The sequence below is a fragment of the Akebia trifoliata genome, chromosome 4, assembly GCF_017979445.1.
Source record: "Akebia trifoliata isolate Shusen 1 chromosome 4, ASM1797944v1, whole genome shotgun sequence".
Taxonomy (NCBI): Eukaryota; Viridiplantae; Streptophyta; class Magnoliopsida; order Ranunculales; family Lardizabalaceae; genus Akebia; species Akebia trifoliata.
The window spans coordinates 40,325,418-40,386,365 of record NC_141378.1 but is presented as its reverse complement, the minus strand read 5'-3'; the positions used below and the strand labels follow the sequence as shown (position 1 = coordinate 40,386,365).

Genomic DNA, 60,948 nt, shown 5'->3' with positions numbered 1-60,948 from the left:
TACTTTTCAAGTGTTAATTAATGGGACAGTTTTATACTTTGGTTGGGTTGAGACCCATTATGAAAAAAGGAGACGAGAAAATCAGTTTCTCTCCATTACGTTTAAATTAAGAGAAAAATTGGGATAATTTTAAAATTTTAAAATATCTTAAAAGATATCTGATGGCAAAGGCAGAGTTAGAATTATAAAATATTTTAATAGGGTTTCATGATCTTTCTTTCTTCTTCTCTCCAGTTTTGAAGAGAAAGAAAACTTACATTTTTTTTCTTCAATTCTTTTCTATTATCTCTCCACTTCACAATTCAAATAAGAGAAATGGAAAGAAACTCATTTATTTTCTCTTTTCTCCATTATCTCTCCACTTCACAATTCAAATAAGATAAATGAAAAGAAACTCATTTATTTTCTCTTTTCTCCATTTCTCTCATCCAAACAAATCGTTCAAAATGAAATAATCTTATTTTGCTCTCACGGTGGGAGAACATGACAAGGTTATTTAAGGTATTTGGGTTTTGTTAACGTATTCCAAAGGGCACACGTTAAAGTGCATTAAAAACGCTTTGGAATTAAGCATTGGAGGATATTTTTAAGGGTCTTGTTAATGTGTGCCCTCAGGGAAAACGCTAAAGTGCAATAAATACACTTTAAAATTTTGAATTTGAGCGTATTTTCAGTACAAAGTCCAATTTTCAAAGTGTATTTATTCCACTTTGACGTGTGCCCTAAGGCACATGTTAAAGTGCAATATATACACCTGGGCAATTGTATTTTGTATCGAAAATGCTCTCATTTTTTTTTAATATAAAAATACCCCCAAATGCTTGTTCCCAAGGTGTATTTATTATACTTTAACACGTGCCCTTAAGGCGCACATTAACAAAACTCAGGGGCGGGCTAGGATTTTCTTGTAGAGGGGTCAAACTATAGTTGACCAATAAGGTTTAAGAACCTTAAGAAGAGTGGTTTTGAAGAAAAAAATCTAGGATTTTTTCCATTTGAGGTTGAAGAAAAAAAATATTTTGATCATTTCTCATTAGTCTATAAGAGAAGAACTAAGTCAAAGGTCAATGTCATTCGTTTAAAAACATATAAGGATTTCAAATATTGACCAAAATGCTTACGCGTCATTGCCTTCAACTTAAAATTTTAAAAAAAAAACTTTGATTATGTTCCCAAAATCAGTCATTTTCGACATTTTGGATAAATGTTTTTAGAATAATACTATACTGACTTAAAAATAGATACTCAAATACACTAAACAGAGTGGAATGTGCATATTATCATTGATTTTTTTTTTTTTTTTTACTTCAAATCTAAACAATAATATATGACTTTTTGAAGTAGAAGATGAGATTTTTGGATAGTAAATTTCAGGACAAAGGGAGTATGAGGAGTTTTAAAACAAAGGATTATAAGGTTAAATAGATTAAAATTTATATTCTACAAAAATTGAAGATAACTGACTTTTGGGTAGAAAATTAACGTTTTTTTAATTATAGGTTGAAGATGAGGATATTTAGATTGTTTTTTGTTAGTATAACAAAGAACAAGGTTAATAAGGGCATCTCTTCAGTTTGAAAACTAAGGACTTCTTAAATATTCACCCAAATGTCGATAGATGTCCAAATCGACAAATATATTGGGGGGAGGGGGCATATCATCACTTTGAAAGCATAGGGTATCTCAAATATCTATTAAAATGTTGACTTTTGATTTAAATAAATAAATTTATAGAATATTAAATTGAGTTTTAAATCACTTTCCAAAGGGGATGTATGGTGTGTAGAAATGAACTACAGAGGTTCATTGTATTGAGTCCAAACTTAAATTTATGAACCCAAATTAATGGATATATGGGCATTGATTAAGGTTCATGGCATTTATGTTGGTTCATAGATCAAGGTCTATTCATTAATTCTAGGTGAATGAATTTAGAGATGAACCTAAAGTTTGAAGGTATTTTGAGACATGTATTTAATAAACACATATACAATGCACCTTAGTTGAAAGGATTTGTAGGACATGTATTAATTAATTATGATATATTTTTCTAAGTTCATTTCCACCATTATAAATCTCTAACCCTATTGGTTTTGGTATCTCATTCATTTTTCTCACATTTCTCAATTTTCACTTACTTTTTGTGAGAATTTTCCTTTTTTTTTTGTCCATTTTTTTTTTGGGCATCTTAAAGAGGCAAAATACAAGTTCCTATCAAGTAGTGTAAATTTGTAGAGGAACGGGATTGAATTCAAGTTAGGTTGAATCCAAAAGAAAGTGTTATCGTGTTCCCTTTCACAAACGGAAGGCTTCAACTATCTTCAAGAAGTGTTTATGCGCTTCTTAGCCAAGTTGATTTAATCGGAGATTATAATTTTTTATTTGTTTTTTACAAAGAAATCAAGTTTTGTGCTCAATTTTCAACAATTCGAAGATATGTCAACTCCTTTGTCAGTTGTGTCTCCACTCGATCTGGTTCCTGTTAATACCAACCAATTTGATGATCATTTTAACGATTTGATATCATTCATTATTAGGAACAAATGTAGTTCTTTTTTCAAACAACTTAAAATTGTCCATGTTCCATCTAAATCATATCCTAATGAAGGAATGAAGGAAGAGAAGACTCTTATTGTTTCTAAAGCCCACAAAGTGGCAGATGAAGACTATGTATATCGTTATAATATTTTGAATTCTTTATCTTATTTCTAAGTTTTTATTTTAGTAATTTATTTTAGATAAATCTCTTTCGAAAATTATTTTTAACAGTTACGTAAACTTGAATTGGATTGGAATTAAAAATTCTTTAGATTAACGTTGTCTCTGTGGTTCAACCCTTAGTTGCCAAGGTTTTCTTTTATTCTTTATTTTATCATCATCTACAACTTAAACAACCAAGTTAGAGTTAGTTGATGCAGTCAAGTACTTATTTAGGAGTGATAACATTCTTAGAGAGTCAAATGCCACAACTATTTCTCTAGTCCCCAAGGTGGACATGCCTCATACTCTATCTGATTTTAGACCTATCTTTTATTGTAATGTAATTTACAAGATTATTTGTAAGGTTATTAGTAACAGAATTAGACATGTAACTACTAAGCTGGTAAGTCTGAACCAATCGACATTCATCAAAGGTCGTAGCATAGTAGATAATATCCTTCTTGCGCATGAGATAGTAAGAAACTGCCAAAGGAAGTACACCAATCTTAGAGGAGCAGTGAAGGTGGATTAGAGGAAAGCCTACGACATGGTTGAATGGGTGGTCACTGAAGTTATCCTTATTGTTTTCAAATTCCCAAGGAAATTCATTGATTGGATTTTCATATGCATTACGAGTGTCTCCAACGTCATTTCCCTCAATGGATCGTTTGTTGGTTGGTTTGAGGGTAAGAGAGGTCTTAGACAAGGAGACCCCACGTCTCCTTATCTATTTGTGTCGGTTATGAAGGCCCTTAATCCTCTTTTTAGAGATCAAGTGAAGCGTGACAAGTTCGATTACTGCCCTAGATACAAGAATCAAGACATCACTCACCTTTGCTTTGTCGATGATCTTCTTATTTTCTTTAAAGGCAACCATAAGAGTGCCTTAGCTATAAAGGTTGTCCTTGAAGAGTTTAGGGAGCTCATTGGTCTGGAAGTTAACATAGATAAATGTGTATTCTTCTTGGCTGGTAATGACAGAGGGTTGGGAGAGGACTTTGCCAATATCCTTGGGATTAGGAAAGGTTTTTTGCCAGTGAGGTACATGGGCCATCCACTTCTTTCTTCCAAACTCTTCTTTAGAGATTGCTTTCTTTTTGTGGAAAAAAAGTCTTAGAGGATCAACTCTTGGAAGGGTAGATTCTTATCTTATATAGAGAGGTTGGAGCTGGTGAAGTCAGTTTTCTTGAACATTAAGGTGTACTGGTGCAATTATTTTATTATCTCAACTAAGGCTACGAAAAAAATGGAGAGGATGTGTGCTTGGTTCCTATGGTTTCTACGTGTGTTATGCGTAAAGATCAAGATGAGGATATGAGCCATCTTCTTAGTGGTTGCCCCTATGCTAAATGGGTGTGGTCTGAGATATTGAAGAGGTGTTTGATGAGAATAGTAATCGGGGAGTGGGTTGATGAAGTGGAGTAGACTGCAATCAATTTCAAGGGGGATAACCTTGTTCAAAGGGTGAAGAAGGTGGCATTTTATGCCTTTTGTCTACCATATGTAGAGGGAAATATACAATAAAATAAACCAAGGTAAGTTCAATAGCTCGGATATGGTCATCAAGAGAATAGTTGAGGATGTGTAGGTCAAATTTGAGGATGATATTGAGGGAGTGGAGGACTCAGACTACAATAGAGCCTTCATGCATGCTTGGGGGGTTATGGCCTTTTTTGTCCATAAGTCGAGACTCTACTACTCAAGGTTGAAACCTGCTTTTGGAGTGTGTGCACTTAATATTGATGGGTAAATTTTTTTTTTACCAGAGGAGGTTTTGGTGTTGTTATTAGGGACCATGAGGGATATGTCTTGGCTGCTCTGACGGGATGTGAGGAACCAAAGTCTGTGATATTCCATGATTTCCAGGGTATTTTTCAGGGTCTAAGTCTTGCTCGTTTCAAAGGTATATCCAGGATCCATATTCAATCTGATTCCTCTTTGGCTGTCAATGTGTTGAATAACAAGAGGATCGTCCCATGGTGTGTTCTTCACTTGGTTTTGGATATTCAAAATCTCGTGGCCAGCAGCTTCCTCGAAGTGAAGTTCTTTCATGTCTTTAGGGAAGCCAACAAGGTGGTTGATTTCCACGCTTCTTTTCTTATGATTTTGGGCTGTTGGAGGTTGTTTGCGACTCCCCTCCTTCCATTGTTTCTCTGCTTCCCAGGATAAAAGAGGTGTGTTCTTCCTACGTATGTAGTTGGTTTGGGTCTGCTTTAACCCTGTTGACCTTTCAAAAAAAAAAAAAAAACCAAAAGTCAAAGTTATTTGACAAGAGGTTGATAAGTGAGGTATTTAAGTCATTTTTGTTAGTCAATTAAGGAAGACAACAATCATCCTTATTTCGTGTCGTGTCTGCAACTTGGGTAAAAGATTGCTTCCTCTTAACCTCGTCACCAAGAGGAATCAAATCTTTTTTTTTTTTGGGATTAAATGATGACATGACTTGTCTATTTTTTAAAATTATTAGGCTTGGCCCCTTTATATTGACTTTGATTTATGATTATGAGAAAGTTTTAATGAAAATGAGATGCTATTAGCACCCTAACTTTGACATTTTCCACACTACTTTCTTAAACTATTTACCACACCCCAATAAAAAAATTAAAACACACTCTTCAAACATTGCAAAGGGTTGGCTCAAATTATAATCTCAATATTACAAAACATTATCACACTTGTTGGAAAATTTTTACTATTTGTTTACAATTATGATTGGCTCATATAAAATCCTAGAATAATGATTTTTTGATGCCCCCCTCTGACACACACCCCCTGACATGATATGTTCTAGAACCATAGATTATTCTCCTTGGGATACTCAACTATACATATTTATGGGGATGTACAATTGTGTATCCCAAGGAAATCTATGATTCTAACCCATGCCACATTAGGAAGCGTATGGGGGCATGTGTCAGAGGGGCCGTCAGAAAATCATGACTCAAAATCCTAAACCTAAAATAGAAATTAAATCTAGCAAAAAAAAAAAAAAATTATATGCCCCCAAATTTTACTCATTCTCAACCATTCACTTATTTTCTTGGGTAAGTCTCCATTTTATGCTCTGAATATGAAAAATTACGAGTCCAGTACACTATTTATTTTAATTCCCAAAACATATTTTTCCAATGAATTCATCACTTTTATAATCAACAAATTCGCTGATAAATACCAATGGTTTTGCCATATCACTGATCTCGTTGGTAATTTATTAGCGAATTCATTGATTATAAATTAACAAATTCACTGAAAAATTATGTTTAGAGAATTAAAATGAGCAATGTATCGGAACCAAAATTTTGTCATTAGTTGCACATGTTTTGAAAAACATCTCTATTTCTTTAATTTAGTTTGAATGTAATAAGTAAAAGTTGGAGTGCCAATAACCACTCTAAAATTTTATCCTATTACTAATTTTTTTGGCCCTAATTTTAATCACTAATGCTGGGGTGACATTGGATTTACTGCAATTTTTTACATTTCTAACGTGTGTGCGCACCTCCACTTCAGAAATGTAAAAAATTGCATTAAATCCAATGTCACCGCAGCACAACTCAGTTTTAATCTATCTCTATATCTCCTTTGATCAAATATTAGATGGATAGTCATATATATATATATATATATATATATATATATATATATATATATATATATATAGGGTCCCGTTCAGCAACAAACATTTTGGCAAAACATTTTTCAAAACATGGGTTAGAGGTTTTGGAATGGGCTGATTTTTGGTGAGGATGATCTCTACAGTGAGGAGATCATCCTCACCAAAAATCAGCCCATTCCAAAACTTATAACCCCAGTTTACAAGTTGAAAAATCGTGGACCGTCCATTTTTTGTAAACCATTTTTGATGCGGTTAGAAGTTTTGGAATGGGCTGATTTTTGGTGATGATGATCTCCTCACCGTAGAGATCATCCTCACCAAAAATCAGCCCATTCCAAAACCTCTAACCTATGTTTTGAAAAATGTTTTGCCAAAATGTTTGTTGCTGAACATTTCCCATATATATATATATATATAGACATTAACCAATCTTGTATAAGAGGCACAATCCTTAATTTGAAATAAGGATTAGGATCCAACGTGGTGTCCGTTCGACGTTCCTATAGAATAGGAATGGTGTCTACATTGCTTGTTTTACTAGGAGTTTAAAACACATTGGATTTCTATATCGAAGTCGTTTCGAAAACATGGCACACAGACCAATTTTTTATTTTTCAACTAAAATATGCATGTAGGCGCTATGGGTTGTTAGAGGTACGGGACATGGATCATAACTGTTGAAATAAGAGTCTTGATAATATGACTCGCCAGGTGGCATACTTAAATGACTCCATGACGTTACAAGTTTGGGTATCGTAGATCTAAACGCCTCGGGAGACACAATTGCACTTCCACGTAAAAAAATGTATCCCAAGAGAATTGTGTATCCCGAGGCATACAGATCGAACTTGTCCATGTCTTGGAGTCATTTGAGTATGCGACTGGCGAGTAATATTATCAGGACATTTGAAATAAAAGATTAGGGAGTGCATATATTCGACCCACACCACCACCACCTATCTTGGTGGATAGAATCGAAGTAGTTTTGCATAATGTTACAGTTTCCACTATCGTCCAGAAGGACTTAAATGACTCATCTACCAATAATCTCCATCTTGTCGTGGAATCTCGTGAGTCTGAGTCAAACTGGGGTCTGAATGAATCAAATTTTCACGTTTTAGAAGATTTCCACAATCATCATCGCTCCGTTACTACTTATTAAAAGAGATTTGTCTAATATTTTGGAGAGAGATTAGTAAAAAAGAAACCCTCCCAACAAATAAGACAACAAACAGCTCTCTCTCTCTCTCTCTCTCTCTCTCAATGATAAGAAACAAGTCACGAGACTACTCGAGATCTCGAGTCTTTTATTCACTCTCGTGATCGAGAGGTTGTCCTATTATAAAGTATGGGTTGTCCCCCACAATGTCACAAGCAAGACTGTTTCTATAAATTTGGAGAGAGCCTAATACAAACATTTGACATCTGTTAGAGTCACGATAATTTAATTACAAATGGAGACAACAAACAACTATCTCCCTTTTTTTTTTTCTTTCTTTTTTTCCATCAAACATAAACGAAAAATGCTAAACTGACTTGAAAGAGTGCTTTTTGAGTATGCAGAAGACCTTTGACGTTTTTTCTCGAAATACAAGTGTTACATATTCGAGAAAAATCATTGGTTCTCTGCATACACAGTGCCACTTGGAGCATAGTAATTAAGGCTCAACATAAATAGGAGGATACATATACATACATAGTAGTACTCCCCTGTGATAAATTGCATCTTTGGGGCACTAGTGTAGGACCTACAAACATTGTCTTGATATCAAAGTTAATTTTCACTCCAATATGAATTATTCACATAAAAAATCAAACTAAGTCCATGAAAATGTGTGTATGACCATAGGCCTACTACCCTTTCTCTTTTGGTTGTGGGACATGAAGTCTTTATCCTTGAGATTGTTTCTTGATTTTAAGAAAATATATGATCTCGCATCCACGATCGTTAGTGTGATTTGTGGAATGGACATATCATCAAATCTTTCTTTTGCATGTCCATGCAAGATAGATCTAGAAATGGCTCCAAATATCATACTATATTTTTCGACTACAGAGATTGCTCTTCTTCCTGTATAGGCTCATAGTTTCCCGGAAGTTGGGATGATGTCATGCTATAATAATTTTAGACATATTTTTGTTAAAATAAAATCAATCCTATGTGGTTTATACTCATAAAGTGTTAACATGTGATTTGGGCTACAAGCTAAGCACGATTTCGGTGTTTCCTCTTTTGTAGGATGTTACGACTAAGATGTTTCCTAATTTGTAAGATATTGAATGTTCTGTTGTAATCCTATTTTTTTTATTATAATTGTTAATACCCTAAATTGTCCAAATCGTGGACAAAGTTCATATCAAGTACTTATAAATCAAACTAAGCAAAGCCTATTAAAAATCTAATTTAAGTCTCATTCACTTATTGGACCCAAGTCTAGCTCATTACATCGGATCAAAGATATTTTCTCCAATTCTTATGATCCCTACTACACACTTGTCTCCCAAAGCTTGAGGTTGCTTTATACTTTCCACTTTGTTTTTTTATTTATTTATTATTATTATTAAAGTTATTTTTTCCATTGTAACCTTTATTTAATTTTAATTTTCAAAGCCAACCATTATTTAAAACTATGATTTTACACTTTTACCCCTATATGTGACAAGTTCTCTTTTTTATTATTGCGTCGGCTAATTTAACTCAATGGAGTAGAGAGTCTGTTGGACCCGTAGTCTAACAATTCTTAGTTAATTTGAGCAGTCTAACAAGACGTTATGTTGCTCTTAACAAGTTTGAGTAATGATTTAGTTGGGACTCGTAGACTTGATTAAAAAATTACTACGATGGATTTACCTTGATTGAATTTTGAGCATTTAAACTGACTCAAGTTGGAAGAAATTCATCAAACTTATCTATTATATTATTTTTTAGGAAATGTAAAATAAATATAAATCTAAAAAAAAATTCATAACCCAAATAATGAGCAAATAATGACAACAACTCATACTCATTATTTGGTAGTTAGAATCTGTTATGTACCTAATTTTTAGAGAACATTAAAAATAATAAAATAAAGAAAATATAAGACCATCGTATTCGAGGGAGATTAGACCTCCAAACCGATTCGATGGTTGGTCTCATAATATTGTTTGCACTACATTCCATACAATGCTAGAGATTAAATACATAGTCTTTTTCCTAAAATAACTACCATTTACTATAAAAAGGGATAACTCTTTCACTCAGGGGCGGAGCTAGTAAGGAGCTGGTGGGGGGCAATTGCCCTCACAAAACTTTGAGACACTCCTGTATTTTCAATTAATTACATGCCCCATTTGCCCCCATTCCCTCACCTCTCTCCCCATTTGCCCCCACACCCTCATTTCCCTCCAATTTTTGCCCCCACACTCTCACCTCCCTCCATTCAAGTTCTTTAACTATACAACTAATCATAGTTTGCCCCCACTACAAGAAAATCCTACCTCTGCCCCTGCTCTCACTGACATACCACTCAAGGGACCTAATAACTCAATTAGCGTAAATTGTAGAGATAATTCATTTTTCATATAAACACAACTAATAATGATCTCATACATTAAATACATTACTCAAGGGCGTAGCTAGGATTTTGCCCATGTGTGGGCAGCCAGGAGTATAAATTTTTTAGTGAAAAAAATAGTTGTGGAGGCAATTAAGAGTGGACAAAACTTTGTGGGGTTAATAGTGGCATATATTTTTATCCCGCTAAACATTGTTGCAATAGCTCACTAATCTATAGACTTTAAAAATTCTTGTGGCCCTTACTGTAAATCAACCACTAACATTACTCCCAACCTTATATATTTAGGTATAAATTAGAAGCCATCATCAAACTAAGAAAGATCTTATAGGTTTACTATTTGTTAGAGTCGTAGAGAGCTTGAATGAGCAATTCTGAAAAAATCATAGAGAAATTACAAAAAGAAGGGTTGAAAGAAGCCGAATTTAACACTCTCCCTCCCCCCCCCACCCCCACCCCCCCCCCCTAAAATTCATATTCAACTTATCTCACAAAACACCGGGTTAACTCGATTGATTGTTTATTGGTGAGCGGTGTTATATTGGAAAATCTAAGAGATATCAAGGTTATTTTAGTAATCTCTCGGTGTATAATATTCTCGTGAACTCTTTGCTTTGCGTGATGACATTTGGATCATCAACTCCTGTCTGTCACGGGCGTTGCAAGGATTGACATTATGGGTCCCACCTTCCAATAATGATTGAGTTCCTACGATGTCCCTAGGACTTGAATCCCTTATCCATTAGTTAATTTTTAAAATGACCATAATACCCTCAAAATCTAAAACATTGAACTACTTTCCTTAATTCAGTTAAAAAATGACGACTTAAGAGCCACCGGGGGCAATTGTCCCCCCTCCCCCTAAATTTTTTTGTCCTTGTATTTTTTGACTTTAATTTGAGATGCTCTATATTTTCAATTAATGATATGTCCCATTTACCCCCACTCCCTCACTTCGCTTCAATTTTTATTGCCCTTCTCAATTTTTTGAAAATGATATTGCCCCTTGACTTGGGCTTTCTCCCGTAGATTAATTTGGACTTGAATACCCTTTTCTTCAATCTCTTACCAAGTAATCTTTGAATTTTCTCCAAAAACCATTCAACTTCAATCTCTTCAACCTTACATTAACTACAATTTGTCCCTTTTACAAAAAAAACCCTAACCTGCCCCTGAATGGGTTGTCAATGAATATTACACCGATTGCATATAGGAATATCCAAATCCTAATCTGAATTTCTTTTTAGGATATCTAAATTAGAATACAAATTCGATGGATCATCTAAATCAATATTTGAAGTACAATTTGATTATCTTAATTTTTGGATATCCAATTCAAAATTAAATATATGTTATTTTGAATATATTATATATTATATCTATAACATTGTTTATATTATAGAGAGTTACTATTACCACACGAACAATGTGCAATTCTTTGGTGATTTACATAGAAATTGGTGTGGCATTAGTAAAAGTTGGTGTGACAATAGTAGCTCTCTTACATTATATCTAATTGGATTTGAATATAATATTATTAGATTGGATATCTCAATATCCAAATTCTAATGATATAAATTTTTTTTTTTTTTTGAATAATATTGATTACTCAAGTATGGATTCGAACTAGATTCGAATAATCGTCTATCCATTGATAGACCTATGCACATGTTTGGTAATCTAGAGGTATTTCTTGACCTTGGTCATCTATGAGAGAATAATATAAAATAGCTTAAATGCCTTAATCTTTAAAGTCTTTAGCGTACAAAGTAAATTTCTTAAACTATTTTACCTAGATTTTGTATTCAACTTCTTGTTGGGCACCCTAGATCTTTTTGGAAGCGGATCCTCTATAGCACACGGTTCCTGTAGCAACCCTGTAGCACATTTTAAATGGTTGGAAGAGAGCCACATTAGCAAAAAAATTAGATCTCACACCTAAAATTTGGGGGAGTTCAGTAGCCGTTCATTTTTAAAGAAATGGATTTGCATTAAAAAAAAAACTTATTTTTTAATTTTTTTAGTCAGATCTAAGTCATGAACACAATTGGGTGAGATCTAAGTCATCAATTGGATCTTCATGTGCATTATGAGTGTCTCTTACACCATTTCCCTCAATGGATCATTTGTTGGTTGGTTTGAAGGTAAGAGAGGTCTTAGACAAGGAGACCTCTTGGCTCCTAATCTTTTTGAGCTGGTTATGAATGTTCCTCTTTTTAGATATTAAGTAAAGCGTGACAAGTTTGATTACCACCTTAGATGCAAGAATCAAGACATCACTCACTTTTGTTTTGTCAATGATCTCTTTATCTTCTTTAAAGGCAACGTAAGAGTGCTTTAGCTATAAAGGTTGTCCTTGAAGAGTTTAAGGAGCTCACTGGTTTAGAAGTTAACGTAGATAAAAGTTTGTTCTTCTTGGCTGGTAATGACAGAGGGCTAGGAGAGGACTTTGCCAATATCCTTGGGATTAGGAAGGGTTTTTGTTAGTAAGGTACTTGGGCATTCCTTTTCTTTCTTCCAGGTTCTCTTTTAGAGATCGCTTTTCTTTTGTGGAAAAAATGTCTGAGAGGATTAACTCTTGGAAGGGTAGATTCTTATCTTATGCGGGGAGGTTGGAGCTGGTGAAGCCAGTTCTCTTGAGCGTCAAGGTGTACTAGTGCAATTGTTTTATTATCCTAGCTAAGGTTTTGAAAGAAATGGAGAGGACGTGTGCTCGATTTCTGTGGTTTGATAACAATAAGAAGAACTGTGCGATTAGTTGGGAGAAGATTTGCAGACCTTTTAAGGATGGATGACTTGGAATGGTTAGCATTTCGGCTTGGAAGTCTACTGCCATCTATAGATTCGCATAGATGATTGCTTCTAATAAAGTTTTTCTTTGGACCAGTTGATAAAACTTCACCTAATAAAAAAATGGAATTTTTGGTGATCAAGGTCCCTAAAGAAGCTTCTTATAGTTGGAGAAAGATCCTTAAGGTTAGAAAGATTGTATTGGACAATACCTTGCACTTGATTGGGGATAGAAGATTGACCTCACATTAGGATGATCCTTGGCACCCTTCAGGTATTTTGAATGTTGTTTTCCCCGAGGTCCTCTCTCATGACGCCAGACTTGACCTTTTTGCCAAGGTATCAACCATTATTAGAGAGGGTAGATGGGCCATTCTAGTTGGGAGGGAAGACTCATTGCTTACTATTTTTGTGCTCCTCAGCCAAGTTCCCATTCTTCCTGATGCCCCAGACCTTGTAGTTTGGAAGGGCAATGTTGATGGCCTCTTCTCGGTTAGATCTACTGTGAAGACATTAGTTTCTCAAATTGCTTCTCCTTCATGGGCCCACTTTGTTTGGAATAAGAGTTGCATTCTCAAGCAAAGCTTTATCACCTGGCTGGCTATTAAGGGTAGATTGAAGACTCTCAAGAAACTTATGGATTGGGGCATCTCAAGGGTTGCTATGTTTGTTATGTGTAAAGATCAAGATGAGGATATGAGCCATCTTCTTAGTGGCTACCCTTATGCTAAGTGGGTGTGGTTTAAGATATTGAAGAGGTGTCTGATGAGAATAGTAGCCGGGGAGTGGACTAACGAAGTGGAGTAGACTGCTATTAATTTCAAGGGGGATAACCCTATTTAAAAGATGAAGAAGTGGCATTCTGTGCCTTTGTCTACCACATGTGGAGGGAAAGGTGCAATAGAATATACCAAGACAAGTTCAATAGCCCGAAAATGGTCATCAAGAGAATAGTTGAGGATGTGTGGGTCAAATTTAAAGATGATATTGAGGGGGTAGAGGACTCAGACTACAATAGAGCCTTCAGGCATGCTTGGGCACCTATGGCCTCCTTTGTCCATAAGTTGAGACTCTACTACTCATGGTTGAAACCTGCTTTTGGAGTTTGTGCACTTAATATTGATTGGTCATTTTCTTCTACCAGAGGAGGTTTTGGTGTTGCTATTAGGGACCATGAGGGAGAATTCTTGGCTGCTTTGACGGGATGTGAGGAACCAAAGTCTGTGATATTCCATAAGTTCCAGGGTATTTTTCAAGGTTTGAGTCTTGCTCGTTTCAAACATTTATCTAGGATCCATATTCAATCTGATTCCTCTTTGGCTGTCAATGTGTTGAATAACAAGTGGATCGCCCCATGGTGTGTTTTTCACTTGGTTTTGGATATTCAAAATCTCGTGGCCAACAGCTTCATTGAAGTGAAGTTCTTCCATGTCTTTAGGGAAGCCAAAAAGGTGGTTGATTTCCTCACGTCTTTTCTTTTGGTTTTGGGTTGTTTAGAGGTTGCTTCCGATTCCTCTCCTTCTATTGTTTCTTTACTTTCCTAGGATAAAAAAGGTGTGTTCTTCTTGCGTGTGTAGCTGGTCTGGGTCTACCTTAATCCTGTTGACCTTTCAAAAAAAAAAAAAAAGTCAAAGTTATTTGACAAGAGGTTGAAAAGTGAGGTATTTATGTCATTTTTGTTAGTCACTCAAGGAAGACAACAATCATCCTTATTTTGTGTCGTTTCCACAGCTTGGGTAAAAAGTCGCTTCCTTTTAACCTAATCAACAAAAGAAACCAAATCTTTTTTTGGGATTAAATGATGACATGACTTGTCTCTTTTTAAAATTATTAGGCTTGGCCTCTTTATCTTCACTTTGATTTATGATTATGAAAAAGAGCTACTATTAGCACCCTAACTTTTAGGTTTTACACTCGGGTTTCTTAAATTATTTACCACACCACAATAAAAGGTTAAAACATATTCTTCAAACATTACAAAGATTTGGCTTAAATTATAATCTCAATATTACAAAACATTATCACACTTGTTGGAACAATTTTACTATTTGTTGACAATTATGATTAGCTCATATAAAACCTTAAAATAATGATTTTCAGACACCCCCCTCTGACACACACACCCTTTGATGTGACATGTGCTAGAATCGTAGATTATTTTCCTTGAGATACACAACTATACATATTTATGGGGATGTACAATTGTGTATCCCAAGGAAATCTATGGTTCTAACCCATGTCACATTAGGGAGTGTATGGGGGCATGAGTCAGAGGGGCCATCAGAAAATCATGACTCAAAATCCTAAACCTAAAATAGAAATCTAGCAAAAAAAAAAAAAAAAAAATTATAGGCACCTCAAATTTTACTCATTCTCGACCATTCACTTATTTTCTTGGGTGAATCTCCATTTTGTGTTCTAAATATGAAAAATTACGAGTCCAGTACACTGTTCATTTTAGTTCCCAAAACATATTTTTTCAATGAATTCGTCACTTTTATAATCAACAAATTCGTTGATAAATACCTATGGTTTTGCCATATCACCAATCTCGTTGGTAATTTATCGACAAATTCATTAATTATAAATTCACGAATTCACTGAAAAATCATGTTTAGGGATCGAATTAAAATGAGTAGTACCGGAACCGGAATTTTGTCATAAGTTGCGCACGTTTAGGAAAATATCTCTATTTTCTTTATTTTAGTTTGAGTGTAATAAGTAAAAGTTGGAGTGCCAATAGCCACTCTCCAACTTTATCCTTTTACCAAACTTTTTTCCCCTAATTTTAATCACTAATGCTCGGGTGACATTGGATTTACTTCGATTTTTTACATTTTTGACATGTGTGTGTGCGCATCTCCACATCATAAATGTAAAAAAATTGCAATAAATCCAATGTCACCATAACACTACTCAATTTTAATCTATCTTTATATCTCCTTTGATCAAATATTAGATGATAGTTTAATATATATATATATATATATATATATATATATATTTTAATCGAGACATTAACCAATCTTGTATCGGAGGCACAATCCTTAATTTGAAATAAAGATTAGGATCCAAAGTGGTGTCCGTTCGGCATTCCTATAGAATAGGAATGATGTCTACATTGCTTGTTTTAATAGGAGTTTAAAACACATTAGATTTTTAATGAAGTAATTTTGAAAACAAGGCCGTAGACCAATTTTTTTATATTTTTCAACCAAAATATACCACATAGGCACTATATGTTGTTAGAGGTACGAGACAGGGGTCACGGGTCACGACTATTGAAATAAGAGTCGTAATAATATGACTCACTAGGTGGCATACTCAAATGACTCCATGACGTGACAGGTTTGGGTATGCTAGATCTGAACACCTTGGGAGACAATTGCACTTCTGCATAAAAAAAAATGTATCCCAAGAGAATCGTGTATCCCAAGGCGTACAGATCAAATTTGTCCACGTCATTGAGTCATTTGCGACTGGCGAGTCATATTATCAGGACTTTTGAAATAAAAGGTTAGTGAGTGCATATATTTGACCCACACCACCACGTCACCTATCTTGGTGTATAGAATCGAAGTACTTTTGCATGGCAAAAGTCTTACTAATAATCTCCATCTTGTCATGGAGTCTTGTGAGTCTGAGTCAAACTCAGGTCTTAATGAATCAAATTTTCACGTTTTAGAAGATTTCCACAATCATCTTCGCTTCGTTACTAGTTATTAAAAGAGATTTGTCTAATACTTTGGAGAGAGAGTTTAGTAAAACAGAAACCCTACCAACAAATAAGACAACAAAACATCTCTCTCTCTCTCTCGCTCAGTCCATGAGTAGAAAAAGTCACGAGACTCGGGAGTCTTTTATTCACTCTCGTGATCGAGAGGTTGTCCTATTATAAAGTATGGGTTGTCCCCCACAATGTCACAAGCAAGACTGTTTCTATAAATTTGTAGAGAGCCTAATACAAACATTTGACATCCGTTACAAGTGGAGTCGCAATGATTTAATTATAATAAAGAAAAGAAAATTTACCAGATTAATATATATTTTTTTTAAAGCCATCAATCATAAACGAAAAATGCTAACCTGACTTGAAAGAGTGCTCTTTGAGTAATGCAGAAGACCATTGACATTTTTCTCGAGATAAGAGTGTTACATATTCGGGAAAAATCATTGGTTCTCTGCATACACAGTACAACTTGGAGTGTAGTAATTAAGGCCCAACATAAATAGGAGGATGGATATATACATAGTAATACTCCCGTGATAAATTGCATCTTTGGGGCATTAGTGTAGTAGTACCTACCACCATTGTCTTGATATCAAAGTTAATTTTCACTCCAATATGAATTATTCACATAAAAAACCAAACTAAGTCGATCAAAATGTATGTATAACCTTAGGCCTACTACCCTTTCTCTTTTGGTTGTTGGTCATGAGGCCTTTATCCTTGATATTGTTTCTTGATTTTAAGAAAATATATGATCTCACTTCCATGATTGTTAGTGTGATTTGTGGAATGGACATATCATCAAATCTTTCTTTTGCATGTCCATGCAAGATAGATCTAGACATGGCTCCGGATATCATACTATGTTTTTTGACTACAGAGATTGGTCTTCTTCCTGAATAGGCTCATAGTTTCTCGGAGGTTGGCATGATGTCATGCTATGATAATTTTAGACATATTTTTATTAAAATAAAATCAATGCTATGTGGTTTATACTCATAAAGTGTTAATGTGTGACTTGGGCTACAAGCTAAGCATGATTTTGATGTTTCCTCTTTTGTAGGATGTTATGATTAGGATGTTTCCTAATTTGTAGGATATTGAATGTTTTTTTATAATCCTATCTTTTTATTATAATTGTTAATACTAGGGATGCAACTTGGTTCAATTTGGTTTAGTTTGAGGTCAAATTGGAACCGAACCGACATAGATCGGTTCTACTAAATGAGAATCAGAACCGAACCAAATTCCATTGGAACCAAACCAACTCAAACCGAATTAAAGTCGGTTTGCTTCGGTTCAATTCTATAAATTAGAAGTAATATTTTTTAATGAAAAAACAAACATAAAATTTCATACAATAAATCACAAATCTATTCATAAAAAATCATTAGTTTATTTATAAAAGATCACTAATCTGTGTCCTAACTCCTAAAATAATTCATAATAATTATATATATATATTTTGTACAGGGGCTCGATTCTCGATTTGGTTCGATTCTATACAAGTTTGATCTGAGAACTGAACCAACATTTTCATTTTCGTTACTTGGAACCGAACCGTAACTTGTTCCAAATTGAACCAAACCACCCAAAGCTATCTGTTTGGTTCGATTCTTGGTTTGAACTAGACCAAATTGCACCGCTAATTAATAACCTAAATTGTCCAAATCTTGGACAAAGTTCAGATCAAGGTACTTAAAAATCAAACTAAGCAAAGCCCAACAAAAATCTAATTTAGGTTTGATTCACTTATTGGACCCAAAGTCTAGTTCATTACATTGGACCAGAGTCTGGCTCACAGAGTCAGACCAATGATATTTTCTCCAATTCTTATGGTCCCACTAGATTCTAGTCTCCCAAAGCTTGAGCTTGCTTTATACTTTCGACTTTACATTTTTTTGAGCACTTATTTTTCACTAACAAATTAAAGCAATCAAAGATAAACCTTTCTTTAATATTAATTTCCAAAGCCAACCATTGTTTTAAGCTAAGATTTTACTCATTTACCCCTATATGTGACAAGTTCTCTTCTCCATTATTGCGTCCGCTATTGGACTTGTATCTTTATAATAAAGAGGATCTGGCATTTAAAGAGACTCTTGGAGTTGCTTTAAGAGGGATTTCAATTACTAAAATGAGTTATGATTTTTCATATCTATAATCAGGAAAGTTTTCCCAGCTACCCAAATTCTAGGTTTCCTTTCTTGATTCCATTAAGGAAAGGAAACCTAGAGTTCTAATGTTATAAACACACACACATGTGCCTACCAAAAAAATTAGTTTTTTCCCTTCTCATTGCATTTATATAAGTCCATAAAAGAAATTTCCTTTAATTTTCCAAGAATTCAAATAAGTATTTTTTCAAATAAAAGATGATTATCATGTAGCAACCCCAGCATATATTAGATGATATCCAAACAATTCGAGAATGTAGCTCTTTCATTAAAAAAAATGAAGTATGGACCAACGAAATTCAAATAATATGTTTTGTTCCTTTACATGTGCATGGGAATTCGTCGACAATACTCACTTACATTGCCACCTCGTTGGGATATAATGTAAAATGGCCAGTGGATCTTGCACATGAATGGTACAAAATAATGAGTCAACATCGTATGCACGCACCCACACCCAGGGTGGAGGATGGAAATCCTCATCTCACATCTCAATAATACCTGCCACTGATTTAGGGTTCACGATTGAAGGATAATCACGTCAGTTTAATTAAAAAATTGGAGGTCATGGATCGTTCATTTTCAAACCTTACATCGGACTCAAAGATTTCTAACTATGATTCATACAAAGCTGACTTGTAAGATTTTGTTTTCAAGATGTAAATCTCTACTAATTAGAAGGCACTACAGGGAGATATACACTATAGAGGATCCGCTCTTGATATTTAAGACACTAGTTTCTTGGATTGTGGCTTATGTGGGCATGTAACAGGGGCACAAGGGTTTCAATCCTTCCCCTTGGGTGTATATGATACGGACTCCACAATAACGGCCCTGTCTGGATACAAAGGATAAAGTACTGTGGAAGTCAGTAAGTTTTAAAGTTAAAAAATAGTTTACTTATTCACCAGCTTTCAAAAACCTTTAAAAAAAAAAAAAAAAGACCTTTTTATCCCCAAAATTACTTGGGAATTGTCAATATCACAAAAATTACCCAAGATTTGTCAGGTCATGAGAATTCGAATCCTGCATAGGGCCCACCGTTAGGGATTTATCCCAGAAATTACCTAGTGCATGTGGAGGGAGGGGACTGCACGTTCCCTGATGATTAGTCGGATTCTCTAAGAGACCTGGATACCTCGTTTCAAAAAAAAAAAAAAAAAAAAAAATTACTTTTTTAATTATATCCAAACTGTCTCTACACTTCTCCAGTCCAAATACTTTTGCTTAGCTTAATTTTGAATGATTAATAAAAGAAATGAAATCAGATCGAAATATTAGCCCTTAAACATTGAATATTTATCTAAGAATCTTTGGGAATGCCTCAAAATGTTTCGATTTAGACCACTTAATTTTTCTCCTGTCAGAAATAGGGAGCTGCTATTGATACCGGAACTTTTACTTATTACACTCCAATAAAAATAAAGAAAATAATTGATAGGTTGCGAATAAGTAAAAGTTGGGGTGTCAATAGAAGCTCTCTTATTTTTTGTAAACTAAATTTCTATATTTTTTTTTGGGTTTAAGATTTTATATGAGCCTAATCATAACTGTATACAAGTACTGAAATTGTTTTAACTGAGTGTTATATACTGTTTTGTAATGTTGAGATTATAATTGAACAAACCTCTTGTAATGTTTGAATATTGTGCTTCAATCTTTATTTGAGGAGTGAAAAATAATTTAAGATATTGAGGTGTAATAAGTAAAAATTGGGGTGGCAATAGTAGCTCTCCAGAAATATTACCTGAAGACAAGAGGTGGAAGAGAGTAAAAGATAGGACAAGGCGGGGTTGGGGAGTCTCAAGACTTGCCTACTTTTCTTTTGATGGGTAAAGCTGGGCTTCAACCCACAACCTCAAAGGGGTCTAAAAGCCTAAGACTTGCCTACTACTACCTTCACTTGAAGCCAAAAATGGCATAATAAAGAGCCCACCACCTGCAGAGCTATGAGACTACTGAAATTTAGACTTAATAACATATATAATTATAATAATAAATAATGTGTTGGCATTATAAATAAGTTGGTGTGAATCAAGGTTTAAAATCTCGTTTTGAGTCGATGTTTCTGTCAGGAGAAAATAGAATGTCTCGGCTGAAACATTCCAAGATGTTCAATGTACCAACATGAAATTATGAACCATGGTGTGAATCTATCTGATGTGTGTGCACATTTAGTTGAGGAAGAAATTCAAATAGAAAGGGTAAAAAGATTTTCAATGTTTCTTTTGAGATTTCTTGGATTTCCATGAGTTTTAAGTGTTTTGTAATAATTTTCTTTACAGAAGCTATTGATCAATCCAAAATGGAAAGGAAAAAAAAAAACAGAATCTTTGAGACCAGATAGGCATGAAGTTTTGAGTACTGTAAACTATTGTTATAACCAGGTTCATCTTCTTCTAAATTTATAAGGGTTTACAAATTCATATAAACGATTGAAAGCTAAAATGAAGAAACCATAACCCAATACCCTTTAAGAACTTTATATCATTTTGTAAATCATGAGTCTATCCATAATAAATAACAAATAATGGGGGTGTTTCATAAGTCCAAAAGAACACGAAATGCCAGTAAGAACAATCCTTGGAGGCTCAAAATTAACCATGAGTTTATTTTATTAATCAGGAGAGTCAGGCCCAGAGCCAGAGCAAGCAATCAACCTTTATGACACTCGGACAAAAATTACCAACACAGCAGCATTACAGCATAACCCACTATGTAATATACAGGGAAAGATATTAATACTCAAACATTCTGACAAACCACACATGAGGATCGCGGGAAGGGAGTGGTAACGGCAGTATATAACTGATAGAAAAGAATCAAGCCTCACAACAAGTACCACATACTGGATATCATTGATGGAGTAGTTGCTCACACTTCCCAAAAGCATTCTGTAATTAAAACATGAATCTGAGCACAGTGTGCAAATTGTAGTACACAAAAATGTTGAAATAATATAAAAAGTAAAGACATGACATGGAAAATAAATGCAAAAAAGCAGCCTCAAGTTCCAGACTGTTGAAATACTATTAAAATTAATAAGCACAAAGATGGAAAGTGCAACAAGTTTTATTAGAGAGATTCTATTGCCACCCCAATTCATATGTAAATCACCAAGAATTAGCACACATCTTGGGGTGGCATTAGCAAGAGTAAGTTGGTGTGGCAATATAAATTCTCTTTTATTATCAGCCAGAAAAAGAAAAAAAAAGACATTGAGGATCCATTTTCAAGATGGCGAGTTATTCAATATACTGAACTTATAGTTTTGGTACACAACAGATGGTCTCCATCTAGCTTTTCCATGAAATTTATGTATGATAGAATTGGGGTATAAGAACAAAATGATTATAAGAATTTGGCTACCCATACAATCAGTGAACATGCCACACATTCCCATCAATCCAGACTGATGTTACCTGGTTCATTGGTTCGCTTGGTTTGAATTTGGGTTTGCAGTTCACCACTCTTGAATGAGCCTGGTTCGTAGAGGTAACTTGCAGCAGATATTTAAGTCATTTATGTTAATATCATAGAGGAAATGGGTCAAGGGGGCATATCATCTGTTTAAAAACAAAGAGGTATCTTTAATATTGACCAAATCTTGGGATTTCTAAAATAAGGTATAATATTGACCAAATCATGGGGGCACTCTAAAACTCACCAAAATAAGGGGTTTCTTTAGGTTCGCTATTTTTTATGAACCGGTTCTTGAACAGGTTTGGTTTGTACCAGTTTGTGGTTCACTACTACATTAGCGAACACGGTAACATAGATCCAGGCAATACAATCATCAGGGCATGGTATTAAGGGAAGATAATCACTAAGTTTGCATTCACTATAAAATGTACAATTGATACATTGACAGTGTTAAGGTTGAGCCTCAGGTGTGACATTCAATGCTAAAGTTCCATGTAAGTATTCTACATGAATGATATATGTTCTTTTAATTACAAAAAGAGACTCCAAGTACAAAATTCAAACCCAAAGCAAAGAAAACATTACAAAGTTTATGGATTTTAGATTTACTTTGAATAGGTGCCAAACATTGAGTTGTGATAACAGTCATTGGCCACTGCAAAGACCAGGTTTTCTCAGAACTCAAAAGGAAGCTTAGGTGGCCAAGGAAAAGGGATCCACCGGATGGATGACCACATTATCACAACGGGCCAGTCTCAAATCATTTTCCATCCTCCAAGTGTCAAAACAAAGGAAATTTATTTAGAGAGATGCAATTGGCACACCAGATTTTACTTATTACACCCCAATTGAAATAAAAATTGTAAGTCAACCGTTAAGAGTAAGTAAAAGTTGGAGTGTCAGTAGAAACACACATTCCCTCTCTTAGATTTCTGTTGTTGGATTTTATACGAGCCTCATCCTAAATCCTAATTGTAAACAACTGGTAAGTTGTTTGAACGTTATAATGCTTTGTAATGTTGAGGTAATAACTTGAACCAAACTTTTCTAATGTTTGAATGGTGTGTTTTAATCTTTAATTTGAGTGTAATAAATAATTTAAAAAATTGAGGTGTGATAAGTAAAAGTTGGGGTGCCAATAGCAGTTAACTTCCTTTACTTAAAAATAGAAGTAACTTCCAAACTGTCATTTATAGGGAAAAACATGCCATACATGGTATGGTATGGGCACACATTTTTTGCTCCCAGAATCCAGGATCCACCAATCACATGAGCCTGCGTGTATTGAATGGCATCACCAAAATACAGAACTACCCTTGTTAGTTACAAAACTACCCTTGCTATGCTTGATGTGGCACGCACGGGAGTCTGTGAGCAAAAAATCACTTATGGTATGGGTGTGATGTGGACAAGGGAGTTGTCCACATGGTCAATCCAGAGGGTCATCTATCAGATTAATGACCCAGGTTTGCCACATCAGCATCCCACAGTAGCAAGAAAACCTTGTATTAACAGGTTTGGGATCTGGAGCTTCAGTCTATTTCCACAATTACAGAATAGGGACTCAGGCTACCTTTCACTCTATTTCCAATTTATAGTCAAAATATGAGAGGTGGTTGAGAGTACGGGCTTTAGAAATTTTTTTGGAGCACATATTACAGAATTAATTGTTAGGGCATAAAACCAACCCAACCTCTTATCCACAGACCTCTTTGGATAGAGAAACAAATATCAACTTTAAAGGACAAAGAATCAATAGAATAGCTATACTGCAGCACCCACACATTAATGGCAAATAAAAGAAGATATGTGACAAGAAATGGAAGAGAGACTGAAAAATTACACTAAAACAGCTGGCAACAGAGAGAAGAGAGGCATACCGAGGTTACATTGTCAAGAAGAACCCTTAACTACAATGACCGGGCACTGTACATGGTTGGTGCAATAGTTGCTTACACTTCCCAAAAACATCCTGTGATCATAAAAAAAAATGCTTCCTATTAAAAAATAAATAGATAAATAGCACTGAGAGATGTCAAGCATGACTTTAAATTTGAGAGCTTCTATTGGTACCCTGATCAGGGCCTACAAAGTTGGTTCTAACACTAAGGCCCAATTTACAGATTCTAAGGATAAATCCTATGTTAATTCCCCTAATTAGGCATAATGCATTCATAGTCCATGTTTATTATTATTTTCTAATTATTTGTGATTTTTGGCTTAATTTTGGTTATTTATTTATGACAGGTCCAAAGCACGACAAATAAAAGGACAAATCTGGAATAAAGAGAAAGCCCATTGCATTATGGAGCCTACAACCAAGAATGAGGCCCATCTGACCCATTAAGACCGCATCGCAGTGAATGAGTACGGCAGAGCAGCTAAGGCGGTGAATTACACCTCGAGATTGTTCCGACATTTTGGTTACGTAAAAAAGGATGCAATCTAATTAGGGTTTACTTTTGGATATTACGAAGATTTTCAGTTGGCGATAAACCCTAATCTAGCTCTATAAATAGAGATCAAACCAGAGCCAGAAGCTCTCTTTCCATCTCTCTCTTCTCTCCTCATTTTTAGTTTAGTTTTAGCTTTTAGTTCTTTTCTTTCCAAGCATTGTAATCAGAGGAGGAACAAGCTCTTTTAGTTCAAGATCAATAAAGCAGAATACTTCTTTTCTCTTATCTTCTCTTCTTATTTTCATTTAGTATTATGCTTTTATGTTCTTGCAATGATTTGTGGCTAGACCTCCATTAGAAGGGTCGATGAAGCCAAAACAAGATAAACATATAAAATGATCAGTGTTAGTGCCATTTATGCTTTAAACATTTTACAAGTGATCTCTTTTAGTTGATGATCAGTAAAAACCATCTTTGGCTAGTCTAGGTTTGATGATTTATACTTAGATTAGATCAAGTTAAATCATGCTCAACTATTGTTAGTTAAAGATCGTTTTCATGATTTTATCTTTCTAATAATTAATCAGAACTTTCCGATTTCTTAGGTACTCTAATAGAATAATCGTCCAATCTAACAACATTAGATTATTGATTTGATTGAGACAAAAATGAATAAACACGGTTAATCTTGTCTATGATTATTGTTCTTGGTGGAATCAATTGATCTAGGCTTTTTACATTATGATTTCTATTTTCCTATTTCTACTGTTTTTCGAATAGTTTAATCTTCAACAATTAGGTTTTTATTGGTTACGTTAAATCATTAATCGTTTTAAGTTAGAATTCTGAATCAACGTTGTCTCTGTGAATCGATCCTTGCTTGCCAAGGTTTTCATAATTTGTTCCCTTTTATTTCATGTGATAATCTGGGATGAGTACACCCCAACTTTTACTTATTATATCCCAATTTCTTAAATTATTTATCACCCCAATTAGAGATTAAAACACACAGTTCAAACATTACAAAGGTTTGGCTCAAATTATAATCTCAACATTACCAAACATTATAACACTCGTTCAAAACATTTCAGTAGTTTTTTGCAAATATGATTAGGCTGATATAAAGTCCTAAACCCAAAATATAAAAACCTAAATCCAAAAAATAGAAATCTAAAAAAAAAATAAAAAGAAATTGAGAGAGCAATTGGCATTCCAACTTTTACTTATTCTCAACAATTCACTTATTTTCTTTATTTTTAATTGGCGTGTAATAAGTAAAAGTTTGGGTGCCAATAGCAGCTCTCTTAAATTTTAAGGTTGGTCAATTGATGAACATTACTAATGGGCAATTGAAGTTAGCATAGGTAAGTGCATTCCACAATATAACTTAGAAATAAATAGACAAGTGCTCTGATTCATTAACTCATTTATGGGTGTAGTAAGTCTCCCATATCGTGCATGTCCCAACAAATGATCTTAAGTGTCTGCAGGTTGTTTGGTCGGCAAAAGAGGGGACTGACTAGGCGACCAATGCTCCGTCACGCTGACCTTCTTTAGTAACAGTGCACTCCATATCACCAGCAGTACTAGAAGAGACACCAATGTGGGAAAGGAGCCATTGTAGCCAAGGTTGTGCAAGGAATTTAACTAGAGCATGTATGCTAAAGATAACCCAAAGATACCCAACCGATGCAAGCACTCTGTTCACTTTGATTCCCTGCCTAAAGGTGTAAGGCAAAAGAATTGTATTGCCTAAACTCCCTTTAAATGGGACAATTGTGGGGGACATAAAATATGAAGAAATCCTGTCCAGACATGTGTCCAACCACAATGTAGGCCAACTCGATCATTCGGGAGCTCAATTAAAATGAATCCTCACTACACTGTTACAGCTACAATAACTCTAACTAGCTACACCTATCAAATTTTTTTTAAAGTCTAACTAGCTACAACTTACGTATCCCATAACAATGACAGAAGCTTTGCCAGACGAGCCTTGAAAATGCTAGACAAAGATAATGAACCAACGTTATATGGTAAGGGATTTTTGACTTGCACTACTTTTGTTCCTTGTGGAGTCCTTTGCTAAGAAAGGTATGTAAGCATCAAAGTATCTTTGCAATGACTCCCAAAGGACTTCTATCAATATTAATCATGGAGAATACTATGTTACAAAGGTGTTACAAAGGCCAGGCTGAAGACTGCCATACCACCAATTCTGAGTATACAAAGAAAAGAAAGCTAGGAGAGGATTATTATTAATTTTGCAATCAGAGTGGATTTTTGCGCACAAGTAGAATTTTGTTACCTATAACATTAAAATGAACTAGTCTAGAAAGCCAAACTCAAGATTTCAAATAAATCAAGATAATTTGAACTCAATAGGGCATTTCGAGGGCGTAGTGCCTGTGACGCTGGGATTAGTCTCACCCGAAGGGTGGGGACACCCATGATGAGCAAAAATGAATAAAAATAAAATAAAGAACTCAATAGGTCAACTTTTTTTTCAAAGCTACATGTGAACTTTGCTAACATAGAGGATAGAAGTTCCTAAGAGATTCTCCAGAAATGGTGCCTCCTCTAAAATTGGTTTAATCATGCTGTTAAAAGTTTAAAAATTGAACCCCTAATAATCTTACTCGCACTAGGCAGAATTTTGTGTCAAGAAAACAAGAGAAAATGCAGCATGATGAGCATCAGAAGATTTGTTTCTGTTTCTCTTTGGTATGTAAGCTGGGATTAAACTCGGATCCTCATGGTAAGCATCAATACGTTCAATCAGCCTAGTTAAAGAAAAATCAAATTATTATGCGTTACGTAACAACATATTGACCAAATAATATAAGAAGAGGGCAGATATACATTGAAGATAAAGTAAAATGGTCTCATTTGCTGAATATCTAGGATGTAACCGATTTTTTCTAGGAGAATAAGTTCCTCTTATTTGATATCCAAATAAATGTACATGGATTACGAAATACTACTATCAGCACAACATTGTTTCCCTAAGAAGATGAGATTGGGCATTCGTCAATTGGTCAAATAGGTGATCATTGAAATAGAAATCAATAAGATCAAGGAGACAAAACAACAACAAAAGCCTGTAATCAAGGCAACAAAGGCACAAGATATGTAAAATTGAAATGGGAACTATGAATACATAATTAGACAAAAATCATCGATAAAATCCTATCAGCTTCAATAACAAATAAAGTAAATCATTATCATTATTGTTAAAGTAAGTCTAGCCTTACTTAGTAAGATTTCAAATCTTGCTAATAGTCGTTGAGCTCACCTTGTGGCATCCGAAAACATGATCCGATGCCACAGGGATGTAGAGGAAAAAATTTTAAGAACTTTGAAATTTTATTTTTTTTAAATTTATATTTTCACGGTAGAGTTTTTATTTTAAATTTAGAAGTTGGTGCAAGTTTAGCCATCAATTTTCAAAACAATGAATCAAGCCCAAAAAACAATTATGTTTTTGAATTATTTTTTTCTTTATCTGAGTTTTTCCATGAAATCTAGAGGGCTGTGGTGTTGGATTGCCGATTTGGTAACCCATTTGAGCTTATCGACCCTTAGTAAGAATTGAAATCTTACTGAATTAGTAAGGAAAGTGTTTCTCTTATTGTTATGGGATTTTTACTTTTTTGGTGTAAGTAGTTTGAGGAGTTCAAAGGAGTTTTCTTTAAGGATATGTTATTTACATGGGATTTAATTTGTAAGCCAGAGGGATAATTATTTGTTTATGCTTTTTAATTCAGGTCCAGTATAGTATTGAGTTGAGTAATCAAACTGTATCAATTGTTTCATAGATCGTTCTGCAAAGCGTTTTTAAATAAAAAAGATGAAGAAGTAAAGCTTTTCCGAAATATTGAATGTTACAAGAATTAAACACAACTTCCCCTTGTATGCACATAGAAATATGTATGTAATGTCGCCATGGCGATTTGAAACTTAGAACATATTAAAAGCTAAATACCAAGAAATAAAACCAATTTTTACAGATAATTAAGACCCATATGTAATTAAGTGAAATTTGAAAATAAAGAGATTTTAGTTTCAAAGACATGATCTAGTGAGAATTGGAAGAACCATACGTTAATAACAAACTAAATAATGCAAATAGATACCGTAATATAAATTAAACGAACAAGTTCGATCATATTAATTACCTCTTAATAGGCCCATAAGAGTGAGATCCCATCACAAGAAGATCAGCTTTCACTTTCTCAGTAAACTCACAGATCATTTCCTTTGGATTTCCCACAACTACTTGTGTTTTAACATGGACCTATCAGACCAAAATTAATCAAAATCAACCAATCAAATAAAAACATAATCCCCAAATTTATTTAATATTTTAATAACAAGAACTTGAAAAATAAATCATACTTTCTTATCTGAGCAAATCTTCCATGCGTGAGCCATGATTGCTTCTGTGATTCGTTGCTGATGCGTCTCAATCGCGGCATAGAATGCAGGAACCTCAGCATAATCTTTTTAATTCGAATTAATTTTCGCAAAAAAATAAAATAAAATAATTAGAGAAATAGAGAGAAGAAAAATTGAACTAAATTAGGGAAAGTTATGAGGGATCATCAGATTTACAAGGTCCAGAGAAGGGGATATCGCCTGGATTGAGGCCAGTGGAGATGGACGGTGGAGATTGAACGTGGAGGATCAGAAAGGTTCCAGATTCAGATTCATTTCCTGGGGATTGGAGCTTGAGATTCTCAAGTGCCCATTTCATGGCCTTCATGCTTTCTTCGCTTCCATCCACTGCAATAACAACACATTCGAGCTTTCCAACCATGGCGACAGTAACAGAGAGAGAGAGAGAGAGACTAGTTTTTGAATTTTTTTTTTCAATCAGTTTTGCTCTTCGTGATTTTAGTATTACCATGGTTTTTAAACTCGGTATCGCGTCTCGTCTCGTTTAGCTCCGATACCGAGTCGTCTCGGACGAGTTTTCCGATACGTTTGAGACGTCTCATGAGATAATTCGAAAATTTGTACATGAGATGTAAAACTCGGTCAAAAAAATTACTTTGTGAGTTGGTCTCGTTCAGCTCTGATACCGAGTTAACTTGGACGATACATCTCGGTCTCGGACGAGTTTAAAAACCATTACAGACACTATAATAACTGAGAGAAAGGTGGTTTCATAAATGGTCCAAGACCGAGATGAATCGGACGAGTCATTTCGGTGGGGTTTTAAATCTCATAAAAAAAAATGACTTGTCCATCTGTCTCGTCCATGCCTGATATTGAGACAACTCGAGCGATATGTTTCGGTCTCAGACGAGTTTTGAAACCAATGGCACATCTCGGTTTAACGTTTCATCTCGTTCGTAGGGAAGACCGAGTTATATCAAAAGAGTCAACTCATCTTTCCAATATAAATAATTATAAATATTTTAATAAAATAAGATAGACCTAAGAAGTCATATTTTATTTATATAATAATTAATTTTTTTTATTAAAATATATAAAATCCAGGTTGACTAAATTGAGATTTTTAAAATGTTTCTATAAATCCATCTCGGTGGTGCAATACTAAAATGACTCTGACGAGTCATCTCAGTCTCGGACAAGATTTGAATCCATGACTCCACGTTTGATTCATGTGAGCTGGAGGTTTTTGACAAGGAGTTGCGATACAGAACGGTGTCATGTTCCTATAACAATGTTTGGTGTCTATGTGGAATATTTTTGTTGGAATTCAAACACATTGCAATGCATGCACAACTTGGTCAAGAGTCCTAAGTGTTTTAAACTCCAACGATAACATGCCATGTAAACACCTTATCTTTATTATAGGAACGTGACATGACACCGTATTGGATACTAAGTCTTTTACGCAAGCGCCCATGTTTTTGATAACTTCCCCACCATTTGTTTTGGGTCTTGAGAGAATGTAGGAAAGTGATGCCAGTATCTTGACAATTTCAAACGAATTTCATTTAATTTATAGGAAAATTCTGAACTGAATTCCTTTGATATTGCGTTAAACGCTGAGCTGACGTGGTTATATGCATTCTTTTCATGGAGATAAAAGTGAAAAGCATCAATGATTCTTTGCACGTGTCCACACCAGCTTAGTGTCGAATACAGTGTCATAGAAAGTCCGCATAGAACAACTCTAATTTAAAATACACAACACATATTACTGAGTAAAAATTTTATGCTAATCAATTTTTGTGTTAAGCTGATGAATCAATATATTGTCACGTGTATTAAAAGCACTAACAATCTGAACTTTTAATTGTTAAAAGAGTCATGATAAAATGACTAGTCAGGTGGCATACTCAATCGACTCATTGACGTGGGAAATTTGGTTACCATAGATCTGTATGCCTCGGTATATATACACAATTGCACTTTCCCATAAAAAAAAAGTATATCCCAAGGGAACCGTGTATCCCGAGGCAGAAAGATCTATAATCAGTTAGTCGAGTCGCCATCGAGTATGCTTCCAACGAATCATTTTATTAGGACTCTTGTTAAAAAAAATTCTCCCTAAATTTTCTCTCCACTAACCAATCATGCTCGCTTTTTCAAAACAATTGGTGTCATACCATTGGTTCCAGAGAAGGGGATATCATCTGAATTATGGACGGTGGAGATTGAACATGGAGGATTACGAAGGTTCCAAATTCAGATTTGTCTGCTTGGGATTGGAGCTTGAGATTCTCAAGTGCCAATTTCATGGTCTCCATGCTTCCTTCGTTTCCATCCACTACTATAACAACACATTTGAGCTTTCCAACCATGGAGAGAAAGATTAGTTTTTTATTCATTTCGATCAGTGTTGCTTTTTGTGATTTTACAGAATCTGTAATGCTTGCAAGAAGGTGTTTTTGGTATTGTTAATGAACTAAACGAGACTAGACATTGAGTTTGAACTTTGAAATCTTTGTATAATTGCACACCGATTAGCTGCACACCATCCATCACTAAAAAATTCTCCTTTGCACTTCATTTGGATGCTTCCACTCCAAAAATATTAAAACATATTGCACTCCTTTTCTTCTTCTTCTTCTTCCCCAACCAAACCCACTTAAATTATTGTTAGTTCAATCATTTTTGTATAATTTAATCTATGTGCAAATATCACAAATTGCTTGTAATCAGCATGTATCTGGAGTGATGAATCAAGGAAAGATTGGTTTTTGACGATTTTAACGTGTTTAAAAAATTTGTTGGAATAAAAATGAATAAGCTCATAAATTATAAGATTATCATAATGAAGAGCAATTAGTAAGTTAAAATCGATTTTAATAAAAAAAAGTTTTTTTTAATGTTGAGGTGCAACCAACAACTAGTGGTGTGCAACTAGTTCGTCCCTTATTTTTTCATGTATACCTTTATATGAAAGTAATTAAAAATATTTTAATAAAATGAGATAGATCTAAATAGTAATAAAGTCATATTTTATTTATATAATAATTAATTTTTTTAATTAAAATATATAAAATCTTGGTTGACTTAATTGAGATTTTCAAAATATTGTTCGAGTCATCATTCGTTTATCTGGGGAGATGATGTGAAATCAGAGATGCCATGTAAGTCCATCTAGGTGGTGCAATATGAAAATGATTTGGGTGAGTCATCTCAGTCTCGAACAAGATTTGAATCCATTGCTCCATGTGTGATTTACATGAACTAGAGGTTTTTGGCAAGGAGTCGCAATCCAAAAAGATGTCTTGTTCCTAATAACAACGTTAGGTGTCTGACATATTTTTGTTGGCTACATGCACGACTTGATTAAGAGCCCTTATGGGTGTCTCAAACTCCAACAAAAATGTGCCATGTAAATACGTTACCTTTATTATTAGGAATATGATAGATCCTGATTCTTTGGTAAGTTAGCAATGATTCCCGAATTTTTCATATGAATTAACACCTCATGCTGCATTTGACAGTCTTGGATCTTTAACAAAGGCTACACTATGCTTGGTTTGAGTACCAAAGTACCTTCTCAATTGCATAAGCACAAACTAGGGGTGCACATGGTTTGGATTGGTTCGAATTTTGGCAAAATTGGAACCGAACCAAATATGATCAGTTCTACAAATTTGGAACCGAACCAATCCAATTACTATATAGAACCGAACCAATCCAAATCAACCTTGGTTCGGATCAGTTTTCGGTACTCATACATTCAAAATAGAAAAACTAGTATTTTTTGTTTCAAAAAGGAATCCTTTGGATAATATCATAAATAATGCTTATTTTTAAAATGAAAATGATTTTATGATTAAATTTTGATTGAAATATGTATAAATTAAAAATTAGAGGAAGCTCAATGAGAATAGAAAAAAAAATTATAATTTTAAAATTGGTATTTTGGATGGATTAGTGATGAAACTAATCCATAAATGGTAGATTAATGAATCCAAGTCTAGGTTCGTATAGTATATTTCATCTAACAAACATGGCATAAAGGTTCTTGTAAAAAAATATAAAATCAAACTCTTTGAAAAAGTTTTTCTATAAATAAGTTGATCCATTTAAGAGTTGAGAGAGAGATGTGTATACATTTTTTTATGAGTTTTTGTTAGAAAAAAATGGAGGAGATGAAGTTGAAGACTTTGATGAGTTACCTCTTCGTAACATACTAACATAGTTGGGAGAGAGAAATAGATAATAGAAGAACGAAACTAAGAAAGAGTTTTATTTTTAAATATATATATTGTAATAGATACTTTGGATTAGTTCGACTTTCAGATTGGTTCGGTTCTATTATACCCCTAATCCGGAACCGAACCAAATCAATTGGATTTTTTTATATACAATCCGCACCCGAACCAATCCAATCCAAAAGGCTTCGGATTGGTTCGGTTCTCGGATTTACCCTATCCAATGTGCACCCCTAGCACAAACAACTTGTGTTGCTTCGCAACTGTTGTCATGCACGCTCCCCACGCATCTTTGGTAAAGATGGGCTGCTGATGACTCCCCACCGATGTTGGCGCTAAAACAACTCCCCACAATTTTGGCAACTTCCCCACCATTTTTTGGATATTCGAAAAACATTGGAAAGTGTTATCTATATCTTGATAATTTCAAAGGAGTTTCATTTAATTCAGAGGAAAATGTTGAACTAACTTCCTTTGATATTGTGCTAGACATTGAGCCGACATGGATATGTGCAAAGAAGCATACATACATTTCATGAAAAACAATCAATGGTTCTTTGCACCTGTCCACGTCATCTTAGTGTCGACATAGTGTCATAGAAAGTCAATATAGAATGACTAATTTAAAATACACAATACATATTAGCGAGTAAAAATGTGTTGTTAAGAAATTTTTGTGCTAAGCTGATGAACCAATAGGATATTGCCATGTGTATTGAAAAAACAATAACATTCTGAACTCTTAACTACGGATGTACAAATTACCCATTACCTGAACCCAAAAACCAGAATGAAACCTGGACCAAAACCTGAATGGAATGAACCGAAACCGAACCAAAATATTTTGGCCACCCTTGGAAATTGGACCTAACTCGAACCAAAATGAAAACAGAGAACCAAACCGAGTAAAAAAAAAATCTAAAATATTTTCCCCCTACCCCACCTTCTATATATCTTTATAGTTATAAAGTTGACAACAAATACCTATTTTATAGTAGTAAATAATTATCAAATCAAAAGAAAGTTTCTTTATATATAGGATTTTGTACAATAGATAACAAAGTAAGTATTTTATGTAATAAATAGTTACCAAATGGAAATCTATTAAGTTATGTATTGGTTCAATGTATTTTGTAAATAAAATAAAACAAGTAATTAATAAAAAAGATTTGACAACTTGTAAAATCTTTGGGGGGTTAATGTTGCCTATCTTTGTTGCATAGGTGAATTTCATGATCAACATCTATATATAAATCTCACACCACAGTAGCCCATTCCACCCCACTCTTCAATCATGAAGCATCTTTTGGTTAAGTGTTTGTATTCATCTCTTTTCTTCCATGTTTTATTCCCTTTATGTTCATTTAGGTTTAGTATCGATATTTGGATCATTGCTCATAGCATTTCAGTTACTTAACAAAAAAACATTGAAGTTATCCTTCTCTCAATGTGCCAAAGAAATGTATAAAGATCGTCTAATACAGCTGTAGAGAAGAGAATGATAACGCCAAGTCAAGTGATAGGTAACTAGGAGGGTGCTTGAAGCACTGATGATGAGCTTGGTTTAGTTTGAACAAAGCAATCAACTCATGTTAATTTTAGTTCTCTTCGAATGAACTATGAACCAATATTTTTCCCACAACTAGAATAGAATTTCACTATTGAATATTTTATTTTATTATTAATTATTATTATTATTTTTTTGGAAATTTTAAGTGTTTTTTTTTTCTTGTTTGTTTTCCCTTGCGAGGGTTGGTGGCAGTCTTTTATGATTCAAAACTTTTATGTTTTTTATTAAGTCCCATGTAATGAATAACAAAATAAGTTATGTTGTCTGCCCAAATACGTGGTAGTGTTCCTCGAGCATTTCTATTTGTTGCTTGCAACTTGGGTTGCCGATTCTTGATGCTTGGAAACCTAAATGTGAATCTAACTTTCAATTTTATTGAAAATAATGTACATTAGTCATTTTATTATTGCTAGAGCCTTCTTGTACCAATGGATAAAGCTAATGGTGTTGAACAAAAAATATGAATAATTATGGCGGAATGTTATTTCCATAGTTTTATACAAAGAACACATGTACAAAACCAAAGATCTATGTTATTTCCATGCTAAATTTTCATGATTAGGTTTTAATTTATGACGTTTCCGTACCTAATTTTTAGTGGATTCGTAACCTTTCTTTGTAGTATTTTGATTCTTTCTACTCACTTTTTGGAGATCACACTGTTTTGGATTCATTTCTTGAGCTGTGATTCAGCAATAATATCGTGAATTTGGAGTTTTTATGGTTCTGATGTTGATTTAGATATCATAAACGTGATTATGATGTTTGTTGTGTAGGATGAATCTCTAAATGAAGCACCAACTATCAAGGCTACAAGATCTCTCTTCAAGCTCACCTGAATATTTCTTTTGTGCAAATCTCTGTCTCCAAGACTTTATGTATCTCTAAGTAGACAAATTAGGACAAACCCAAGAGAATCTCCATGTTTCTACACTTTAACTTTGGAGAATTAAAATTCTTACGAGAAGATTATTTACTAAAACCTTGATTTCATCTTGAGCTGGATTCCCAGCATCATTGCTTGAGAAATGACCTTCAATAGGTGATTGCAAGCTCAATGTAAAGCACTACTCATTTTCTTTGTTTTGCTTCTTAAATTGCAGGGGAGAGTTGTAGCAATATTTGGTGAGTACCATCTAATTAAAATTTATTTGCTTAGTTTGGTAAAATATTATAGGAGGCTGAATTGTGAGACTCTTTGGTGAGTACTATCCTTAATGTACTAAATGCAAGAGGATGTAGGATTAACATGCGTACACCTAATCAATGAAAGGAAATGATCAAAGCATAACACCTTTCTTGCTAGTTTAAGAAGAATTCTATTTTATTTGTCTGTAGTTTTTTTTGTACCTAGTAGTTGTGCATGAAAATGAAACAGGTGTAGTCATGCAAGTTTTTTTTCATTTTGAGGGTATATCATGATGGGGGGCGTTCAATGGCCAACTTTTTGGCAAAACATGAGTTAGAGGTTTTGGAATGGGCTGATTTTTGGTGAGGAGATCATCATCACCAAAAATCAGCCCATTCCAAAACTTCTAATCCCATCAAAAATAGTTTACAAAAAATGGACGGTCCACGATTTTTCAGCTTGTAAACATGGGTTAGAAGTTTTGGAATGGGCTGATTTTTGGTGAGGATGATCTCCTCACCGTCGAGATCATCCTCACCAAAAATCAGCCCATTAAAAAACTTCTAACTCATGTTTTGAAAAATGTTTTGCCAAAAAGTTTGCCATTGAACGCTACCCTATCATGATATATATATATATATATATATATATATATATAGGGAAATGTTCAACACCCTAAGCTTTACCCTACACTTTAACGAACGTGTTTTTTCCTATAAGGGTTAGAAGCTTTGGAATGGGCTGATTTTTGGTGAGGATGATCTTCTAATGTTCAACACCCTAAGCTTTACCCTACACTTTAACGAACGTGTTTTTTCCTATAAGGGTTAGAAACTTTGGAATGGGCTGATTTTTGGTGAGGATGATCTCTATGACTAGAAGATCATCCTCACCAAAAATCAGCCCATTCCGAAATTTTTAGCCCCATGTTTACAAGTTGAAAAATCGTGGACCGTCCATTTTTTGTAAATCATTTTTGATGGGGTTAGAAGTTTTGGAATGAGCTGATTTTTGGTGAGGATGATTTCCTCACCATAGAGATCATCCTCACCAAAAATCAGCCCATTCCAAAACTTTTAACCCTTGTCCTATATATCTATGGGAAATGTTCAACACCCTACACTTTACCCTACGCTTTACCAAACGTGTTTTGTCCTACACGGGTTTAGAAGTTTTGGAATGGGATGATTTTTGGTGAGGATGATCTCTATGATTAGAAGATCCTCCTCACTAAAAATCAGCCCATTCCGAAATTCATAGCCCCATGCTTTGTTTAATTATCTTGACCTCTTGGTTAAATTTGTTGCAGGTTTACCCGATCCATGATGCTGTAGATAATAACTTGAAGTGTCTTACAAAGCATAATTTCACAAGTTTTGATGTTTTCTTTGTTTCTTGTAAAATGATTTTAGTTCTATGTGACTGTCGTATTTTATACATAATAGTTCTTTATTGTTCTGATCTACTATTATGATATGATTTTTAATGATACATAATAGCTTTTGTATGCCTTTCTGATGTTGAGTATTTTGTCTCTTTTGGTTTGTCTCTAGAGAGAAAGAACATAGTTAAGAAGGTGGAGGGACAACCATCAAAAAATTTAGTGGCGGAAAAATGGAGCAGAAAGCGATTGAATGATCACCTCTCAATGCTTCAATCACTTGTTCCAAAGATAAGCAAAGTAATCAATCAGGCCAAGTCGAGATTGCCACCCCTGATTTTAATTACCAAAACGTGAATGATAACCAATTCGGAGGTTTTTAAAGTGACTATTTCGCCGAATTTGTTACCATTCTGAATATTTTTTAACGAAAACGTGATCATTTACATTTTGGTAATTAAAATCAACAGTTAGCCGAAATCGTAAATAACTCATTTTCAGCTCACGAGATGCTAATTCACCCTTTTTATTTTTTAGGATACATGGCAGCTTCGTGTTGATTCAAAAGCTAAACACCTGTATTTGTTTATTGAGATCCTAGTCAAGAAAATTTGTTATCTAATCCAACAGACTAATGAGTCATCACCCTAGTTTTTAAGAGTTATGTGGGAAACCTTTATGGCTTTGCTTGTATGAGGTTGATGTAATCCCAGGGTTAGGCTCCATTATGCATGTATTTTTAATTTTTCCATTTTTATCTAATCCAATTGCTTGCTTACAAAAACAAACCAAACAAAGTTCCCCCAATATAAAACTACATACAATTTTAGGGTCCGTATGAATTTGCTTGAGAAAATCTACATCAATGCTCCTTTGCCTATTTTTGCTGGAAAATCATTCTGCCAAAGACCACCATTCTTTTGATTAGCGTGTAAAGTATTTGCATATATGATATTTTCAACAGATGATGCTCGATCTCATTAGGTTGGGCAAATCATAAACAAATTTTCATCACAATACTTCAACCTCTTAAACTAAAATCCAGCTCCAAATGTGAACTCAGCACAGGCAAACCTACTATTGGTAGATATAAGCTACTTAGGTTGGTGAACTAGTCTTCACATGCAGTTAGACTAAGTGAGGAAGTTTTAAAATTTCTGGGTTGTTAGTTCACCACCTATCTATATCCTTAAATTGGCAATTAGTTTGTGTCTATTGGTTGAGCTATATTAGTAGGTGAGATACACAACTTAAAAACTATGGAGATAACTCATTAATTTGTTGTATTAGATAACAAATTTTCTTCACTAGGATCTCAATATAATTTACAAATACAGTTGTTTAGCTTCTACATCAACATCAAGCTCCCATGTGTCCTGAAAAAGAAAAATTCAGACACTTTCACGGGCTCACTTATGTTTTTCAACGTTTTCTTTTTTCATTTAAGCAACAATACTCTTTCACGGACGAATGGTACCTTTGTGTTGATTTAAGCGCTAATCATCAATCTTACTTGTTAAAAGCATGCATATATCATTCAAATTTGGTTCAGTGGTTGTCTATTTTCAAACATTGATCAGGCCCAAAAAGAGTTTTATATATAACATTTTTCTTTTGTAAGGCCGTAGTCTTGCCAGTAACTGCATTTACCCATCAATCTTTCTTGATTGATTTGCTCCTTGGATCAATCAGTGATCCAATTTTTTATATAGGAAGTTGGCTGCATCAATTTCGGGTACCAGCTGAAGGCCTATGTTTTGGGCTTGGTAGAAACCCTATGTTTTGCTTAATATTTAAGACATCATCGTCGTTTTCAAGCTGATGCATACCAATTTTGACATTGTTAACCTTGGGTGAATATTTGAAACATCCTTGTGCTCTCAAACTGATTTCACGTCTCAATTGAATTTTTGTACTTAAATTGACCATTGCTCATAAATTTTCTCTCTTTTGATCAATCACTTTTGCTCATTTAATATACAAGGCATCCTGCAATTGGTTCATTTGCCTAGCACATAAATTTCTAATAGAAAATCTTTGTTCCAAAATTTTAATGGATATTTGATATGCCACTTTGATCTTGCTGCCACCTCAAATTGTTAGTGGATATTTGATTGCACTTCTTTTTTCAAACTGATGAATTGCCTCCGTTGAACTTGTTGCCCGACACCATGGTAATAAAAAAAAGCATTTTTTTTTTTTGTTGTTGAAAAAAAAAATGCTTTTTAATCATGACTTGTACATTTGACGATTAAAATGATAAAAAAAAGATACTTTTTCAAAATTTCAAGAAGTCACATTTTATTTTTGGAAAGTCCCACTTTCTTGTTTTAAACAACTTTTTCCATTTAAAAAAAAAAAAAAAAATTTTGTTTTATTTATTTATTTATATTTGAGATTTGACACATGATAGAATTTGGTGATTCATAAATGTAGAAATATGGGATTTGATTATAATATCTTGATGTTATGGTTTTTCAATTTTTTTTTAATAGTGTATTATTTTGCACAAAAGATATATTGATGAGTAAAACTTTTTTTTTTGGCATCATTACATGTATAATTATGTTTCAGAACATGTTATATTAGAAACATAGAATAAATTGAAATAAATGTCTTATATATTGTTAGATACATACATTTTTCATAATTTTTAATATGTTTTATGTTAATTTCATCATTTGTTTCCCATTTTGTACGTTTTTTCCAATTTTTTTCTTTTCCATTTTAAACCCATATTTTGATTTCGTGACTATGCTCCCCACCGAATATTTTGGCTGATTTTTGGAAGTCCCTCAACATTTTGGTGAATATTTGAAATACCTTTGTAATTTCAAAATGATGTCATGCCCCATTGACATTATTCTTTTTTTAGACTAACAAAAAAAAAAAAAAAAAAAATTGAATACCTCTCATCCACAACTTATAACTAAAGGTCCTTCATTTTTTTTTCCTCCCGGCCCTAAAATTAGTCATCTTCAAACTCTTCAATTTTGGTAGAAATTTATTTGAGTGCATTTAACCTCATCTTCAATCCATCCTTTTGAACCTCTCTCTAATCCCTTGTGTAACCTTAGAATTGTCTTTCTGAAAATCTTATTTACCCAAGAAATTGAATATGACTGGTTTTGAGAAGAAAAATCAAAGGGATCTTTATTTAATATTTTAAGGAGTGGGTATTGAGGTCAGTTTGCATATTGTCTATTAGATAAGAATGAGATCAAAGAAGCTTACATGCTTTTTGGTCAATGTTTGAGATACCTTATGTTTTTAAATTGATGAAATTGTTCCCTTGACATAGGTATTCTCTGATAGATTAATGAGAAATGACCTAAATGCCTTTTTCTCCAACCTCAAACGAAAAACCATTAAATTTTCTCCCCGAGAGTCAACTATAGTTTGTCCCCTACAAGAAAATCCTGGCTTGGCCCCTGGTTATAGGAATGTTGCTATAGAAACTGATTATTCATTATTATTCGTATTGTTTAGGAGTGTCATTATCCCTAGGAAGTTAATCAATGAGTAAAATTTGTGACAATTAAATGCATTATAAATGATCACATAGCCATACGTACAGAGACGAGAACAAAGTTGTAGATTCTCTAGCTTCTATGGCATCACATTCCTTAGTATCGTGAATTTTCAGAGCAGTTTATCTCCCAAATGGAGTAAGATTGAAACAAGCACTTCTTTAGAAACATTATTTTGGAAGATGTCATTCTTTAGAAATCCTTGTAGTACATTTTTTCCTATTCGTAAAATTTTCTCACTTTTCTATAATATAAAAAGGGATTATTACTTAATAGACCCTACGACAAGGACTTCTTTCTAAAAGCACCGATCCTAACTTTTGAAGGGCAGCTCTACAACCCAATTTGTAATATCTTTCTTTCTCAATGCCCATCTCTCCGATAAAATGTCAAAATGAAATCATTAATCTCAATAATTAATGTTTAAGAGTCATGATCATTGGGTTAGTTGGTTAAAGCCCCAAGAAAGTTGGATAAAAATTAAGGTGGACGCTTCTAGTCGAGCTAGTCCTCGATATTCAGGAAATGGTTATATTGCTCGAAATCATTCTGGGCACGCTGCTTTTATTTTGGGGATACTGACACTCCTAACCCAATACAAATAAAGGATGAAGTTTTATTGTAGGATTGGGGAGGAATTCGTTCGCATTTGCCAGGAAAAATGATTGAAATCCCAATGGGCCATTAAGTTTGTGTTCAGAGAAAGAAATTTTGTAGTGGATGCTTGGCCAAATTCTCAGACCTCACATAAATCAATCGATTGTTTCAAGATTCTTTATCATCTTTCCCTAGGAAGGTTAGGAAGATTTATGTGGGAGACCATTATGGCTTTACTTCTATGAGGTTGATGTAATCCAAGGGGTTATGCCCCGTTATACATGATTTTTTTTTTTTCTGCCATTTTAAAAATCCAATTGCTTGCTTAGCAAAAAAACAAACTAATTTTCCCTAAGAAAAATCCTTGTAAGTCCGTATGAATTTGCTGGAATGTAGTTAAACGCTCCTCTGCATATTTTTGCAGGAAATTATTTTCCCAGCATTCATACACGTTCTTAGACAAGAAAAGGAAATAATAGTGAAAAACAGTACTCCATTATAACTTCAATACAGAAACAAATAATAGAGAATTACATAATCATACAAATAAAACCAAAAACAAAAAACCACAAAAATAAACTAGCAAATCAAGCTCAAATAGATAAATCTAAATGGAAATAGACACTGAGAGTTCCAACATGGAGTGATAATGAACTGCATGCAGTTGGTACTGGCATCATCAATGTATTCTAAGCAATATAACTTGAACATTTTATGGTCTACTGGTTGAAGGGGGAGGGGAGAGGAAAGGGATAGATGGAATTGTGGTGGGTATGTTGGGAATTGAGGGGAAAGTTGTGGGTATGGTGGGCAATGGAGACAATGTGACCTTTGGGACAGCGGGCATGGTAGGCAAAGAAGGAAGTGGAGGCAATGCAGCCTTTGGCAAAGAAGGCAATTGGGTGCTTGGCAAGGGTGGTAACGTCAATTTTGGGTGAGTTGGGATGGTTGGCAATGTAGGCGAGGTGGGCTTAGGCATTGGTGGGATGGAAGGCAATGGAGGTAATGTGAGCTTAGGAAGAGTGGGCGCAGTAGGGAAGGCTGGTGTAGGAGGTGGAGTGGTTGGCGTGTCCAAGAGATGACGGGCTGCCATGGTTAAGTCGATGCATGACAATGTCAAAGTAACGAACAAAGCTAGGATGAAGCGATCACAAGAAGCCATGAAAGATTAAATCGGAATAAGGGCTTTCACTAGTGTTTTAATGAAGTATATTGTGTAGAGTGAAGGTTCTGATGGGTGAGGAATCAACGCATCATTCCTGGGTTTTTATAGATGGAGGTCTGGAGAGGGATATGGGTCTTAGCTACTTACTTAGGTGAACTGGCCTTCACATGCAGTTGGACTAAGTGAGGAAGTTTTAAAATTACGGGGTTGTTAGTTCCCCACCCATCCATCTTTCCTCAAATTATCTAGTAGTTTGCATTTCTATTTGTTGAGCTACATGAGTAGGTGAGATACACAACTTAAAAACTAGGGAACTGACTCATTTGTTGGATTGGATAACAAAATTTCTTGACTAGGATCAATAAAATAATGGCTCGTCCCATATAATTAGATTGGGCACCCATGTTTTATTTCTGAGTTATTGAATGTAGTAGGGGCACCCACAATCACAAGGGCGCCAAGTTTTTTTTAGTTTGACAGGATCCTGTAGACACTGGCAAATTAATTTATTATTATTATTATTATTATTTATTTTTAAAATCTCCCATGTGTTGACAAAAGGTCTTAATTTTTTTTTTCTTTTTTTACAGTGTCAATAGGATCTTGTGACACCATTAAGGCAATGTCAACAAGGTCCCGTCGACAATAACCAATTCTTTTTAAAATGTGTGAATGCATCCAACCCTGTTTTAGGGAAAATTAAGTTTTTCAAAAATCCTATTGCTTCAAAACAAATGACTTGCCTCCTTTGATCTTCCACACCTCAAATTTTTGAACAGAGATTTACTATTTATGTCCTAAGCTGATGAACCAATGGCATGACGCCATGTGTATTGAAAAAATAGTAGCATTGAATTTACCTCTTTTTCCACATAGTGTTTAAATGGACCGTGTCCAATTTACCCCTTTTATCATGTTGTGAGTAGCCAATCACTTTTTCTCATTTAATACACATGATGTCCTGCTTCAATAAGCTTTAAGAGATAGGGCAAGCAGCTACAGCAGCAGGTGGCCATGTTGGTGGATAAGGCGAAACTCCTGCGCCCTTACAACATAGGGGAATGAACGGCTAAAAACTCAGCCTCGTTCTCCCGAACGGGGGCGAAGTCGATGCAAGTATGTATGATTCCGCCGATTCTGACCGTTCTCAATCACCGCGTGCCTTACAAATTTAGGTAGGACATAAATTTTGAACAACAAATCTTTGTAAACAATTTTTAATGGATATTTGACATGCATCTTTGATCTTGTAGCCACCTCAAATTGTTAGTGGATATTTGAGATATGTATATACTTCGTTTTTCAAGCTAATGAAATGCTTCCTTTGACCTTGTTGCCCCATTTACCTAATTTTTTTTAGAATAATAAAAACATAAAATAAAGACCCTCATCTTGAACTTATAACTAAATAACCTTCATTTTTTATCCTAAAATCAGTCATCTTCAAACTCTTCAATTTTGGTTCAAAATTTGTTTTGGTGTATTTAACCTCATCTTCAATCCAGCATTTTGAATTGTTCAGTGTCGATTATCGATTAAAAATAAAGAACAAAGTTGCCTTGGAAAGCCATATTCTTTTTTTACTTCAAATCCAATTCAAATTTACGTAACCAATTAAAAACAATTTTCAAGAATAAATTATCTAACAAAAACACTAAAATAAGGTATTTAAAATACTATGAAGAAGTGTAGATCAGTCTGATCTACCATTGCAAGTCCTATTAACAATCTTTAGATGTCCTCTATTTATCTCGATCCACTAAACAAAACTAATATTTGTGGATCAGAAAATCGATTAGTTATATTATAAATGAATTCAAAAATATGTGATCAATGATTAAGTCAAGATTATAAGAGAAATATTGAAAGTTCTTTGAAAAGTACGATTTATCTTGAACTGGCCAAAGTATAAATTACAAGAATAGTTAGAAAAATCAACATTCCAACCAATAATATTTACTTAAGAAATTTCACAATAAAGCATAGTCATGAGAATAGTAAAAAGAAGTTAATAAAATCTTACTCAGGCTTCCTTGACCAATCTAATGAAGAGTTTAGCCGATAGTCATTGCAAGAACAATAAAATAAAGAGAATATGAAATTAAGAGAGTCAATATGAAAGGAAAGAAAATCTTCTTTCTTGTTCTTGAATTCTAAAACCAGCAACATCTCCTTAATTACAACTTCTTCTTTTAAAGAAAAACTAAAAGAAAAATAATAAAGTAAAACTACTAAAATTCTAGATATACATTTACAGATCTCTCTTAAACTCTAGTTTGGTATCCTATTTATAGAGACCATGTTAGAGTTTCTAGGGTTTGGGACCCTTCTTTAAACACAAAAATTACAAAACCCTAATTCAATACAGAACATCTTCAGTCACAAAACTCTTGTGCGAATCTCAAGTTTGACTCATTGACACCACCACACCTCCCAAGTTGACTAAGATGTCACAGCCCATGTGGGCCCAATGGGCCTACATTTTGGTCATTTATCTTGTTTCAGAGCCTTGATCATAGTGAAATCTTTGGATTTTTCTAATTCACTTTGAAACTTTACTACTTTTCCTATTATACATAAATAACTGCAATTAGGTCTGAAATACATAATTTAATTGAAATCAATAATAAGTATGGTATAACAATGAATTATAACTAATTAGAGGATTTAATGTATAATTTACTCGTAAAGTCTATATAATTAGGACTTTAAAAATCACTTTCTAGACTCTGACCATGAACCTCACCTTAGTCCCATGTAGGACCCTATAATTTTCTTTCAGAAAATATTATCTTTCACTTCAAAAATCTTGTCTTCTTCTTTTGGTTTGATGATTAAACTAAATTAATCTTAAGGTTCAAGACTAGGGTAAATTTTTTTGCAAGAAGTTGAAGATGACTTATTTTGGGAAGAAAAATCAAAGGGTTTTTTATTTCAGGTTGGAGTAAAGGGTACTAAGGTCATTTTGCATGATGTATATCAGATAAGATCAAGATTACTGAGGCTTATGTAGGCTTTTTCTTAGTCATTGGGCTTAATGAAGATCATCTTCCAGTCACTTATTTTGGTCTCCTTTTGTTCTCTTCCATAATTATCCATTCCTTGTGCCAAAACTTTAGTCGATACTATCTTAAAAAGAATTGAATTGTGGAAAAGTTATTTCATGTCTTATGCTAGGCAGGTTGAACTAATAAAATCAGTGTTACTAGTTGTCAGATTTTTGGTATGCCTCTTTTAATATCCTATTAAGTGTTTTGAAAAAAATCGAACCATTCTTTCTAACTTTTACATTCCTTTGGAGTGATTCGTCCTTAGTTCACTCAAATTATTTTGTTCAATAGAGTAAAATTTGCACACCAATAAAACATTGTGACCTTGGCATTCGAAGACCAAGTGATTGGAATAAATTGGGCATGATGAAACTGTTAAAGTTATAGTTCAAAAAAACAATTAGGCCTGGTCCAAGTATGTGAGTTTTTTGGGTTGGACCAAAGTAATGTGGGTTGGGCTTGTAACTTATGTAAGCGGCCCATTTATGTGTTGCTTTTAAATAGAAGTGGTTTTGTTTTTTAGCTAAGTCTAATTTCAAGTCTAAGTCTTTTATAAAAAAAAGAATAGAGAATGAAAGAAAATCTAGATAGGAGAGGTTGAAAGATTTGAGAAAATAAAAATTTGAAAGAAGGTGAAGCTAAGTGATAGAGGTGACTCCTTATATTGGTTTGTCTCATTTTCTTTATAGTGAAATCGAGCTCTGATGCTCATAGTTCCATTGGCATAGCCTTTGGTTGAATCTTGTAAAATCTCGTATTGTGGGTATAGTGTTCTTTCTCTTTCTTTGTGTGGTTGTATATCTTCTTTGCATTTGTTATTATTAGTTGGATTTATCATTTATTGCCATTATCAAACAAGTTCTTGGAAGGTGTGGCACATAAGGTGTTTAGTGAAATACACAATAGGTGTTTGATCAAATTATTAAGTGAGCTTCACAAAGGTGTTCGCATACACAACATGAATTGTTTTGGAGTTTGCTGGGAAAAGAATCTATGTGGACGGAATGAATGTTTTTCAAGATTTGTTGGTAGAAATGATATCTGAAATTATATATCAATCCCCCAAAGTGCCTCTTTTCCATGGAAGGGAATCCTTTAAGTCAGGTAATATGTGATGGAAAATGTTATAATTTTGGTTGGGAATGGAGCTTCTACTTGTAAGTGGTGAGACCCTTGGATTGATGGAATTTCTCTAGTTGAGAGGTTTGGGAACAAGATTGTTCATCAATTTGAAAGTTGTGCAGATGCAAAAATAATTGAGTTCATGGAACCAAATTCTTGGAAATTACGGGAGCCGTTAAACCAGAGAATGTGTGAGGTGTTTGAGCTAATAAATTCCGAACCTATTCCAAAAAGATTGTTAGAAGATAGAGTGGTGTAGTTGGGTAGTACCAATGGTAAGTTTTCTTCTAAGAATGATTATTTGGATTTAATTGGCAAAATTAGAATGTCGTATGATGGAATATCTTGTGGAACAAATTTGCTTTGCCGAAGTTTTCTTTTATATCTTGGTTAGCTCTTTAAAAAAAAAGATTTTTACCTGTGAAAATATTCAGAAAAAGGGTATACATTTGGCCTCAAGATGTTCTCTCTGTTTTAAGGCTTTGGAGACTACAAATCACTTATTTCTAGAATGCCCTTACAGTGGTTGGGTGTGGAAATCATTTTTCAAAGGTTTGGAGTGATTCGAGTGGGGATTGGATCTGGGGTGGATGACATTTGTTTAATTAGAATTCGTTTTCCAAGTAAAAGTATTTATTATATATTCAGCTTTAGTTTCTGTGATCTGATCTATCACATATGGTGAAAATTGAATAGAAGATTGTTTGAAAATGTTGCAAAGCCAAGAAATTTTTTTCTTGATGAAATTGGGGATGATATTAGAAGGGTATTTGAAGGGGCAATTGTGGAAGAAGATCTAGGTTGTTTGAGTACTACTTTTTTCCAAAAATGGATTGTGGATGTTCATTTAAAACAACCCAAACAAAGAGTATCTTTTGGGAGGTGGTTGGGGTTTTATTCTAAGAGATTCTTTGGGTCAGGTTTGGAAGGAATGAAATTTCTTTATTACAAGGTTATTATGAAATTCTGATTTCTTCGGACTCTTTATACTCAATTAAGAGTATTAAAGGTGAGTTTGAAACTACTAGGAAATATTATGAGATGGTGAAGGAAATGCAAGTCGAATCTCTTAATGAAAAGGGTGGGGTCCCTTTAACCCCAGCTTAATTACCCATAAAAATAAAAAATAAATCGATGGTTTCAAATTTTTTTATCATCTTTTCCAAGGGAAGTTAGGAAGAATTATGTGGGGGACCTTTATAACGTTGCTCCTGTTATCCCATCTTAGGATACTACAAGGTCCAATGGTACCATTCCTTCGACGCTCTATACAACTTTCTTTCCAACCAATCTCCAGCTCTTTTTTCAGTTTTTGAATGAAGATTATTCTTCCAAGGACAACGAATTCTTTTGGTTAGGGCGGAAAGTATTTGCAGATACGACCTTTTGAACATAAGATGCTCTCGTCAGGTTGGAAAAGTTATTTCCTCACAATAATTCCCACCTCTTAAACCAAAAACCAGTTCCAATTTGAACTCAACGCAGGCTAAAATTCTATTGGTGGATTTATTTTTGTATAAAATATTTTCATGGAAATCATACACATTAATTCTTATAAAACAAAAGGAAATAATAGTGAAGAACACTACATTATAATTTCAATAGAGAAACAAAAAATAGGGAATTATATAACCATACATATAAACCATAAAAAAGAAGCACATCAAGCTGACAAATAAATCTAACTAAACTGGACACTGAAAATGTAATAGGTCTTCGGAGAGAGCCACGTGCAGTGGGTACTGGCATCATCAAATTCTAAGAAAATTTAACTTGGACATTTTATGGGCTAGTGGTTGAAGGGGGAGGGGAGAGGAATGGGATTGATGGAATTGTGGTTGGGCTGGTAGGAATTGAGGGGAAAGTAGTTGGTATGATGGGATTTGAAGGAAAAGTTGTTGGTATGGTGGGCAATGGAGTCGCCGGCAGTGGAGGTAATGTGACCTTTGGGACAGTGGGCATGGTAGGCAAAGTAGGGAGTGGAGGCAATGCAGACTTTGGTAAAGAAGGCAATTGGGTGCTTGGCAAAGGTGGCAATGTTGATGTTGGGAGAGTTCGGATGGTTGGCAATGGTGGCAAGGTGGGCTTCGGCATCGTTGGGATGGAAGGCAACGGAGGTAATGTGGTCTTAGGAAGAGTGGGCACAGTAAGGAAGGTTGGTGTCGGGGGTGGAGCAGCTGGTGTGTCCAAGAGATGACGGGCTGCCACAGTTAAGTCAATGCATGACAATGTCAAAGTAATGAACAAAGCTAAGATCAAGCGATCACAAGAAGCCATGAAGATTAAATGGGAACCGGGGCTTTCACTAATGTTTTAATGAAGTATAGAGTAAAGAGTGAAGGTTCAGAGGAGTGAGGAATCAATGCAGTATGCCTGGGCTTTTATAGATGGAGGTTTAGAGAAGAATATGGAACCTATTAGCTATTTTGGTTGGTGAACTAGCATTCACATGCAATTGGACTAAGTGAGGAAGTTATAAAATTTCTGGGTTGGTAGTTTACCATCCATCCATCTTTCCTTAAATTGTCAATTAGTTTTTATTTCTATTAGTTGAGCTATATAAGTAGGTGAGTTACACAACTTAAAAACTAGCGAGATAACTCATTTGTCAGATTAGATAACAATTTTTCATCACTAAGATCACAATAAACAAATACAGGTGTTTAGCTTTTAAATCAACATCAAGCTGCCATGTGTCCTGAAAAAGAAAAAAATTCAGACACTTTCACGAGCTCTCCTAAGTTTTTCAACGTTTTTCTTTGATTGGCGATAATATGACTCGCCAGGTGGCATACTCAAAATGACTCCATGACTTAACAAGTGCGGATACCATAGATCAATATGCCTCGGGATACACCATTGCATTTCCACATAAAAAAGTTATCCTGAGGGAACCGTGGATCCCAAGGCATACATATCTACGGTTCCGAACTTGTTCATGTCATGGAGTCATTTGAGTATGCCATCTGGCGAGTCATATTATCAGGACTCTTTTTCTTTACCATTTGAGCAACACTTTTATTTTTTAGGGACTAGTGGTAGCTTGCTGGTTATTTAAGAACTAATTATCAATCTTGTTAAAAGTGTATCCCTAGTAATGGAGATAAGGTTTATGCAATGAGATAATGCGCATGAGATACAATATATCAATGCTATGGTGTCTCATCACGTATCTTGAATATCTTAGATCTTCATCAATTTGGATCAATTAGCTAGATTATATTGGGTTGATTGATTATTTTCTCATATTCATGAATATTTTGAATCTATATAAATTCAATGGGAACTGTAATCATCATCCAAGAATTCTCAAGAAATTTAGATTTTTACACCTACTCAAATTTCTTTCTTTTATGTTTTAAATATTATCTTGGGAAGATAATTAACAGGCTGATATACACACCCCGAATCAGAAAGAAACAAAATATCATTCAAATTTGGTTCAATGGTTGTCTTCCTACAAACGTTAATCAGGCTCAAAAAGAGTTTTATACATTACCTTTTTCATTTGCAAGCAACAGTCTTGACAGCAACTGCATTTACCCATTAATCTTTCTTGATTGATTTGCTCCTTATTTTTTCATCGGTAAGCAGGGGATATAAAGGGCCCCACGCTTAGGGTAAAGGTACACATTAAGTCCTCTAACAAAATAAGCGAAAAAGCTTGAGGAACATTAACAATATCATAAAAAAGATGGAAAGACTGAAGAACTTCTCGTTTTGCAAACCAATGAGCAGCATTGTTAGCTTATGTCCAAACATGCTCAAATTCAAAAAAATTGAATTTAGGAGCCAGCTCCTTGAAAGCACGGACAAGGAATAAATGCTTCCAAGATGGTTTAAATTTCTGATTGCTGCTACTAATCACATAGGAAGAATCTGCATTAACAATGACTCTGGACCAACCTTTTTGCAAAGCTACTTTTAACCCCTCTAAAATAACATAAAGCTCAAGAGAGAGAACATCATCCAGGGTCGAAGATCCTAAACCAACAAAAGTGGAATCTCCCCAAATGATCTCTTCCAACTAATTCCATTTGATTATAGGCATGGGCTGAGCCAATCTGATGAGTTTAGAGGTCGAACTATATTTTTAATTCTTAAGATTCTCATCTCCTTCTAACTTCTAAGAAACCTCAAAAAATCATTTATAGTTAACTTTTGGCCAACATTTGGTAACCACCAAAGTTTGTGGATGAGATGAGGTGCTTAATATATTCCTTGTCTCATAACTGAACCTTCTTACCCCTAAAATCTATGATTAGATCATATTTGAGTCACTATTTGATTTAAAAATGAATTTCAAAACATCATTTTATGGTGTCCATTCACACCTTCACTATTTGAAGGTGGTGACTCCTAAACCCACATAGATAAAGTTAAACCCTTTGAACCTCACGTATCTACATTGTTACCACCTCAAATTGTTAGTGGATATTTGAGATATACACTTTGTTTTTCAAATTGGTGAAATGCCTCCTTTGACCTTGTTGTCCTCCCCCACCAAGTATTTTGGCTGATTTTTGGAAATCCATCCACATTTTGGTGAAGTGTTCAGATCATATGCACCCAAGGCAGAGGACTAAAAATCTCTTCCCAAACTTTAACACATGCCACATAAGCCACGATACAAGGAACTTCTAAAAAATAGATATTTCAAGAATTAATTCCTTGGATTGTGGCTTACATGGCATGTGTTAAGGTATGTAAGGAGGATTTTAATCCTCTACCCTGGGTGCCTATGATCTGAATTCTTTGGTGAATATTTGAAATACTTTCATAATTTCAAAATGATGATATGTGCCATTGACCTTATTCTTATTTTTAGACTATCCAAAAATAAAATAAACCCTCATCTTCAACTTATAGCTAAAATCCTTCATTTTTTGTCTTAAACTCAGCATCTTCTTAGAAAAAAAAAATTAGTGTATTTAACCTCATCTTCAATCTATCATTTTGAACTTCATCTTAATCCCTTGTAGAACTCTAGAATTTTCTTTTAGAAAATTCTATCTTATACTTCAAAAATCTTATCTTATTCTTTAGGTTTGAAGATCAAAGTAGATTAATCTTAGGGTTCAAGATAATGGTAAAATTTTTACCTAAGAAGTTGAAAATGATAAGTTTTGCGAAGAAAAATCAAAGGGTTTGTTTACATGTTAAAGGAAAGGGTATTGAGGTTATTTTGCATAATGTCTATTGGACAAGCTGAAGATCATAGAGGCATACAAGTGTTTTGGTTAATATTTGAGATACCCTATGTGTTTAAACTGATGACATTGTCCCCTTGCCATAGGTCTTCTCTCATAAACTAATGAAAAAAATGACCTAAAAGCCTTTTTTCTTCAACCTCTAACAAAAAGAAAATTAAATAAATTATTGAGTTCTCTCCCCCAAACCACTCATCTTCATGCTCTTCAACCTTATTAATTAATTATAGTTTGTCTCCTGATCAAGACCTAGAAAGTCGTTTCTAGAGCCCTTATTGCATGAACTTTACGGATAAATTGTACACTAAATCTCCTCATTAGACATGATACATTGTTAGTCCATAATAATTCTTACTTTTAATTTAATTATGTAATTCGGAACTAATTACTATTATTTACATGTAACAAAAATTCTTCATGAAGTTTTAAGGCGAATCAATAAAATCTGAAGTTACCACTGTGATCTAGTATCTAAAACAGGATTGTGAATCAAAATTCAAGACATTTGGGCCAAACTTTACCGCGGTGTCATGGTCAATGACAACAGCATGATCAACGTAGAAAGTAAAGCCTTGAAATTTGTACTGAAGCTTGACGGCTGAAAGACATTCGTATTGAAGTAGGACTTTGGTATTTTTGTAATCACGGAATGTTTCTGAAATCCTAATTACTCAAGAAATCCTAATATGGTCTCTCTATAAATAGAAAATTAGACTAAAAGGCATTGAATCTCCAATCTCCCCCGGAGAGATCTCTAATTTCCCCTGAAGGGATCTCTCATTTCTTATCTCCCTAGATATCAACTTATCTTTTTTTCTATTATTTTAGTTTTAGGTTTTTATTTTTTAATTTTTAATTTTACGAAAGTTGTAAGGAGGTTTTGTTAGTTCCAAGTCAAAGATGCAATAAAGATATTTTCTTTCTCTCATCTCTATTTTTTATTTCCATGCTTTCTTTACTTTATTTTTGTTTTATTATTCTTGCGATAACTATTGGCTAAATCTTGTTAGATCGGCTGACGAAGCCTGAGCAAGATTTATTAGCGTTTTATTATTCTCGTAATTGCTTCATAGTTTTATTGTGATAGTATTATGTATTTATTATTGAATGTTTCTCAAAGTTCTGATGGTATCTTTCTTTGATAAGTTCAAGAAGAATCATGCTTTACAGATAATAGTTAATGTTTATCTAATAATCTCGACCTAATTTAATAGATATTTTTTTTTATCTTGTTTATGTTATAACTGTTTGATTTTCGGATCCACAAACATTAGCTTTGTTTAGTGGATCAAGATAAAAAAGAGAATCAGGATTCATTAATAAAGCTTGTGAAAGTGGATTCAATTGATCTACATTTTCCTATTGTATTTCTAACTTTTTGTTTAAGTAGTTTATTTTAGATAAATATTTCTCAAATTTTTTTTTTAATCGGTTACATAAACTTGAATTGGATTGAAAGTAAAAATATTTTGGATTAACGTTGTCTCTGTGGTTCGACCTTTGCTTGTCAAGTTTTTCTTTTGTTCTTTATTTTATCATCATCTATAGCTTGAACAACACCCTATAAGAAAATTCTAATTCCGTCCCTAGTTATAGGAACGATGCTATATAAATTGATTCTTCATTGTTATTCATGGCGATTAGGGGTACAATATCCTTGGGAAGTTAATCAATGAGTAAAACTTGTGACAATTTAATGCATCTTAAATTTTCGAGTAGCCATATTTACAAGGAAGGGAACACAATTGCATATTCTCTAGCTTTTATGGCATCACATTCCCAAGTATTCAGACCTATATCTCCCAAATCGAGTAAAAAACAAGTCAAAAACATTATTATGGAAGATGCCATTCTCGCAAATTCAGGGTTTCAAACTCGTAAACAGGGTGCATGTCCTCTCAATCCTTGTACCACATGTTTTCCCACTCATAAAACTTTCTCACTTGTCAATAATAAAAAGGGAAAATTACTTAATAGACTCTGCAGTAAGTATTTCTTTCTAAATGCAACCTAACGTTTTGGCGACAGCTTAACAACCTAATTAGTAAAATCTTTCTTTCTTAATGTTCTTCTCTGCTATATAATGTCAATAAAATGAAATTGTTAATCTCAATAATTCATGTTCAAGCATCGTGGTTGACGATTTATAATGTGTAGTTGATTAAAATAGTTGTACAAGGTTGATCATGAAAATTAGAGTAAAGGTCTAGATCAATGATTTGTAATAGTTGATCTCAACAGTTGTAAATGAATGATATTGAAAAATGGAGCAAAGGTTGATCCCAATGATTTGAATCGTTGTTCTCATGATTTAGATCATCGAATTCAACAATTGAAAGCAGTGAGGGGTCATTAAGATAGAAAATGTTTATTAAGTGGACTTCAAATTTACCCCCAAAAAGTTAGGGGTATTTGGAAAATTTTGAAACCTTGGAAACCCTTTCTCAAGATTCATTAGGTAATACTCCCCAAGAAATCAATTCATTCCCTTGTAATGGTATCCTTTTTATTTTCTCTTTTCTAAAAGAAATAAATTAGTTGTTGCAACCTTAGGTCTCTACTCCAAATCATCTTTTGAGTCCATTGCGCAATCACTAAGGTTTAATTTTAATCCCTGTGCCTAGGGCTATTTATATGGATTTGGACCAAGATAGGACCAGGGACTATTTGGTACTGATCCAATAAGTATCAAATCGGACCCTAACCAGATTGGATCTCAATATTAAGATCCATATCCGATCCATGGTTGGGCCAAACTAGATTTTATATACAAAATCCAAATGAACTATATATATATAGGGTCCCGTTCAACACCCTACCCTTTACCCTACACTTTACCCTACGTTTTGTCCTACATGGGTTAGAAGTTTTAAAATAGGCTGATTTTTGATGAGGATGATCTCTATGGTGAGGAGATTATCCTCATAAAAAATCAGCCCATTCCAAAACTTCTAACCCCATAAAAAATGGTTTACAAAAAATGGACGGTCCACGATTTTTCCCCTTGTAAACATGGGGCTAGAAATTTCGGAATGGGCTGATTTTTGGTGAGGAGGATCTTCTAATCATAGAGATCATCCTCACCAAAACTCAGCCCATTCCAAAACTTATAACCCATGTAGGACAAAACACGTTTGGTAAAGCGTAGGGTAAAGTGTAGGGTGTTGAACATTTCCCATATATATATATATATATATATATATATATATATATATATATATCTCAATAAATATGTAATATAATTTATATACTTTCTAACTTATTATTGGATTAGGATTTGGTTGATTCTTATCCGATTCAATAAGATATTGGATCAACGACTTATCAGATTGAAGGATTGGATTACTGGTTTGATCCCATCCATTGTTAGTCCTACTTATGCACTATGTGAAAATTGAAAATTTTGATAAGAAAAATCAACGGGCCAAAGCCCACAAATTTTAGAAAGCGAATTTTGATGGCCTTTGGCCATTGAAAATTTTTATGATCCCCAATTCAATGGCATAGAGCCATCAAATTTCTTCCATCCACCATTAATTTAATGGTTTCAGACCGTCGAAAAAAAATTGACAATGAAAATTTTGACGCCTTGGTCCATCAAATTTTATGAAATTTGACGGCCTTGGGCTGTCAAATATAGGCTTTTCCACATTGTGATTCTCCTACAAAATATGGATTTTGGTTAGTTGGTTAAAGCCCCAAGAAGGTTGGATAAAAATTAATGTGACGGATCTAGTCGAGGTAATGCTCAATATTCTAGAGGCAGTTGATTGCTCAAAATAGTTTTAAGCATCTTGCTTTTATTTCGGGTTATTTCTAACAACTTAGCTGATCATATAAGGGGCTAGCTATTGGGCTTCATGTTGTTAATGTATGGGGTCATTAGTTGATTGAGTCTGATTCAATGGTAGTAATTCGAGCATTAAAGGATGGTATTCTATTGTTGGATCATCGAAGAACTCGTTCAATTTTGCTAGGAAAAATTATTACAATTGCATTGGACCATTAGTGAAAGCGCCCTCGATCCGCGGGTGCGCGGATCCGCTTTTGACCCTTGAGGTTTGGGAGTCGCCACCTAGTTATTATGGTCTAGGAACCAAACTGACTCTAAAACGGATAAAAAACTAATCTACTACAGAAAAACTGAATCCGGGGATCACATTACGGAGTTGGAAGGTGTTAGGCACCAACCCCGCCCGGCCAATGCCGGTCTCTACTTATCCCAAATAAGACTACATTGCTAATGACAAAACCTAGATAAAAAATAACAGAAATGTTACCTTTGATACGCAAAGGTTCTATTCCCTCAGATCTGGTGAAACTGCTCCTTGTACCGTACTCCTTGCTTCATTCTGTCTCCGGATCTGATTTCTGATCTCCGAGGCAATGTATCTCCTTTTGGATCTGGATGTTTCGAATTTGTTATGGATTTTGGGGTATTTTTGAAAGGTTTCTAGGTCTTTTTTAGGCTAAAATCGAAGTATGGGTGTTAGGTAATGAGTTTGGGCTTCAAAATTAAGGTTTTGGGAGGTTGTGGAGGCTTCTTCACCTACTTTTTTTAGGATTTTTTCTTTGATACGAAAATAGGGTGTGGAGACTCCTATTTATAAAGTTTTTTAGAAGAATTAGGGTTTGATTAGGGTTTCTTTTAGGGTTTTAATTAGGATTTTGACTTTAGTCTTATGAGATTGACTTAGTCTTTAGAGTTTTAATTTAGGGTTTTGACTTTAGTCTTATGAGATTGACTTGATTAGTTTAGATTAGGATTTTGATTTAGGATTTTGACTTTAGTCTTATGAGATTGACTTGATTAGTTTAGATTAGGGTTTTGATTTAGGATTTTGACTTTAGTCTTATGAAATTGATTTTAATACTTTGACTTTAGTCTTTCTTGGTTGACTTTTAATATCTTGACTTTAGCCTTACTTGATTGACTTTAAGATTGACTTTAGTTTTACTTGATTGACTTTAATTTTTGGAGAACTCCCTTTTATTATATCTTTAATTCTTTGGGCCCTCAGATGGAAGGGTCCTTGAATAAATATCTTGGCAACCATCAACAATTTTGCCTGAAAGCCTAATTGATCGATTTTTTGATTTAAAATTTTAAATTAATTTTATTAATGTTTCACTTTACATTATTTAATGTTTTATTTATTAATTTTAGAATTTTTAATTATTAAAATTATGAAATTATCATTTTGCCTTCGGAGAGGATTTTTTACGTTTTAAGTCATTTTTCAATGTTCCAGGATGTTTTGGAATCAATTTTTCAAAAGGAATTCAATGGAAATATTGGTTTTTATCATTTATGAGATTTTTTTTATGAAATGGTCGTGAATTTTATGAGGGGCATTTTCATAATTTTGTCGAATTCTGTGAAAATTGGCGAAATAATTATTTGGTTTTGATTTGTTATTTTATGTGTTTGAATGAGTTTTCCTAAACGTAACGTAGGCTCTAAAGATATTTTAAGGTTAGGGGTATTTTGATAATTTGGTCATTTTTTAGTGATTTTTATCGTAAAGCTTCTTTTTGTCTACAAGATGATGATTTCTATGTTTTTGGGGTCGTGTTTTCCTAGCGTAGCGTGGTTTCTGAGTTTTGTCGATTCGAGATACCTCATCCGGATTTTTGAAACATATCTAGTAACAAAATAAAGTATTGGAATAGACATCCATCATTGGGAATCGTTGCGATCGGGTTGACGAGTTGATTAATCAGGCGTGTGCAAAAATAGGGTGTCTACAATTAGGTGTTACGAACCCCACTTCTAATCAGTGACACACAACAATACACTACTAGAATACCAAGTCTATAGGAAGTTGTTATTTTTTGAATGGAAAATGCTAAAATGACAAAAATAATTTACTGCGATTCTCACAAGTCTGACGTGGGATGTGCACATAACCATAGATGTGTTTCCTCATGATACGAGTAAAATCATCTACGGTTATGTATGCATGTCCACGTCAGAATTGTGAGAATCACAGTAAATCCTGTGTCACCCCAGCACGACACTTTTTGAATAACAAAGTACAAAGTCAGCAGTGAGTTCTTAGCTGAATATCAATAAACATAGTCAAGATTGCTAGCAGTTGCCTATTTAAGTTGTAATTAGGGTTGAAGTACATAAAGAAAAATTCCTAGTTCTTAATTTATTTAGTATTGCTTTTTTCTTGGATTGTATACCAACAGGCTTTGGGAGAAACCTCAAGCAAGAGATTGAAGTTGTACGCACTAATCTTGCAACCACAAATCAGAACTACACTAACATAAATGCAAGGATGTTTGAGTTAACAGAAGTTGTACTCAACATTAATGCTGGCATCACCAACCTACTACCATGTGTTCCACCCAATCCCTTACAACCCCAAATGTAAGGAATTCAACCCGAAATTCCCAACCTATGAGAAACAAATATAGAGAAAAAATACATGTCGAAAAAGAAAGCAATTACACACACAAGACAATATTTACATGGTTCGACAATTTGCTTACGTCCACGGAGTTACAGAGATTTCACTATTTTCGAGAAGAATTACAAAGTACGGCTCAAGTCCCAAAGACGACAACCAAAACCTTAAAAAATCCTAATCACCAAAATGACTTCTATATACTACGCATAGGATTCACAATGGGTTACAAAACGGGCTCAAAAAATTTTCGGGTCGGGTTACAATGGATTCACAATAGGTTACAAAATGCGCACAGGATTCATAATAGGCCCAAGCCTCTACTCCATAGACTAAGCCTCAAAAATATCCCATCAAAATACCACGCAAACATTATTCGGGTCGGGTCGGGTTGTCAACCGGATCAAACATAACTAGGCTACACAAATCTCCCACTTGGAAACTAGTTCATCCACCAACATCAACTGCAATCTTCCAAAAACAATCTCTCATCCCTAGAACTCATCCTCCTGTCCTCAAGCTAGAAGACCAATTGAAGCTGCACATAGCTTCAACTTCTCAATAGTGACACCCTTAGTCAACATGTTTGCCAGGTTCTTAGATCCACAGATCTTCTCGAGTATTACCAACCTATCTTCAACAAGGTATCGGATAAAGTGGTATTTTGTCTGTATATGATTCGATTTTGAATGAAAAGTTAAATTTTTGGCAAGAAAAATTACACTCTAATTGTCACTGTGTAGAATGCCCATCTCCTATTTTTTTACCCAATTCATCTAAGAAACCATGTAGCCAAATCATCTCCTTCCCAGCTTCAGTTGCTGCAACATACTCAGCTTCTGTAGTAGAAAAAGTAACAATCTTTTGTAAATTTGAAGCCCAGGATACAACTGTACCACCAGAGTAAATACAAATCCTGTAATACTCTTTCTGCTATCAACATCACAGCAAAATCAACATCTACATAACCCTGTAGTTTCAAACTTGCACCTATGAAATAAAACATATATCTGATGAACCCTTAAGGTATCTCAGAATCCACTTGACTGCCTCCCAATGCTGTTTTCCAGGCCTACTCTTGAATCTGCTCACAACTCCCACTGCATGTGCGATGTTTGGCCTTGTACACATCATAGCATACATCAAGCGGCCAATAGCTGAGGCATAGGGCACCTTGCTCATATGACCCCTTTCTTCTTCTGTGTTCGGTGATTATTTTTTGCTTAGTTTGAAATGATTACGCATAGGTGTGCTCACTGGTTTAGCTTCATTCATGTTGAACTTGCTACGAATTTTCTTCACATACTCTAACTGTGAAAGCTTCAATGTACCATTAACCTTATCTCTAATGATTCTCATACCAAGGATTTGCTTTGGAGCTCCCAAATCCTTCATTACAAACTGTTTTGACAATTGCTTTTTCAGATTATTAATCTCTTTAATGCTAGACCCTACAATAAGCATATCATCTACATACAACAATAAAATGATGTAAGAATTGTCAAAAGACTTAACATAGCAACAGTGATCAGCTTCACATCTCTTGAATCCAATTCTATGCATAAAACTGTCAAATTTCTTGTATCACTGTCTAAGAACTTGTTTTAGGCCATACAAGCTCTTTAGCAGTTTGCAGACTAGATTCTCTTGTCCCTGAACAAAAACCCTTCTGGTTGAATCATGTAAATGTCTTCCTCCAAGTCACCATGAAGGAATGTCGTCTTCACATTAACTGCTCAAGATGTAAGTTTTCTGCAGCCACCATTCCCAGCATCGGTCTAATTGTTGACATCTTCACAACTGGAGAAAATATTTCTGTGTAGTCAATGCCCTCTTTCTACTGGAACTTTTAACAACTAATCTGGCCTTGTAACGTTTGCTACCATCATGCTCATTCTTTATTCTGTATACTCACTTGTTGTGCAAAGCCTTCTTTCCTACTGGCAATTCAGTCAGTTCCCATGTCTGATTCCCCAACAAGGAATCCATCTCATCCTTTATTGCTAACTCCCATTTGCTTGATTCTCATCTTGCAAGACTTCATCATAACATTCTGACTCACTACCATCAGTCAACAAGAGATAATTTAGAGCGAGTGAATAACGTTGTGGAGGTCTAATGGTCCTAGAAGATCTGCAAACTTCAACTATAGGTGTACTCTGATCTACCTGTGAATCTACATTCTCCTTATCTTCTCCACCCATTTTTCGAACAGGACTTTCAGTCAATTCATCTAAGTTGACAAACTCAAATTTATTTTGATCTATCTCTGTAACATCTAGCACTACATTTGACCTGTCCTTATACATAACATGTTCATTAAATATCACATTTCAACTTCTGATGATTTTCCTGTTTTGTTCATCCCAAAACCTATAATCAAATTTCTCATCACCTTAGCCAATGAAAAAACATATTTTTGACTTTGCATCAAGTTTACTACGAGCATCAGAATCAATATGAAAATAAGAAACACAATCAAAAACTTTTAAATGGGAAAACTTTACCTCTTTTCCGCTCCAAACCTCCTCAGGAAGTTTCAACTTCATGGGAACTGATGGTCTTCGATTTATTAGATAAGCTGCAGTGCTAACAACATCAGTCCAAAAAGTTTTTGGTAGTCCAGCTTATAACCTCATACCCTTAGCACGCTTATTGAGAGTTCTGTTCGTGCGCTCAGCCACACCATTCTGTTGTGGTATCCTAGGAATGATCTTTTCCATCCTAATTTCCTGTGCAAC

General features: G+C 34.3%; 3 protein-coding genes across 4 annotated transcripts; 2 read left to right on the top strand and 1 right to left on the bottom strand.

The window, feature by feature from the left end:
* Window positions 1–3,247: 3,247 nt before the first annotated feature.
* Window positions 3,248–13,470, top strand: LOC147404959 (uncharacterized). Its single transcript, XM_086437942.1, has 4 exons — window positions 3,248–3,741; window positions 4,467–4,679; window positions 12,195–12,355; window positions 12,938–13,470. Exons 1-4 carry the CDS (start codon window positions 3,248–3,250, stop codon window positions 13,468–13,470), a joined length of 1,401 nt encoding a protein of 466 aa, XP_086294068.1.
* A 128-nt stretch (window positions 13,471–13,598) lies between these two features.
* LOC147404958 (uncharacterized) lies at window positions 13,599–14,207 on the top strand. The gene has a single exon (XM_086437941.1). It carries the CDS (start codon window positions 13,599–13,601, stop codon window positions 14,205–14,207), a length of 609 nt encoding a protein of 202 aa, XP_086294067.1.
* Window positions 14,208–21,020: 6,813 nt separating this feature from the next.
* LOC147404957 (Adenine nucleotide alpha hydrolases-like superfamily protein) lies at window positions 21,021–29,289 on the bottom strand. Of its 2 annotated transcripts, none has more exons than XM_086441091.1 (5): window positions 29,004–29,289; window positions 28,788–28,891; window positions 28,568–28,686; window positions 23,874–23,965; window positions 21,021–21,483 (listed from the first exon to the last, which is right to left on the bottom strand). In XM_086441091.1, the coding sequence occupies exons 1-4, from the start codon at window positions 29,206–29,208 to the stop codon at window positions 23,887–23,889; spliced, it is 507 nt and encodes a 168-aa protein (XP_086297217.1). In that variant the 5' UTR covers window positions 29,209–29,289; the 3' UTR covers window positions 21,021–21,483; window positions 23,874–23,886. The 2 variants fall into 2 exon arrangements, with proteins under 2 accessions (XP_086297217.1, XP_086297216.1); XM_086441090.1 differs by having other exon boundaries at window positions 21,021–21,464; window positions 29,004–29,288.
* Between the last annotated feature and the right edge of the window lie 31,659 nt (window positions 29,290–60,948).

Bases quoted from the DNA above. Each gene is read 5' to 3' on its own strand.
- LOC147404957 (XM_086441091.1), bottom strand. From the start codon at position 29,208: ATGGTTGGAAAGCTCGAATGTGTTGTTATTGCAGTGGATGGAAGCGAA. The intron at 28,892-29,003 runs GTAAATCTGATG...CGAATTAAAAAG, and splicing joins TATCCCCTTCTCTGGACCTT to ATTATGCTGAGGTTCCTGCA. The intron at 28,687-28,787 runs GTATGATTTATT...TTGGTCTGATAG, and splicing joins AGATTTGCTCAGATAAGAAA to GTCCATGTTAAAACACAAGT.
- LOC147404959 (XM_086437942.1), top strand. From the start codon at position 3,248: ATGGTTGAATGGGTGGTCACTGAAGTTATCCTTATTGTTTTCAAATTC. The intron at 3,742-4,466 runs GTACATGGGCCA...TTTTTTTACCAG, and splicing joins AAAGGTTTTTTGCCAGTGAG to AGGAGGTTTTGGTGTTGTTA. The intron at 12,356-12,937 runs GTTAGTAAGGTA...GGCACCCTTCAG, and splicing joins TGGGATTAGGAAGGGTTTTT to GTATTTTGAATGTTGTTTTC.
- LOC147404958 (XM_086437941.1), top strand. From the start codon at position 13,599: ATGGTCATCAAGAGAATAGTTGAGGATGTGTGGGTCAAATTTAAAGAT.